General features: G+C 42.9%; 2 protein-coding genes across 4 annotated transcripts; one reads left to right on the forward strand and one right to left on the reverse strand.

The window, feature by feature from the left end:
• Positions 1 to 10,855: 10,855 nt before the first annotated feature.
• On the forward strand, positions 10,856 to 26,425 carry ANGEL1 (angel homolog 1). Of its 2 annotated transcripts, none has more exons than XM_053980335.1 (10): positions 10,856 to 10,997; positions 12,859 to 13,458; positions 13,973 to 14,193; positions 14,771 to 14,840; positions 15,234 to 15,667; positions 16,354 to 16,480; positions 17,323 to 17,433; positions 18,610 to 18,679; positions 19,110 to 19,267; positions 20,101 to 26,425. In XM_053980335.1, the coding sequence occupies exons 2-10, from the start codon at positions 13,092 to 13,094 to the stop codon at positions 20,268 to 20,270; spliced, it is 1,728 nt and encodes a 575-aa protein (XP_053836310.1). In that variant the 5' UTR covers positions 10,856 to 10,997; positions 12,859 to 13,091; the 3' UTR covers positions 20,271 to 26,425. The 2 variants fall into 2 exon arrangements, with proteins under 2 accessions (XP_053836310.1, XP_053836309.1); XM_053980334.1 differs by lacking the exon at positions 10,856 to 10,997 and adding an exon at positions 11,106 to 11,177.
• A 1,713-nt stretch (positions 26,426 to 28,138) lies between these two features.
• Positions 28,139 to 42,017, reverse strand: VASH1 (vasohibin 1). Of its 2 annotated transcripts, XR_008437534.1 has the most exons (8): positions 41,742 to 42,017; positions 36,824 to 36,912; positions 35,665 to 35,721; positions 34,522 to 34,596; positions 33,157 to 33,538; positions 32,626 to 32,738; positions 31,827 to 32,030; positions 28,140 to 28,519 (listed from the first exon to the last, which is right to left on the reverse strand). XR_008437534.1 is itself a non-coding variant. In XM_053980345.1 (7 exons), exons 1-7 carry the CDS (start codon positions 42,000 to 42,002, stop codon positions 31,958 to 31,960), a joined length of 1,050 nt encoding a protein of 349 aa, XP_053836320.1. In that variant the 5' UTR covers positions 42,003 to 42,017; the 3' UTR covers positions 28,139 to 31,957. The 2 variants fall into 2 exon arrangements, 1 of the variants encoding a protein (XP_053836320.1); XM_053980345.1 differs by having other exon boundaries at positions 28,139 to 32,030.
• Positions 42,018 to 71,150: the final 29,133 nt, after the last annotated feature.

Here is a 71,150-nt window from a genome sequence, read left to right on the forward strand (position 1 = left end):
CTGTGTTGCCTGCAGGCTTTTTCAAGGCAGGAGCACATTGCCTTGCCCTCGCTTCAGTTGTAATTGTACCATATTTTAAAGACATGGACTTTTATTAGAAAGAGATAACATATCAGTGGAAATACTGACCCAGGAGAAGGAAGGCATTAATGAAACAGAAGGCATTGCAGTATTGAGATGTTCAAGGAACACTGGATGCTCACACCACATGCCTGTGGCCATAATGGTAGCAGGTGTATGGAACATCCTGAGGGAAGAAGGGCATTCAGATATTCATGCAAGTCTTTCACAGTGTAGTAACAGCACCTGAGATGACTGAAATACTAATTGTTTTGTTTGCTTTTCCTCTGAAGGACTGCTAGCACACTCAGGTTCTCACTTTGTCTGAACAGACAGATTAGGCAGCTTAATTTTATTCTTTTCTAGTCTGTGTCTCTTGCTGCTTACTGTGCAATGGCTAAAACCATTAGGTTTGGGCTACTTATGAAAAACTGAAGTAGCTCCAGAACTTTGCAATCAAAACAAACAATGGCTCCAATCCTATGGGATTTCAGTAGAGTGTAATTTTCTGCTTTATATGCCCTGAGGGACTTCTCTTTCAGCTCCTTCCTCTCTGACAGACTGCTTTGTTACTGTGGTTTCTCATGCTGCATGTGTGTTCCCACACAAGACTCATAGTTGCTAGAGTCACCTGTGGGGATGAGAGTGAACCTGTGAGCCAGCCAGAAAGCTCTGGATCTGGATGCCCTGTTTTTTGTACTACCCACCAGGTCATGGGGCATTCTTGCTAGAGAAGGAAATGCATGTTCACTGTGCTGACACTATCCAGCTCCCCGGTGCCTGAACTCCTGTGTCCTGGCTTTTGGCCAGGATAGAGTTAATGTTTTCACAGTAGCCATGAGGGGGCAGAGCCTGGACCCACAAGGGCATATCTAGGTTCTTATTGTCACCACCTCATGTCACTGCCAGGGTTCGAAGTACAGGACTCTTACCTCCAAGAGGAAGGTGGGCATGACTTGAAGTCCAGGGGAAGCAAGGGCACAGAGAGTCCGTCATTCCCTATTTCAGGATTGCATGGCATCGAGTCAGTTGGTGAGCATTTTGTGCATGTAAATCATCCTCTTTTTGTATAATTTTGTTATTAATATTGTTGCTGTTACTGTTCATTTTCTTATCTCATTGCTGTTTCCAGTAAATTGTTCCTCTCTCAACCTGTAATCTCTGCCTTTTTTCTCTCTCACTGGAGAGATTGTGGTTTTGTCATGGTCGTAGAGAAATGAGGTAGAGTTTCTAGCAGTGTTTAATTCCATACCACCCACATCATGGCAGGGGCATGGGTTCAGCAACAGGAAGTTGGAGCTGCAAGAGTCATCATCTTTTGCTGGGCTTGGGCTCAGGGGTGTGCACGTTTTGGGGTCAGCCTGGTGGAGCTAGCCCATCTCTGCCACCAGCAGTCCCTTTCCCCTTTCTCTGGGCTGTGGCTTTTCTGGTTTGACTCTGTAGGTTAGAGTCAGTGAACCTGAGATGCTGCTCTGAGAAAAGAACAAAAAAAAAAAAAAAGAAAAAAGGGAGAGAGCAGTGGCCATGTGGAGTGGAGCCCAGCTGAGCCACATGGACTCCAAGCTGCAGCCACAATGACTGCAGCTGGAGCCACAGCCGGAGCCCAAGATGCAACCAGAACTGCCGAGCATTCCAGTCCTGCTCTTGCAAGGTCAGGCCCAGGAAAAGGGTCCCCAGCCAGTTTCAGAATCCTGTCAGGTCCCACCAGGTTTTGTTTTGTCCCTGTTTTTCTGTTGTTTTTTGAGCTGGTTAACTTGAAAGTTAACCGTGCTTGGTGCTGTCTTTGCAAAGTGTCTGTCTTTATTTGGTGGATAAAATACTCTCTTTTGTATACTCTTTTATTAACATTGTTGTGGTTTGTACTATTTTTCAGTAAATTGTGATTATATCTTATAATCTCTCCTAGTGTTTTCTCCATTATTGGAAAGGAGCAGGTGAAAGCATTTAATTTTCATGCTGTATTTTAAACCAGAACATTTTTAGTGCTGTTCCTAAACCATGACATCCTGGTTTTGCAGGAATAATAAGTTACTGACCATCTATCCCAAGAGATGTCCTACTTTCTCAGAGAACTTGTGGCTGAGGTTCAGCTCCTTCACTTGCTAATTGCCCTGCAGAGAGACAAGTGTGCAGAGGTAATGTGATCTTCCAGTGAGCTGCAGCCAGATGCCATACCAAGGATGAATGAGGATGAAAGAGAGGGATATCAGACACATTGAAATCTTCAGTGCATGGGACATAAGCAGCACAGAGATTGTGGCACTGCGTGTCCCCATATGGGCATATAACATCACAGTGATTATCTTCCCAAAACAGCAAAAGCAACTGGACTTTGTGTTGTGCAAACTTCTCTCATACAGCTCATGTCTGGTCTGCCACACATCCTGCAATTCTGTTCCTGTCCCTGTTTCACTCTCACCATTGTCCCTTGACCAAAAGCTCTTTCTGGTATGAGATCAAGGTCTTGCTTCAGGGCAGCTTCTGAAGGCACCAAATGATGAAGAGGCTTTGAGACAGGAACTGTCCAGAGAAGTCAAGATTCTCCAGTAAAAATATTTACTGGAGAATTGCAAACTTTTATGAAGTTGTGTTCTCTTACACGGTTCTGAAGGTTTGTTTCTCAGCCAGAGACACACAGCTGTCCTGAAAAAATGTTGATGCAGTTCACCCAGCACTGTATCTTCTCAGTCTCTTTTATTTCTGAACTAAGCACTTAGTGGAATTATGCCAGGAAATCATGTGGGCATTGCCAAGTGAAATCATGCCAAGTGAGGGCTACAAATGACCTTGGATTTCAGGTAACTCACTATTAATGCCTTAGCAAAGTATGGTGCATTCTCCTCTCCAAAGTTGTTTTGTGGGGAAGAAAAGTATGTTAACAATGCACTGATCTCTCCTTTGGTGCTGTGCTGGGGTCTGCAGAAAGATGTGCTTTTAGGTAAAACCTTCAGTCCATCACAGTCCATATCTGGCTGTAAGAAGTTGTGGGTTGACCTTGGCTGTACTTCAGGTGCCCACCAAGCCTGCTGCTCCCCTCCTCTGCAGAACGGAGGATAAAATAAGATAGAAAAAGCCCTTTTGAATCAAGATAAAGGCAGGTTAATAAGGCAAAAGAAAAGGCCACACACTAAAGCAAAGGAAAATAAAAGATTTATTCTGTATTTCCCATCACTAGATGATGTCTAGCCACTTCCCAGAAAGTCAGGCTTTAGTACACATGGTGTTGTATAGTGGTGCATACACATAGTGGTCCAGAAGACAAATATTATAATAACAAATGTGCCCCAGATTCCCATCCTCTCTTCCCTTTTACCCCCTGCCTTTCTCTTAGGTTTTATTGCTGAGATGTCATATGGTATGGAATATCCCTTTGGTGAGGCTGGATCAGCTGTCCTAGCTGTGTTCCCTCCAAAGATCTTGCCCACCACCAGCCAAGTGGTGAAGGGTGGGGGGGACGTTGGAGAGACACTGCTTGATGCTTTGGGAGCCAAAACTTTCTTGTGTTTATCAACACCTTTCTAGCTACCAATACAAATCACAGAAATATGAGGGCTGCTATGGGGAAAATTAACTCCACCTCAGCCAGATCTGATAGGGAAGTTAGTCACCTTACTACTTTGCTCTGTGGAGTGGAATTACCCAAAGATGTGAGAGATGCTCCAGAAATTAACTAAGCTCGTCTTGAGGGACTGGTTTTCAGAGATGCTGGAAATTGAGCAGGTCAAATATTTAATCACTTTTAAGTCTAGATTTGTACTGTTAATCTGGGTTCCCATCAGAGACATAGCTGAGAAATTGATTTTGCCCATAGTCCCAGTAGTATTTTCAGGGTGAGAGACTGGAATGAAACACATATTATTTCACTTCTACTGCCATCAGTGTTTGTGTGCATACAACCCCTCAAGAGCTGAAAAACATCGAGGTAGGAAAAATTATCCAAAAGCAAACTGGCAATGGCTTCAGCTCCTGATGTGTCTAGGTCCTTATTAGAGATGTTCTGGAAGAAAATAAGGGAGTATAAGAAGGATGGATCCAAAGAATATATTGGTTTTACTGTCTTCTTGGTGCCCAAGATACCAAGGGAATAATGTAAGATGAGCAATATGAGAAATGTTAGCCAGACAGTAATTAATGTGTAGGTTATAGGTGTATTTAACCCTGTATCCTTCCTAACACAAATAAAGCCCTAGAGTCATCAGTTTCACATAGATCTTTGTCTTCAGTGAACCAAGAGGCATTTTGCCAAGAATCTTTTCTTTCAGTGTAACACAGATCCCATGGCCTATGAAAATGCATTTTGTATATCCCAGTTTTAAACTGAAGGAACACTTCCACCAGTTCATATGTGAACATTTAGCATTATTCCCTTAATCTATTCAGAAAAGTTTCTCCATGTCATATTGGAGAATGAAATTTTCTGACCAAAACATGTTTTTTGTTGGCTAACCATAAATTGAAATGACTTAGTCATGGTAATTACAGTCACATCTGCTAATGAAGATAACAGTTGCAGACTCACCAGACTACCACTATATGCACACTTCTGCTTTTCAGAAGCTTGTACATTATAAAAGTGTTGCAGCAGAAAATATTATGACTTTCAGAATGTGCATGTTTTTGCCTGGGAACAACAGCTGTTTGGTTAAAATTGGTTTTCTTTCAGAAGATTGAACTTGATGAGCAATAATTTTGACTACAAACTATGTCAGATCAGGTACCAGTTCTTGAAGGGATGGATTCTTTCATAATATCTTTCCTATGCATACAGCTCCTTCTACCAAAATGCAGTTGTCTTCAAACTCTAATTGTGTAATGGTTGTGTTGGACTGGGAAGATAGAAAGATAAACAAAGACATACAGGAGTCCCTCCAGCCCTATCTCTGACCCTGTAGGGGTTAGAAGCACTGAGGGCTTGTGTCCCATGGAAGAGCATGAGTTGCTTTTGGTGGTAACTCCATTAAGGGACATCAGTTGCCACACAAAACTTTCATGTGCAGAGGATGAGCAACATTAGAGATGCCCAGGGGTCCTATGTTTTTTTCTCCTACACTGTGTACTCATTGATGACTTCCAGGCCTGAGAGAAGCCTAAAACTCCTATTGTTCTTGAGAACACTGGCCCCACCATTACTGGCTACTCACCACCATAGCACTAACAATTTAGGTCCTAGACCATGGTGGTTCAGATATGTAAGGCTTAGCCAAATTTTGAATCAAGTGTGAGGCAGGCACCACTTCCATCAGCCTGCCTGCTTCCAAGTATATGGCCTCTGTGCCCATAATGTTAGCAAAGCCTTCTCAGGATCTACAGAGAAAAAGTATATTGATGAGTGATGCATTGTGTCCCCCCATCTCTATTAAATAAATTAAACTACTTAATAAAATTAAGTAACACTATGCAACAACAGCACAGCTTTACTCCTTATGCATTATCATTCCCTGGTTCTCCCCATGCCTTTATCCCAGACTTTCAGGAGTAAATGTATCCTCCTTGCTTATCCATTTGTCATCCGGTGACTTGCTGCAGCTTCTTACCAATCTGCAATGTGACTGATTTTTTTTTTCTGTGTGTGATTGAGAACTTTTGACACCAGGTAAAAACTTTTTTGTTCTTAATTTAAGCATGCAGCTGATATTGCCAGTGGAGGTAGGGCAGCTCAGAACATTCTGGCTTACAACCAGCAGAAAGAATCCCAGCTTTTTCATCTTGGCCATTGGGTGTTGTTGACACAGCTGCAGTGAGACATATAGCTGGAGGCTATATTTCCACAAAAACCTGTCATTTGGAATTCCTTTATCAAACCCCATACTTGGAGGTCATATTTCTCCATGCTGTTATATGCATTCAGCAGTCTAACCTCAAGACAAATTCCCATCTCACCAAAGTAATTTTCCAGTTCAGTCTGTAGCCTTCAACAAAATAGTCTTTGTTCTTGTGGTATTATGTTTTTTGACTTTCATTTATAACAAGTTAGAAAGTTCTCTTCCTGAATCATGGATAAATCCTACTGTTAGAAAAATGATTGCAAGACTTGTTTTATCAGATGACTGACTTCATGAGGCAGAAAATAAGAGAAGAGCCACCAGAAAAGACTAGAACGGTTGTGGCAAACCCATTGTGTGCAGACCACAAGTGCTACACTGTTTCATCAGGAGTGCACCAACAGGGATGCAGTCCCATCCCTGGTTTCAGCTGGCTCCTCCTGCTGCTCTATTAACGACTACAGGAGACAATAGGGAACAAAGAAATAGCCCTAGTGTGTAGAAAGCAGTTGAAGAAAAATGTTTGATGTCAAAGGGAGAGCTCTTAAAGGGGAATTCACATTCCCCCTCTCTACCCCCCCCGCCTTTATCAATAGCCAGATTACATGTAGTTGTTAGAATTCTGGCAGGATCATGTCCTTGGTCTCCTTTTTGGATACATACCACTTGGTAGGTACAGCTCTGACAGTATGGAAAGGCTTGTGAGTGCAGATGGTCAGAAAACATTCCGTTTCAACCCCGAGGTCAGTGTCAGGATCTTACGTTGCCTTCTCTGCTGAGGCATTGGCCAGCAAGACAGAGTCCTGAGGCTCACTCATTTTGGACATTTCATTCTGGTCTGCCATGAAGCAGATTCAGTTTGTCAATGCAAGCCTAGCAGAGATGTGACTCCCTGGACATGACAGATTTTCCATTTCTCTTACTGAAGCCCCTCTTCAACATGCTGTGGATACACTCCTGCAACCCTCCTTCGTGCCCAGCACTCCCTGTGCACTACATGCATGTGGTTCTGGCCCCAGTGTGGGGAAGGGCTAACTCTGGGGCTAAGCTCTCCTCAAGTTCTTCAGGCCATGTGCAGGGAACTCACAGTTCTCCCACATTAGGTTCATGTTCCTTCACAAGCTACCTTTCTTCTCTTTCTCAATTTCTGAGCCCACTGGGCAAAGCAATTTTTTATCTTCATCCTGTTTCCCCACAAACATGCAAGCCAAAACCATACCAGCTGCTTCTACCTCTCTTGACCTGACTGACAATTCCCCAGGCACAGGGGCTGACTCTGTGATCACACTCTGGGAATGCTTTGCAGTATACTCGTCCTGCATGGCAGAAGAAAAAGTATTTGAATGCCACTGTATATTGGGATTGAGTGTTAAGTAGACTCACTGGAAGTGATAAAGCTTCTCTTGCCCACAATTCATAGTTTATTTTATAATTATAGAGAAAGAGAATTTAGAAAATTCCCTTTTAAGGGAACAAAATGCATGAAAAAATTATGAAGTGTTATTTTGCCAAAATAATTTCTGGCTAATAGTATAATAGATATTTTTTTTCTACCCTGACTCTTCCTTTCCCTGTCACTGCTTTTACTGCCTTCTTCCCTTACTCTCTTACTTCCCTTTAGAGCTCCAGTCTATTAACCTGTAGTTTTGTACCCTTTCAGGGTGTCACCTAGCAATGATATGGAATGTAGAGCAGTTTAGCTATTTATTCAGACCTACATAGAGAAAAGACTAGCCAGCTGGCACCCACATCATCACACTTCAACCAGATCTGCAGCTGCATCTCCTTTCCTTCTGCCAGATTTTATTTGTCAAATGATAGGTTTACTTGCATTACTCTAATGTGAGAAAGACAAAAGGAAGGGTAAAAATAGGCTTAAATCCCATGTAAAGAAGTCATGAGACAAGTCATGTGCCCAGTACATTAGTCAGTCCCACAGTGTGTGGATCGAGCCTTCTGAGGTAGATTCAGAAATCATTTTGGCACTTCATAAATTGCATAATGTGCTATTTAAATATAGAAAAAACAAGCCTAGAAGAGTTGTCCCACATATGTCCATGCCTTACAGTAATTGCATTATTTAAGAAATAACTGCATATATAACAACAAAGGAAAACAAGAAATTAACATGTAATGACTAAATGACAGGCCAAAGGAGGTTTAGAACTTTGAGAGAAACTGTTATGCTAAGCTAGGAAGTCAGGCCAAAGAGCTGTGAGCAGCCCTGCCACCTGACTCTACTGTGTACAAGCAGAGCCTGAGAGCAGCAGGTTCAGAAAACCCTGCTGTCCCCATGTCCTGCCTGTCCTTCTGGGCAATGAAGAGCTCAAAGAAGATCTGGTCTCAAAAAGATGCTGCGCTCTGACATCTCTTACGGGCAGCAGGGGCAGCTCGGTGGAGTGTCCTGGAAGCTGGTACTGTCAAGTCACCTAATGATTCATTTTGCTTTTTCCAAGCTGCTCCCAGATGGCAGCTCCCATCTCTGGCCACTGGTACCCTGGATCCCTGTTTGCCACCCCTCTTCTCATTGCTGCCTGCCTCGGGGGAGAAGCCTTTCCAGCTGGTGATCAGCCTGGTGCAACCACAGGCCCTCTTCGCTGCTGCTGATTTTTCTTTGGCCATTTCTGACAATTTCTGGAGTGACTTTGCTAGTAAGTAAACCCCGCACCTGCATCCTTCTCAAACTCATTCTCTGTGTCACTATCCGTGAGTCACATATTCATTTGCTTTTTCTCTTCTGTAAATGAAGAGTTCACAGCCACCTCCTAGATCCTGTATGTTTCTCACACCTACACACTAAAAGCACAGCTGCTTGGAGTCAAAACATCTCCAGGAGGAATGGTGCCACTTTTAAGACCTGGGTTCTTGATTTATGCTGCTTATAAACAGGAGAATCCTATGCCTTGTTTGCAGGGGCTGTCCTGGTGTTGTGAAAAAGCCCTGCAGTCTGTGGTTGCCCTGTGCTTAAACATCACCCTTATGTGACCTCACCCGCACTTTCTGACTCCTAAGGGTGACATTCAGTGCCAGAAACCCCATTGTTCTGGGATCCAGTCAGCTCACAATAACTGAGAACAGCTATGGTTTTGGCTGTGGACCTTCCCCCTTTCCCCCCAGATGTATCAAAGAGTCACGCCAGGCCGCTGACAAGTGTTCTTGTCCCCTTAAATTCATGTTCCAATTTGTACAATTTCATGATAAAGTCAGACTGTGGCAGCTTTAGTGTTAAATGAGATGAAGATAGGAATGTATTCACCTTTTTAGTCTGGAACAGATTCAGACTTCCCTACTCCCAAATTCCCAGTATATTCAGTAATAAAGTGTGGCTCGTAAACATGTCAGCACTTAATGGGGCCTTGAATCAAGTACTCACTGATTCCACCAACTACTGTTGGTGCCAAAAAGTGGTTCAGTGCTTATTATTTTACATCTCTTTTACCGAGGACTTTGTGACTTTTCCTAAGGTGCTAAAACCAAAACTGTAACAGAAGAGGCTTTCTGATAAAGGTTGAGCAGAAATAATTCATACACTTAGAAATATTTTTATTTCCCTAAGAATAGGATAATTTTCATGGTTTTATTCCCTTAGGTTCTACATAGACCTCTCAAACAGTCCAGTCATTAGAGAGTGTGGAGGGGTTATATTTGGATAAAAAACAAAATACCACAAAACCCAGTGGAAGGCTTGACCCTGAAGCAGGTGACCATTGTCAGCTTTGATTTTATTGCCAAAATTTGTAAATATTTTTTTAGTGTAGGCCAAACAACTGTGGCTATTTGGCCACAGCTGCTTGCTTGTTTGTAGCACCAGGTAACATTCTTCTCTGATTTCAGTCTGATTATTCTGATGTGGGTTGGGTCTGAAGATCTTTTCTTAGCTCTTTCCTTTTAAGGAACAGGCTGGTTTTAAATGACCCAGTCATGAACTCCTAATGTTTCAGATCCTTCCTCTGGAGAACACCCTCCATTCTCTGACTAGAAACCAATGATGGATTGGTTACTGCAACAGGAGATGGGAGACCACAGTCCAGTGCTTTGTCAGAGACATCTGTGGGATTTGAGACAAGTCCCTGCTTCTATGGCCTGTGGTGTTTTAAAATAGGGATTTGAAAAAGAGTGGTAGGATTATTATTTATATACATTATAACATCATCTCAGACCCTAGCTGAGAACACTCATTGTGCTAATTACTAATGGGAGAAATGGGTCTTAATGTCTTCATAAACAACTCGAGCTGAAAGAACCAATCAGGTTCTGGAAGAATTGCTGTGGGGATTTTAGGAGAAATGGGTGTTAATGTCTTAGAAATGGGCCTTAATGTCTTCATTAATATCAAGCTGCATTTTTTGCAGAATCCAGATAATTTGAGCTTCTAAACTTTAGGGCAACATGTAGTAGGTGGTTTGGGAAGTCTGTACATTCCTCAGCTAATGGGGAAAGGAAGAGGGCAACCTGCAGCCAGGAGTTTAGGATAAAAGGAGAATGTGTCCTCCAAAACTTTGAGAGACACCCCATGGGAGTATGGCCTAGTGGACTTTATCCCTTTACTTGAATAAAGTTGCAAGATTCCTCTGTCTCTTTTGTGAAGACTTCGTTTTTCTTATACAACTGTCTGGATTCAGCATGTGATGGATCTCAACTTGCAAACACCAGACTACTCACGGCCAGGTGAGGACTGATTTTGCAAACCTCCGATGACCTCTCAGCAGCACCGAGTGAGGGCACGCTCCTGCTCTGCTGTCTCCCCCACCCCATGGCCACTGCTGCATAGAGCTTGTGCTTTGCAAAACCTTAGCTATTATCAGTGCTGTTCGAAAAGTCTGTGTAACATCTGGCTTCCCAGGGGACAAAAAAATCATGGAAATTGTCCTGTTTGTATTTCTGGAGAACAGCGGGTGAAAATTTTTGTTTGAAACCACAAATTTCAGGGTGGCGGGGCCATAAAGCAACCTTCACTCAGCCCAGGGTCACAGCTTCTAACCCCTTTAGGCACAGTACGGCTCTGCAGGCCCTCGGCCCCAGCCGCGCTCCTGCCATACAACGGGGCAGGCAGGGCCCCACCCCGGCCGGAGCCGTCCCACTACGGGCCGCGGCCTCCCGGGAGCGGGCGGCCCTGGAGCGGCGCACAGGGAGGGCCAGGCCCGAGCCGGCTGCGAGCCCCGGGGGGCCGACGCGGTGAGTGCCTGGGGCACGCCGGGCTCCGGCGAGCCCGCGCAGTGAGGCCGTAGCTGAGGCGGGGCCGGCGCGGCGGCGGGGCCGGGCTGGGGGCGGTGGAGGCCGGGTCGGGCGGCATGATCGGCACCGTGCTCTGCTACGTGCTGTTGCCGGCGGCGCGGCTCCTCCAGGCCCTCCGAGGTAACCCGGCCCCGGGCGGGCGGCGGCAAAGGCAGGGGGAGCTGCCGGGGGTGGCCCGCAGGGGCGGGGATGTCCCTCGCCATCCCCCGCCCCGGCCTGAGGGGGGTGCGGCCCGGCGGCCGGGGTCGGCGCGGCTGCCCCGGAGCTCCCAAGGCCCTGGACCTGGGCAGATGGAGCGTGGGGCTGCGGGGCCGGGCCGGGGTTGCTGGCCCCGGGCAGCGCGGGGAGCTGCGTGTTTGGGGGAACAGCTGCCGGCTGTTGTGCTGCAGAGGCAGACCGTGCTTTGCGCAGGGGCTCTAGCTCCTGCCCCCAGCTTGCTCTCCAGGCTTGGAGAGATCCTTGGAGATGGGCCTCTCAGAGATCTGTGATCCCCCAAGGACTTGCGGGGGACTTGCGACTTCGTGAATGGACTTACGTTTTCTGTGCGTTGCTATTTCACTTAGTTTCCCTAGATCCTGCTGCTGCTTCACAGTTCCTGATTAGTGAGCTCATGTAAAGCCACGCTCCAGCCTGAACCTGTCCCTGGGCCTGTAGCAACTACTGGACTGGCACACTGTCTTTTTTCATAGTGAGCAGCGAGCTGACTCCACTCAAATTCAGCTCCTATTGTGTATTAACAGGCTCTTGTAGGCACTCATTGTGCCCGGCCAGTGGCATGTGGAAACATTACCTTGGTGCATTGGTATTTTTGACATTAATGAACTTAATTACAAACCAACAGAGAGGAGTATGGTTCTTAAAGCTCCATTTCTGACACATACAGAAAACTTTGACACAAAAGGTATAGTAAAACCATACATGAATGTTGCTGACTCCTGTATGTTACTGCTCTGGCTGACTGACAGGGATGCAGAGAAAAAAAGTGATCTGTAATCAACAGAGATTGCTAGTAGGGACACGTGTCTGTGCAGAATTCATAGTGAAGCGTAAATGCCAACTCTTGTATAGATGGAAGTGAAAGGAATCTCTGTATTTTTCTACTTTACTGCACAAATATTAGTATATTAAATGTTACATTAAAAACAGTTTAAGGTGGTTTTATTTTTTTTGCTACATGTCAGGCATCAGGTGATCTGTAATTCTTACAGGACTTCTTCTGTATATATACTCTCTCTAATCAGGCATATGTTGGTCCCTATGTGTCTTCATTTTTCATCTCTTAGTAACAGAATGGGTTTTTTTCTACAATGGATTCTTGTGATATATTTTACTCTCTTAGCTGACTGCTATTTCTTACATGGTCCCTGGAAAGAAACTTGCTCCAAATGATGATTTGATGACAAGACCTTGGTTTCTTAGCCCATGCACCTGATCAGCTAACTTTTAGAGACTGTGCCTTTACTGAGAGCTGATAGTTTCAACAAGGCCTTTCAGCTTGGCTGTCTGTGCTGCTGCATGAGTTAGAATTGCATTCCCTAGATTTGATAAAGCCATTGCCATTGTGTGCAGTTTCAGTGACTTGGACTAATATAACTGGATTTGGACTGTGGCTTAGCATTCTGGAGGAGGCAGGGGAAGTTATTTAGATTGTAACTGTTTTTCCTCAGAGAAGTAATTCGTTTGGGTTGCCATACTGAATGGTTGTAATGCACATAGTTACAGCAAATGCATTGGAATAAGAAAAGAATGAGTAAGAAAGCATTTCTGGATGTCTTATTTTGATTTTGTTTTTACATGACAGATGCTTTCTTTACCTATCGAAAGAATGTGCTTCTGGCGAAGAGCCCGTCCACCCAGATAGAAGGTGTCTTTGCTGCAACCAGAGGAAGATCAGTCCCAGAAGAGCAAGAAGCCCTTCTCCAGCAGTGGCTGGAGGAAGGAGTAGGGAATTTGCCAGCCAGTGAGAGTGTTCCAGCAGTGAGGAGAGTATCAGTTTCACTCACTAGTGACTGGTTAGAAGGTTCAGAGCTATTGATGACCAGCCTCAGTGATCTGAATACATCTCCAGAAGTCACCCAGTGTGCTGATCAGCAGCACTCAGAGCTAAATGCCTTGGCTTCTTCAGAACTGCAAGATCATGCAGTGTCTGAACTGCCAAGATTACCATCAGAGGAAACAGTGACTGTAGCAGGCAGTGCCCCTTGGGCAGCTGTGGTGCCACAGACAGATCACCAGACAGCTGGCTGTGCTGGTATCAACGTGGAAGTGCTGAATGATGACCCGGCTGTGCTGGCCTGGAGTTTAGCATGTGATGCAGAGATAGTGCCACCAGTGCTCCCAGCCCAGCCCATTCAGGATGCGGTGCCGTTTTATCCTGTCCCAGCAGAGGTGCCCTACCATGGTCAGTGATGGCTCTGAATCTAATGTTTAGTTTGGGATTGGCATTTGTAGTGAATGCGGTCAGGTTATTGTGTCTGGGTTTGCTGTCAGCAAGACATTGATTGCCCCTGCAGAATTGACAGGATCTGCTAGTGAAAACTGTAAAGTGAGTTTTTGCTGAGGAGGGGCTGGTCACAGCTAGTAGTTTCTGTTCTGTGAGACTGTCTGATCTGAATATCAATATATGTTCTTTACTGTTCTCAAATGCTGGCTTTGTACTCTAAAAGGCACTGAAAAGTGGGTCTGGCGTTTCAGTATGCTTGATTCTGGTCATGTGTTATGCCATCCCTACAGACAACTATCCAAAGATATCCAGAAAGAGCATCTGAAAACCAGAGTGGGTGAGGGTTTGCTCAGAGGGTAGAGTACCCTAGCTTAGGGAATGTAAATGGCTGTTTTATGGGTCCCAGGGGAACCAAAGTATTAGCAAGGTACCCAGTGCAGCTGTAACTTTGCTTTTTGTCTCTTGCATATAGAGATCTTATGGAGAGACTGGGAGGATCTTTCTGTCCAACCCTTAAAGCAGGTCTCAAAAAACACTTCCCTCTTTGAATTTCGAGTCATGTCTTACAACATCCTTGCCCAGGACCTGGTGGAGCAGGGTCTTGATCTCTATGTACACTGTGATCCAGACATCCTGAACTGGAACTACCGCCTTCCAAACCTTTTGCAGGAGATCCAGCATTGGGATCCTGATGTAAGTATGACTAAGCCCTCTCTACATCACTGTCACCTGAATTTTAATTCCTTCTTTGATCTAACAATATTAAGAAAAGAAAAAGATGGGGGCAAGTCCTAGGAAGATACTACTTGCTTGGTAACTGGATGCTGATTGGTCTGAGAGTGTTTGAGGACTTTCACAGACCTCACCTGTTTTTGGTGTCTATCTTGCTTTGATTGTAGAAACTAGTCATACTTTGATAGCAGGACTTAACTTCTATAAACAGCAGAAGTAGAGGAAGAAGGACCAGTTTTCTAAGGCAGCACAGGAGGGGAAGCCTGCATAGAAGAGGACTCCATGAATTTCTCTATTCTTTGAGTCCTCTTTGTGAGATGAAGGATCTTTTATCTCATCACTGGAAAACTGAATGATACGCTAATGTGACCCAGAGAGTTAGTGCTTTTCATCTGGAAAGTACAGGACAGAGTTGCGGTGATGACATTTCTGTTTGGAGGGTTGGCATGTGAGTCCACTTTTCCACTTTCTTCCTTCCCCAAAACAAGGTAACTAGCAAATACTTGTGGAGCAAGTGCGATCTCTGCCTTCCTTCCAGGTTCTGTGTCTCCAGGAGGTGCAAGAGAACCATTACTGGGAGCAACTGGAACCAACATTCAAGGAGATGGGTATGTCCTGCTTTTGTGGGTCTGTACATCCAGCTCATGGGACTGGCCGAGCAGTGCTTCCTGCTTAACATCTTCAAAGCAATCAGTTTCAAGAGATCTCTTCCTGTTTGCCAGGTGGCTGCTGGCCCTACTTCTGAAATATCTGCCCAGACCTTTATCCTTTCTTTTGCATTTGATGTCTCTGAGTTGAAAGATAAGAGTAACAAAACAGAGGGCCCTAGAAAGACAAGGAGAGAAGAAATACCCCCAGTGATTAATAATAAAGGGCGATTATTGGAACAGAATTGGGTGTCTTGCTGTACCCAAATGTAGTAGGAACCTTTTCTATACAGACTTGCTGAGCCTGAGGTAGTGACTGGATAAACCTTTTAATAGGTGATGGTTTCTTTTCAGGCTTTGCTTGCTTCTATAAACGGAGAACCGGGACGAAGACCGATGGATGTGCAGTGTGCTATAAGCACAGCAGGTTCCAGCTGATCAGTCTCAGCCCCATAGAATACTTCCGGCCTGGCCTGGACGTCCTTAACCGGGATAATGTGGGCTTGGTGCTGCTGCTGCAGCCTGTGCTCCCAGAAGGTCTAGATGTGAAGGCAGTCAGTCCTTTGTGTGTGGCCAACACTCATGTGTTGTTTAACCCCCGTCGAGGAGATATCAAACTGGCCCAGGTGGCCTTGCTGCTAGCAGAGATTGACAAAATTGCAAGAACTACTGAAGGCAGCTACTGTCCTGTCATCTTGTGTGGAGACCTGAACTCTGTACCTGATTCTCCACTCTACAAATTCATCCGGAATGGTGAACTTTCCTACCATGGGATGCCAGCCTGGAAGGTAGTTGCCAGCCAGAATTGGGATTGGATAGCTCTTTATTGTCTGCTGCTAGAGAAATGCATGGCTGCATTCTTCCTCTTGTGAGGAAATTGTCTTAATACTGAATTAAGTTATTCAGCAGTCTTCCCCAATGTCTCTAGCACTACAGGGGAAAGAAGCAGACAAGTGCGTGCATGTTGTTTCCATCACTGCTCTTTTGGTTTCTCTTGGAGCAGACTTGTGATAATAGACCGCTTAATGTCAAGTCTTTTTTTTCCTTTCCTGTGGAATTTTTGTACCTGTGTGACTGGAAGTGTAGGGAAATGCAATTCCACCAAGACTTACTGAAATTTTTTGTGGATGTTTGTTCTAAAAAAAGTTTGAAGTGGGTACTTATGCTAGAGTCTCTTGTGGTTGTCTTACTGTGTGTCTGTGATCAAATATACGGTTATCATTCAAGCTAAATCATCACTTCAATAAGATACCTGTAAAGTATCTTGTCAGGTGACTTTTAGCTAATTGTATCTGTCCTCTACAGCTGAAGGTTTATTATACCTTTACCATACTCTGAATAGCTTAGTTCATGCCTTTCTAAGAGGGCATTCTCCTGTCTTGATCTTGGCAAGTGTATATATGTACATTGTCTATAGCTTGCACATCTGCTCTGTGCTACTGATGGTTGCTCTCCTTTCCTGGCCTTCTTGCAGGTGTCTGGTCAGGAAGACTTTTCCCAACAGTTGTATTCACGGAAGCTGCTGGCTCCACTGTGGCCAAGTTCACTGGGTGTTACAGACAAGTGCCAGTATGTCACCCTGTGTCAGCCAAAGAAACCTGGTGAGCTCCAATATGCACTGACAATATGAGTTTGCTGAGGATGGGCAGTTTGTGGGCCTTGCTGTCTCTGTGAGTAGCTTGGGCACATGCTGCATGAGGCACTTGACAAAAAAATTCTCTCCTCCTACTTTGTATATGAATTAAATACAATTTTTTTCCAGAACCTATTGCATTTCTGCTATTTTCTTTCTCTAGTCAGGACCTGAATGTTCCTCTACCAGTAACACTTACTCTACGTGTCTCTTTCATATTCCCAGACTTATGCTTCTGTGCAGTTGTAAACTGTGTTCAACAGGCACTGCTTTAATCTCCGGGTGCTTGGGGTGTGGTTTTGGATAGTACTTGCAAACCACTGTAAAGAAATCATTCCTAAGACCCAGTTAGAATCATGTCTGTCATCTGCACCAATAGAGAGAATTTAAAAAATGGAGCCCACACAAAATAGCTTTTGTGAAAATCTTGAATGTAGAACTTGTATTCAACCTGATCTCCAGAAATGTTTTTCTCAGCAGACATTTCCTGGAGTTGCAGACTAACTGATCTATCTGCTCAAAAGTCCCTTGAACTTTTGGTGTCTCAGAGAAGACATTCTTACTTTGTGCCAAAAATGACTGTTGCATTTGAGGGATAGCAATAGCGGTGCTCTGTTCTACACATCTGTTCTACATGTAGGTTATTAGGTGATTTATATTCTCATGGTATCAGAGCGCTTGGGCACAAAAGCCTCTCTCAAACTAAAGAGCTCTAAGAGGCCCAAAGGTCTAAAATATAGGTAGGTGTTCCCTGGAGGTGTGACTTTGCTGCAGTTACTTTCTTCTTTTAATTTTTACTTTTCTTTGCAGGGAGACGTGAATACAGCCGTGACTTCCTGCTGCAGTTCCGCTTTTGCGATGTTGCCTGTGAACGACCACCACAGCTGGTCCTCCTGGAAGGTGTGACAGATGCTAAACCAGGTATTAATGGGAGACTTTTCAACTTGTCACTCTCCTAGCTCAATGGAGCCTCTCCTCTGAGGACAGACTGAGAGAGTTTGGACTGGAGAAGAGAAGGCTCCACTGAGGCTTCATTGTGGCCTTCCAGTACTTAAAGTGGGCTTATAAAAAAAGACGGAGAGTGACTATTTACACAGGTATATAGTGATGGGACAAGGGAAATTAGTTTTAAAGTTCCTAAAATTCTTTACATAGAGCGTAGTAAGGCATTGGGCCAGGTTGCCCAGAGAAGTTGTGGATGCCACATCCCTGAAAAATGTTCAAGGTCAGGTTGTATGGGGCCATAGGCAGCCTGATATAGTGGGTGACATCCTTGCCCATGGGATGGAGGGATGGAACTGGGTGATCTTTAAGGTCCCTTCCAACCCAGGCTGTTCTATAACTGTATGATTCTATGATTTCAAGGAAAGCATGAGGTGGAGGTGATGCCTGGTGAGGAAAGGGAAAGGCAGGAGGGTGTCTTCTGTGACTGTGATTAGATTCCATGAGAGCTCAGAGAAGTACACTTTCTTCCATCACACACACTGACTGTGTTCCTTGAGATGCACTGAGATTCAGCTTCTTGAAGTTGTTTCTTATAAACTTCTTTTAAGCTGAAACACATATGTATATTTCTTTTTTCTGCTTCAAGATTTTGGTGGCAGAGAACAACCTGAAGACTGTAATGATACATGAAGGTCGCAATATAGATGTCTCTGGAAGCTGGTACCCAGTAGACATTCCTGCACCTCTGGGCCTTGTGGCATGGCTGGTTCTGCTTTCTCTATTTCTGTTCTGCCTTTCTAGACACCCTTTGAGTAAGCTGTAGGCTAAAACAAGCAAACTTTCTTTTGAGAGCAAAGCATGAAATACCCTGGACTTTGGTAATATTAAATGCTTTAAGGACATGTCCTCAGCAGGACAGAATATGACTTCTCAGTTGTTTGCACTGATCTGCTCTAGGGATGTTCCTGTTAGTCTTACAGCTTGTGTTTCCTTTGGATATTTTCCTTTATGATGTTCATGACTGGAAGCTATCTGCTCTTCTTGGGCAAAAGAAGATTCATTTGGTTTCAGGAGAAGCTTCTCAGACTTGGGATGAGCAGCCTGTTCTGGGATCTGTGTAGGTCTGGCTGGAATTTCTTTGCTCCTTTGCAGACCGCCCTGCACACTGGCCCAAGCCTGCTGCCATGGTGAAAGACCCTGATCCCCAGCCATTCATCCCAAGGTAACTTGCTGCACCTTCAATGGCCACAGTCTTCAAACTCAGTCTTGTTTTTCTGAGCCCTGGAAATCTGGCTGAAGTAAAGACTGAAGTAAATGTGAGAGTGAAAGAGAGTATGGAGGGCTGTCTGGAAGAGCTAGGTCCACCCAGGATTGTCCCAGCAGCTGGATGCTGCTCTGTAAGCATTGTGTTGGTGAGATTGAGAATGAAGGGCATAAGCATATACAGGACTGGGTATTGAAGACAAAGGAAATTCACAGTATGTCTTGCTTTGGTGTAAGTGGAGTGAATAGTTCTGAAAGATTTTATGCGCCTACAAAGTAGGAGTAGTTTAGATAGTTGCATCAGCAAGGGAACATTCAGCTGTGACTGCAGAACCAAAAAGGCATAATTCTCTTTCCTTTCTTGGTAAACAGTGACTGTTTGTATGCAGGTGTTCAGGTGTTATCCAGCATGGCCTCAACCTGACCTCTGTCTACAGCCACTTCTTGCCACAGAGAGGACGCCCAGAGGTCACAACAATGCCCATGGGGCTTGGAGCCACTGTTGATTACATTTTCTACTCAGCAGAGCCTGTGGAGAGCAAGGCAGGTGAGTGTGGCAGTGCAGGGCTTATCCCTGTGTCTTTGGAAGAGGACTGTGAGACAGGCCAGATGGGCAGTGCATTTCATTAAGCTGGTGGATCTACAGGATCTGTCTTTGAAATAATACACAAGGTGGAAGTAACATTTGCTCATGTACCATGAGAAGACACTGTTTATCTTTGCTGTGAAGAAATGAGGCTGCTTACGTTCACATAGACTTCTGAGGAAGCTAGAACAGAATAGATTCTTTTCTTCTGTATAAATATCTCACTTGTGCTCCTGGTAACAGGCAGTGCTGGGTCCTGAGTTCAAGGCTTGGACTTCTGGTCTGTCTGAGACCACATACTGTTCTTGGAAGGAGGTGGCTCTGGTTCTTTTTCAGTGGCACCTTCTCTCTGCTGCCTGAAACAGGAGTTCTGTTGATGAACAACTGCATGTAAATGCATCCAGGAACTCTCTTGGAGCTCATTTGGGTCACATCAGAATCAAGTTTGGGGAACAGGTTAGGAATGAATAGATTAATTCCTCCTCGGGGGAAAATCTGAAGCTATTGCTAGGCCACAGTTCAAGAAAGGTACTTCTCATATAAGCAACTACCTGGTGAATTTAGTGTATTCTTGCTTCCTATGCCTGCAAGTATATGAAACCGTGAACAGCAGTATTGTAGGATGCTCACTGCTTTCACATCTAGGCTCAAAGGTGCATGTAGTGTTTGTGCAGGCTGTCTTCATTTATCAGGGAAAGAACAGGAAAGGATTGACAAGCATCCCTTTGTGAGTGTGCAGAGTTAATTTGTGGTGCCAGTCTCTGGCTGATGTTTCTTCCCATTTCCTTTGTCAGGTCGCAGGCTGTACAAGGATGGAGCCCTGAAGCTGCTTGGCCGTCTTTCCCTTCTCTCTGAAGATGTCCTCTTGATGGCAAATGGCTTACCAAATCCTTTTTGTTCATCTGATCATCTCTGCCTGCTGGCTAGCTTCGGCTTGGAGATCTCCAGCCTCAGAGAGAGTTAGTGTTGGTTCCCCTTCCCTAAAGAAAAGTTGTTCTGAATACAGCAGTGGAGACTCTGGATTGCACAACCTGCTTGCAAGAAAATAATTTTCTTTGTGATGCCCTGAAAGTCCTTTTCTCCCCTCACACCCTCACTAAACACAGGGATGGAAGAGTTGGAGTGCTTTTTGCATTGGTATTTTCTGCATCTCTGCAAACCTGAGCTGTGTTCCCAGTGGGATGCCAGGTGCATTCAGGCATTAGCATCTCTTAAAGAGATTCTTGTTCCACTGCCTTGTTTAGCAGGTGTTCTTGTGCTGCAGGAACCAACATAATGCCCTTGTTTATTTGTCCCTGTGTAAGATTTTCAAGGAGCTGGAAAAGAGAGGGACAGTGCTATCTGCTTTTGGTTAGCTTAATTGCTACCAAGGAGCATGGAATGTATAAGCCAGTACTCTTTCACACCAAAACAATAGTTCTTCTAATTTCTCAGTAATAATTCAGTACTTTGCGTTGTTGTGTTGCCTTTTAGATTTGATCTGCTAAGTGCTTAGAAATGTCTTTTACTTAATAATCTGTAAGGGCTTACTTGATGACAGGAGGGTTTGTGTGGTGTAACAGTTTCTAAAGAAACTGCTTGCTGTGACTGATGGACCAGGGAATGGGATTGCCAGGAATGGAACCAAGGATTCTCCAGAGCTGCCTGCAGCAGCTGTAGAACTGCAGCAAGAGCCTAGAGACATTGGGGAAGGCTTCCTTCCTTTCTAGCAGTCTCAGAATGGTACTTAATATGTCATTTTTAGCAAAAATATTTAGGATCCTCCCAGTGAATATCCTGTGGAAAAAATTACCCCCTAAGTCATGATAACCCCAGAAGGCTATAACTCTGGTTGTCCCAAAAGAGAGATGAAAATGGAAGGCATGTGAGAGTCAGCAGAGCCATCAGATGGAAGAGCTGATCTTGTCACTTGCCCTGTTCTTTGTGCACTCCCTATTGCATTCAGCCTCCAGGGGTCGATGGCCAACCTCTAGTATCCATCTCCTGTGCCAGACTGAAGTCTTGCTGCATCTTTCTTCTGCATCCAGCCATGTTTAGGTGTAGATAGAACCCTTAGGATCAACTCCTGTCTCTTGACATGCGTTGGGAGGAAGGGGAAGGCTGTGTAACTTGGAGCCAGACTGCAGTCACTTGGATCCCAGCATACCGTTGGTGTCCTATTGGTGTGCTTTTGTAAGCAGTGGCTTGGCCAGTACAAAAGCAGTCGAGCCTGTACCTAGAGTAAATTCCCCAGTTCAGCCTGACATTTGGTGCTCAGTTTTTCCTCAAGAGATGAAACCAGTCTTGGCAGAAATCAATATTGGTAGAAACATTATCAATCTTCTGTTCACAAACAAGGCAAGAAATCCAGTCCCACCTCAGGTTTTTGCAGGAAGGTACAGGAGACTTGAAACATTGTTTGTTCTTCATGGTCTATATTGAGGGACTTTGATATTTTAAATGTTACTTTCTTTATTGAAAATAAAATCCTTCTAATCTAAGAAAATACCACAAAGTAACTGCGGCACCTTGTATTTCTGGCTGCTGAACCTCTGAAGACTTGCTTGCAAGGTTTTGCTGGCTAAGAGGTGAAAGAGGGCAAATTGGCTACACAAGAAAGTAATGAGGGTTGAAGAGAGGGAAGAAATGAGCCTAATTTAATCTCCCAAGACATCCCTAAATCCCAGAGGTGGCTTCTTTGGCATTGGGCTTGTCTTGCCCCCTCCATCCCCCACCTCCCTCCCCAGAAAGATTTGCATTCAGGAACCCTTGCCCCCCTCCCTAAGAAAGGAATACTGCTGATCTTTTACAGCTCACTTCTGTAAACTACAAAAACAAGGTGGGGGGGAGGGGGAGGGAGTTGTGTTTTGTGCCCTTATGAGCAGGTAAGGACTGCATATTCCCCTCTTGCCCTGCAAGATGGTGTGGTATTTGTCTGGTGTTGTGTGGATGGCTTTTGCTACCATTTGTGAATTTCCCTAAGTGAACAGCAGTCTTGGAGGGGTATGAATTATTTTGCCCTTAGGTAATAGTTCTGGCATGGCACTGGTACATGGGGAGGGATGGATGCAGAGGTGTGCGTTTTTATGACTATCTCACAGTTTGACTGATTTCTGCAAGTACTCTTACTCTGATTTTGTAAGCAGTTGCATTTATAAAGGGAGGGAAGGAAAGGGTGAACTGAGAGCTTTGCTTTCTATCTGGCTCAAAAAGGTTGCCAGAAGGCAGCCTGGTTGCAGATGACTCCTTGCTGTTAACATTGTAATAGGAACCTTAGAAGACACTGAAGGTTTAACAACAACCAACCAAAGGCACCACAAAAAATTCTGTGACACATGGTGTTAGAACTTTAGCTCTCTGCTTCTATTGTAATTGCTGGCTGAGTCTGAGGTCAATTGATGAGGAGGTGTGTGTGTGTGTGTGTGTGTGTGTGTGTGTGTGTGTGTGTGTGTGTGTGAAAGCTGCCCATAGGAGAGCCAGACTGAGCTCTCTTCACACCCATAAGGTGTGCACCATACACCAGCAGATGAACTGGTTGCCCCTGGACTGCCTGAAGCACCCTGCCAGTCCTGTGATATAACTCAGGTGGAGGACCTGTGTTCCAGTATCACAAGTGCTTTTTCCATTTTACATAAACAAAAACCTTGACTTGTGGGCAAATTGCATGGAAGCATCTCAGGGAGGTTTTAAGGTTCCAGCTATACTTTGCTGGAAAATCTAGTGTTGCACAGGTCAAACTAATGCTTTCCCTTTCCATGCATGAAATAATGTGGTATGCACTTGGAATTAAGGTTTTGAACACTGGATATCGAGTCATGTGCAGAGAAACCCCAGGACGATGCCTACAAGTCCCCTTATTCTTATTTCTGGAGGTTATAATGTTCCCAGGGTGGCTTGCAGCTCTCAAAGCCCTGGCTTACACATGCTTTGCTGGGCACTCATAGGTGAAAGTATGGCAGAAATGCAGGACCATTGCTAGTGACTCTATAGAGACACAAAGGCAGAGTTGAAGACTTGATCTCTGTGTTTATTTTGACCACTGTCACAGAAGCTCTGGTATGGACTTTTACAGAGGTGGTCTATTTCAGGAAAATAAAAACCCCTATATTCTAGAGCAATTTGGAGTTAATATCAAATGGATCTGGAGACCTGTGTATGCTTCTTGACTGTGTGGGATTATAGGAGAGGTTTGGATGTGAGGTTGGTAGAAAGTTCCTAACTGTAAAATTGTGACTAGCATATAGTTGGGAGAAAAAGAATGTTTTGTGATGCTTTAAGAACAGCACTCACAGATACAATCAGAGCCTGTGGTAATGAGCTTTGTTATGGGATGCAGAACTGAGATTCTAGATGTAGGTCTTAAAACTGTTTCTGGACCTAAATGCATGATGAGTTTTCATTAACACAGCTTTCTGATGAATTACAGAGGGATCTGTAAATGGTTATGAAAGTAGAACAGCAGTATCTGCAATGCTCAGAAAGGGAAGGTGTCACAGAGGTAATTACCAGCTACATGACCTTAGTAGTGATGTAGAGTTCAGGGAGACTGGGAGAAGTGATGCCAGAGACTGCTGGCAGTGTGTGTATGTTCCCTGTTCACAGCCTCCTAAGCTGCAGGAGCATGCAGCTGTTGAGGCAATCAAGTATTTGACTAAGTATCTTTGCTAAAAAACAGCTTTGTTTGCACCACAGCTGCTAGGCTGTATTTAGTTATTCTATTTAGATAGAAGTTGGACTTCCTTCATTTTCGCAGTTTTAAGTTCATTGCTTCAGGAGGTTGCCCTTCATAATCAGTTTTCCCAATTACATGGGATGTGAGGAGTGGTAAACAATATAATTGCTCTAGCTTCTTTCCTGTTCTTAATAAATGAAACTTGGCTGCTGTTTGAGGTCTTCTTTCTCCATGCCTTTTTCTTATGACTATCTCTCCAGCAGCTGTTCTCCCATGACTACTCTATCCAGTTATCTGAGTTACTGATGTTTATTTTTTCTGCAGCTGTATTTCTTCAGTTAAAAGTTATGGGTGCAATTCTCTAGGGCTAAGTGTTATTATACATGCAACATATAAATGGTGTCAAGATGTAAGGTAGTGAGTTTCCTCACCCCTGAAGAATTAAGTGGGAGGAGTGGGAGCTCTGAAACCACTCAGATGGGAGTAACATATGTTATATAAAACAAAACACCCGAGTTTCAGATTTATTGCTTGTGCTCTATACGCCACCTGCTTTGTGAAGGCAGAACTCTGAAATATACTTGACCTTAGTTTGTCTTCTCTGAGGTGTCTCCTAGAGGTCATAAGAAGTTCAGCATCTCAGTGGATCAAGGTATGAGTCCTGCTCTTAACGATGTGTTGATGATGGTGCTGGCAAGCAGTCTGCAAAGCAGGGTGTTGCTGCAGTCCAATAACTGCTCCCATTGCCACCACCTCAGTATGGAACATTTATTGGATGTACTGTTTAGATATTTGCAGACATATCCACGGGTCATCCAAATGAACCCTTTTGTTGCTTACCTAAAGGGGGAGCACAAAAGGGTTAGTGGGATACCATCTCCTTTCAGGCTTCCTGTTGTGCAGGCTAATTGAATTGCTAGCTGTGACCTCCTTCTTACCAGACTGTAGCTGCCTGGCCTGTATGCACAAGCTGAACTGAATTTACTGCATTGTGTTTTTAAGTATGATACTGAGTTTCTGAAGGAAACTCACCTGTTACAATGATAACCAAGATGACAGATTAAACAGCTGGCATGCCTCTAACTCCTTTTGTCAGCTATACATGGTTTCTCCTGTCAAGGCAAGTTGTCCTCCAGCTTCCACTGAAAATGTCAGTCTTGATGCTATTTTTATTTATTTAAAAATTTATTTATTTTCTTTCAGATTTAGACTGTGCATTCTTGTGCTCTTGTATAATAGCTGTAAAATTTTTGTAACTTTGATAAGACAGCAGCTTTCAAGGTCCAAGTTTGCAAATGGTAGGACTAAGCTAGACACTGGCTTGTGCTACAACAAAAGATGTATTTGTTCCATCCAGTCTTTAATTTCTACATACCAGGAAAAAAAAAAGAAAAAAACAAACAAAAAAAACCAAACAAACAAACAAACAAAAAAAACCCCTTGGCTTCAAGCCTTAACAATTTTGTTAAGTTTTTTGTTATTTTCTTTCTGGATGCAAAGCCTTCTACGTACATTTATTCTATATATTCAGTTATTGGCCAGTGCCTGGAGCTGCTCTTGAACTGGGAGTAGATGAATGCTGTAGTTATTCTATAGTTATTCCTCTCCTCCTTTCCTCCTTTAAAATGAAGTTAGAGATAGGATAGCACTCACTCTGCCAAAATAAAAATAAAATCCAAGAAAACAAACCTGGCTGAGTTAACTTAATTCTGTCATGGCCTGCTATCCACAGCATGTCAAATGCCTTTGCCTGCCATAATCCTGCAGTTGCTGCATGAATGGTGCTTTTAAGGCTCAGTCTCACTCTCTCATGAATGAATTTCTGTGTGCTTTTAGACATGTGAGAGCCTTAAATCTTGGGCCTCTCAGTGTAAAAACTGACAGGTATGGGTTTTTGTTTGTTTCTTGTTTTTTTTTTTTAAGTTTTCTGCTTCGACATGTTGTTTATCCTTCCCACAATAAAGATTTTCCACTTAAGATCCAAGCAACATAATCTCTAACTGACTTGAAAACTAAAACTGCAGGAACAACCTGCAGGGGAAAAGCCTGATGTAAGAGGGAGCAGAAAGTCTGTGGCCACATTGCTGTTCTCACTCCACCCTGATCTATACATCCATAGGGGATATAAGGGTTACCTGATTTAAAGCAAAATCTATAAGGCGTGGAGCAGAGGGTGTTTTCAAGCAAGCAGCTGAAGTAGATGTTTAGAACTGTGCAATTACTTTCCCTCAGGGCAGAAGCAGTTCATATAATTAACTTGGCGAAGATGGACTATTGCATGTGCCTTTCTCTTTGGAGTAACAGGTCAGAGAATGTTTATTCCTTTCCTATACACACTGTAGGCTTGCCTACAGCCTGGCCCTGGTCCCAGCTATTACTCATTTCCCTGGAGAGAAGGGGTATGTTATGCCTGAAAGATGATAGCGTGAATAAAGTTGGATCCCCTTGCTGGGGATCCTTGCACTGAATCTTGCAGCTGACTGTCCTTTATTAACCCAGCATTTGTCTTGAGAAGACTTGGTGAGGTCATTAGTCTGGAAGGTCACTAAACAGACTTTGAAGAGAATTGCTTTTCAGGCCAGGAAGGGAGACTGAATTGTACATTGAAAAGTTGAGCAGTGCCAAGAAGAAGTTTGTATTAACTCTTACAGTGTTTTTGCAGTATTTTAAGAGTGAAATTTTTGATGCTGCCTGCACTGATTTTTTTTCCCATCCAGCCTGACTGATGGCAATTCAAGAGGGAAAACATGAATTCTGGCCTTTGCTAAACAGCCACATATGTGCTTTACTTACTCTGGCAACTGCTTCTGTGTGCACAGACATACTCACCTGTTCAGATGATTAAAGGAGGATGAGGGTTCTTCCATGTCCACTAGTGTAGCAAGTAAAGGACATCTTTACATAATTTGCCTGATACCATCACTCAAGGCTGTCCCTTTGACTTTCAGCTGACATGTAATGGGAAGGTTTAAAGCAAAAAGAAGGACAGTACAGACAACTTGTTTTCTCTGCACAAGCTGAGAGCAGTACAGAGGGAATTTTATTGTGTAAGTGTCAAAGGAAGCAGAAAGAAGTATCAACATGAGGGCCATGGGAAGTGCAGTAAAAACTAAATCTAAATAAAAATTCTGTATTGGCTATGTAAGAACACAGAATCACACTGATTAATTACAAAAAGACACACATGATACTGTTCTTAAAGAAAGAAACTTTCGATTTCTTAGTTCTGAGCTGTACCAGTGATAAAGATGTAAATGGTTTTGGAGCACCCTATCAGTGCTGGAGTAGAATACTGATGTGCATGGAAGTGGACCGCTCTGGTCCCACTAGCACCATCTCAACCCTGACCTGGAGGGAGACTCTGCTCTGCAGAGATTATGGGGGATTCAGTAGCCTTGTGGGCCTAAACTGAGTTGCTCTTGAGCAGAAAGGGCCACGGCACCACTGAAGGAGAGTGGTTGTGATATAAGTAAACACCTGCTCAGAAGACACACAAAAATATTAAATTCCCTAAGGAGTTCAGCTTGGCTGTAGAGGGGCCATCTCCACCTTTCTCTGGGAGAGCAAACATCAAGTCAGAATAGCACTTGCTTTGTTAAGTAAAATTATAAATGCATAATGCAGGTCTAAATGTTGTCAGGACAACAGTGCAAGGCCACTGGAATGAGTGGTGTTATTTCAGCCAGACTTGCACACACAATACACCTGGGACACCCCCTGCCTATAACTACTGTTTGATCATCAGGACCACTTGAAATACTTCACTCAGAAGAAGCAGGTAGCTAAAGCAAACACCTGAAGTGATTAGCCAGTGCCACTGGAGCAAGGTCAAGCCAATCTAATCCAGACTCATGCCATTTGGCTAACAGGAGCTTTCTTCTGTTCATTATAGTTTCTTAAACTCTGAAATTTTAAGGACAGTCATGTTCCAGTCTATACAACACCACATATGTGTCTGCCTTAGGGGGCAGGCACCTGATTAAGGCTTTCACCTGAAATACTTAAAATTCATCCAGTTAATGAGATTGAAAACAGCAATACAATTACTATGTGAACAGAAACTATGTTTCAATTACAGTTCTGCAAAAATTTATTCTGATGGATCCAAGGAAACTATGTACTGACCGGCAGGTAAAATAGTAACTTAAAAAAAGCACTCCACAACACACGTCAATTTTCTAAAGGCGCCTTTAGCTTCTACCATTAAAAAAAAAAAAAAAAAAAAAAGAGGTTACCGTGTCACAGACTGATGGACACCCAACCCCACTCTTTAATATACAAAGTTTGTATCAGAGTGATGCTGTAGCACAGAGTTTTGCTCACTAATGAATCAGTAAAACTTGCAGTTGGCCAGGTAGTAAGGGACTTGTCTACATAAAAGCATCAAGAGGGGCTCCTTATTTCAAGGTTTGCATTACATTTAGAATAGTTTCACCGGTAATAGGTCAGCATTTGTTGAAGTCTTTCAAAGCTCACCTCAGCTTCACATACAATGCAAACAGTGTCTATCCATTCCCAGAGTACAAACACAGCTCCTTTCCACAGAGTTCACAGGACTTGCACTGCAGAACAGACATCATGTGAGACCTACTGAACAGTGAAATTTACATCACAGAGCTACATGAGCGACCCTATTAATATTTAACATTAAAAATTAATAGGACTCCTTGAGATCCATCTTCCTTATTCTGCAGGCACTAAAGGAGTATGACTTACATTAGCATTCTTTCTCTGTAGCTCTAAAGCCTGCAGAAGTGAAAAAGACTCTCATCAACAGCCTTTTTTCCTTATGGTTAAAGGCAGACAGACCAGAAACCAGACCAGGTAGGTGGGGGAGGAAAGAAGTCAAAGTGCTAAAGTTTGTCTTGCACTGTACCCTCAGCTTACAGCATAAAGCTAGATTGCATTAATCCTCCCTGTCATGGAAGGATGTGGTTTTGTTTGTTAGGAAGGAAGCAAAGCTTTGTATTGAATTGATTCATCCTGTTACAAAGATGGGGGGAGCAAGAGGGGGAAAACTCTATGGTCCTTTTCCAGTTTCTTGTACCATCTGCTGAATTGGAGATACAGAAGCAGTAAGGAGCGGGAATCCTACACAGAGAAACACAGTAGAAGGCTTGAAATGGTAACTCTAGCAGAGTGCACTTGTCTGCTCCTGTGTCCATCTTGAGAAGTTAATTAACATTAGATAAAATCAAATAATTAAATACTTCCTAACATACATAATTGTGCAACTGGATCTTGAAAGAGGATGTTCTTGTCTAACTGCAGCTGAGGATTAAGAGACCTTGAACTCTACCTGTCATTCATATCTTAAACATCCATTTCCTTTGCTTTTTCTAAGCCAATAGCTTTTTCTAAGCTATTGACCTCAGTTACATCCTGCAGGAAAGTTCTTAATTACAAAGTCAAACAAAGCATTTTGTTTTAAGCCATTCTGCCTTGGTGATCTAACACTGCTGAACACCCCTGTTGCCCTGCTCTCAAGAAAGCATCATTAACTTGCAGCTTACCCCGACTTGTCTCATCTGTTGTAAAGTCTTCTCCCACCCCCACATTTCCTCTTTCCATCTAAAAAAGCTCAAGTCTGTCCAGTTATTCAATGCTCTCTGTAGTAAACTACTAATTACTCTCAAGAGCTCTCCAGTTACTTTGAATTAACTAACCAATTGACTAAACAAAGTCATAGTGAAGATACATTCTAGGCATCTTTTATATATTTTTTTTTTAATTCTGGATTTCATCCACTTTAATAAAACCTGACAGTCAGTTTCCCCTTGCTGACTGCTGCTTGTATTTGTCATATGGTTCACAGTGGCATCTGAACTTTCAGTCCGCTGCATAGTAAACATTATGCAAAGGCAGTTTGTGGCTTCCAAGTGACCCATATTATTTACAGGTAGCTGTGGTGCCTTTACAGCTAACGTCATCGTTAGCACCCAGACACTAAATATGTTCATTTACAGCCACACAAAAATGACCAGAGGACACGTTCAAATGGCTGCTTGGCTCACTGCTGCTGTTCACTTCAGTTGTTGCATGTAGCTAGAATATAAGGGAGTGGACAGGTGTTGCACTGCACTGTGGAAACTGGCATCCTCTTCTGGATTAACCTCCTCTGGGCTCAGCAGCAACTTTGCCACCTTCTTACAGATTTTCCTCCTGGTTGTACAGCACAGCAGAAAAGCATAGACTACAAAGGGAGATTGGAAGGACTGACTGCAGTGGTATGGATACGTCTTGCAAGTTACATCACAGTTAAGGATGTACAATTAGGAACCTGTAAGGTCTGAGTTAAATCGCTTGTGGGTGGTGCTTCGAGGATTAACTGCTTTAACTAGCCAGAAGAGCTGATTTGTTTGGCGTTAAGAACCCATTCTCTGCCACCAAAATAGCTCTGCTTATTATGAGGATGTGGCACAGGAATACTGCACCAAAAAAAAAACTAGTAGAGCTAAGCTACATCATGTTTGTAACATAGAAAGGAAAGAATAAGCCACCAGGCTAACAAAATTAACTTAAGTTTAGCTCCTTGTCAGTGCTGTGATAAAACAAGACTGTTTCTCTCCAGGATACTCCCACTCCCAAGCTCAGTTTTTGCATCCCCCAGATCCATGCATCCAAATCACTTTAAGATCATGCTGTTCTGAGTTCTGGAAATCCCACTGTTCCCATACCCTAGGCCTCAAACAGAGAGGTCTGATAATATTCCATTTCTGACAAGCATTATATGCTTAAGCAGTAGTACAACACTCCCCCAAAAGAAGCATAGGAAGTAAAGGCCACAAGTGGCAGAAAGGCCCAGCCCAGCCCTTTGGGAAAGGTTAGTGTAAGTGGTGCTGTTACATACTGCAGCTATACAAAGAGCCAGAACACAAGCACAGCTCTGGCACTGGGGTGGGGAACTGCTTTCAGGAGGCTCCAGGGTGAGCTGTCCTGAAAGCAGCTGCAATTTCCTTGAGCAGAGCTTCTCACAAACAAGTGTATGCAACTCTGGCACTAACACTACAGGAAGGAAGGAGCAAGAGCCTTGTGGAAAGGTAAAAATGCTTGTAAAACCTGTTCACATGATTACATCCTCCTTTAACTTTTTACTCTTAAAGCTCGTACCTCAGTGACTGAAGTGCCTGCCACAAGCTTTCTCAGTAGCAGCCACTAGAAGTTAATAGAGAGAAGGCTGATGAAGAGATAATGTGAAGTTCAGGTTTTCCACCAGCCCCCACCTGCCCCATCTGCATTGCTGGAACAATTGAGCTCTCTATGCCTGTTTTCATGTAGCAGTGGTATAGGCATATCCTGATCCACTCAACCACCAAAGGACTTAGAGCAACAGTTCACCAGCATTCCATTGTCTACCCCCTCAGAGACAATGAAATACTTTGAAATAGGCAGGACTAAACATACAAGATGTGTTTTTTCTGGATGAGAAGACTTTGTATGGTCAATAAATCAGGCTGAGCAAATTCAGACCTACTCTCACAAGAGCAATGATAAACAAAGTGTTCATAATGACAAAACCAGGAGTTTTTGTACAAGATGCAGGGGCCATCCCATTCCAGCATCACTTCTCCCTCAGCCCTGCAGGCCTAGCAGGGGTTGAAGACTTCTGTGCACACAGGGAAGAAGTACTGTTGACAAGATGCTCCATCTACTTGCTGTCAAGGCAAAGATAGCAAGTCCACTACCCCATTCACTTCATAGTCTTCCTAAAGCAAACTCCCAGTAATGTACAGATTTTTTTCCTTTTTTTTTCTTTTTTTTTTTAAAAATACTTAAGTGAATTAAGATGGTCACCTGTCCCAGAAACAGGCGAGTGAATCCTCTGGGACCCATGGGATCCAGCTCTGGGACTGGCCCACTAGTAAGTACCTGGGAAAATCAGCACTCTCTTTTGCTCCCACTCCCCTGTCCCATTTGTCAGAATCACTGCAGGTGGATCCAGGTCCCAACTGTGGCCAGCAAGAAGTCCATGGAGCCAGGCACACAAGGCACAGCTCTCTTCATACCCGGATCTGGTACCCGTTGAGGTCTGGCATGGCTTTGGAATCGGCAGGCTTCTTCTCACCAGATGGCCTGTGAGCAAAGAAGGTAACAGCTCTTCAGAAACTTTTTCAGTCAGGTGATGCTGCACATAGAGATGGCAGCACAGGAAAAGGTACACAGAGCTTCAGACTGATCCTGCACTACTGAGGACAGGACTATTCTGCAGCATCCAGTCATTCTCCCAATGATCTCAACAGAACAGAATGCAAGTTAGCAAGTAGGAGGTCCACTCTGGAACCCCAGGTTATTATCAGGAAAACAACCTTGCTGTCAGCAGAATAATTTTTGGAATCTCTTTGAGGCACAGGTCTGTGAGGCACCAGAGCTCAGACCCATGCATAAGGTTAAAAGTTGGCTACCAACATCACTGTCTGTTTGAGCTGCCTCCTCCTCCTCCCTGCCAACACAAGCAAGCAAAAAAACCCAGCTGTCCCCTCAACTCCCTAAGCAATGATAAACTCACAATGGTACTGACTAGGGAAGAATGCTACTGCAGGTCAGACAAATATCCACTGTTCTAAAGAAACCCTGTAGGACACCAGAAGGATCCAAACCCAAACAGCAAGGTGGAGTCTGAGTAAAACAGATGCTCTAGATAGGTTTCCTGCCCAACAGCCCCACTTACCGTCGGTCCCCACGGCTGTTTCGCCGATGGGGGCTGGCCTGACCTCTTTGTGGGGAGGAGACATCTTTCTTTCTGTCCTTGGTGGGAGATGGTGGTCCAGTTCCTTTCCCAATCTGCCAGAAAAATAAAATTAAGAGCTACATGAGCAAAATACCAATGTGAGTAATAACAAAACCCACAAAAACTAACAATGATTTATTATATGGGAAAAAAAAAAAAAAGAAAAAAAGGCAAGGCAAGTGCATCAAAAATGCAAAAGCCAGAAAAAACAAGTTACAGTGACAGCTATGGCTCCAAGGACTGTATACAGTCCAACCTAATCACAACTGCAGCACTGCACAAGCATCCATAAGGGGACCAGCCTGTATAAAGTGTGTGGTATTAAGTAGGAAAGAGGCCCCAGCCTTTAATTCACTTTGTGCTCCACACATCTAGGAGTAGAAAGTTTCCTGTCACTTCATTCCCCCAGTACACCAGCAGCCAGGCAAGGCAGTGGATGTAGCAGTGAGTTACTCCATCCTTGCTGCTTACCTTCAGCCTCATATCACGGGCATGTCTCTCAAGCTCTTTGCGAAAGTCTTCCCGTGTTAGCTTGTCTAGATCCAGGATGGAGCGCTTCCACTCAATCTGCTCCACGCTGTGTGGGTCATGGGACACACAGTGACCCAGCTTCACCTTTTTCAGAGTGTGCCAGCAGCGGCGATACGCCTCCTCGAAGTCAAAGATGAGTTCGCTCAGTGTGCGGAAGACAGGTGCTTTGTACATAAGTTCCTCACGTCGGCTGATGCCCAGTGCCCCATAGCGGCCGCCAAAGTTCACCCCCAGCACGATGTGTCGGAAGTAGTTCCCTGAGAAGTGGGTTTTGAAGCTGATGGGGAAACGGTCCAGTGTGGTCATGTTGTTGGTGAGGTAACTGACAACAGCCATTATTCAGGAAATAACTGCTGATAACAGTTTCCTGACGAGACATGTCCTGCCTGCTCCAGACCCTCCCAGCCTACTTAGCAGATTCCCCATTGATTCAGACATCACATAGACAGGATTTGTTCTCCAGGTCAAGAGCCCAGCTCATTGTAGGCTGCCCTACTTTCATCTGGGTTATGGGGAAACAGACTTGGCCTCTTCAAGGAGACAGTCAACAAAGAGACGTTAATTTTGATGCAGTTCTCTGATGCAGAAGTTGCAATACTAGCACCTTAAGTGTACTGTATTCCATAGCTCACAAACTGTTAACACCGCAGCACTATTCCTCGGCTTGTTTTAATCTGTTTCACTAGCTACTGTTTCATACACTTTCAGGATAAAAACTCACCAACCTCCACTTCTGAACCACTCACTCACCATCTCTGCCCTTCCAGGTGCATGAAGAACCTACAGCCCAAGTACCACAAACTAAATCTGAAAGATAGCTAGGAAAGATGTGTACTTAAAGATAACACACATCTAGAACTAATAATGGTATTGCCTAAGCTAGTAAGTGACATACACCATAATTAGAAGTTTGGGAGGATCCGTAAGTTACTTGAATGCAGAACACATGCAGACAGTTAGGGAACAATGCTATCCACAAAGGATTTCCTGACCTAACTCTACCTAGTGTTTTTGCTCCTCTTTAGATGCTCTTTTGTCTTTTACAATCTTATGTGGGTGACCAAAGCAGCACCACTCTTCTTGGTGAAGGATGAGCAACTCCAAAGGACTAGTTCTGATACTTTAGAGAATTGCTTGGATTTGGATTTCATTGGTGGGGTTTTCTGGGAGAACTGGGGAGGAAAAAAAGAGGAATGTGGGGCTTGGTGAAAATATTATCACCACCCTCAAAGCATCACAAGCAAGAGAGCAGAGGCAAAAACACAAGGATGGGCAGACATGCACAAATCCAAGAGGAAAGGATACATTCCCAGGATCACAGCTTCCAGGCATTTTATTGGCAGGGCCTCTTTGGTCATTTCTTTGGCCAGGTCCATCAGCCTACAGAGTGGGACAAGGGAAAGATGAGGACAATTAGAGGGCTTGTGCTATGCACTGTGGCCAGTTCAGCCCTTTTGCACTATAATTGTAAGGTAGGTTTCCAGGAGAGAGGGTGGCTCACAGAGGATAGAGAACAGCACAAAGTATCTTCTCTAAGAAAATATTAAATCCAAACCAGAATTCTGCCACGTGCTTCCAAGGAATTCACTTCAGTGGGTGGCAGCAAAACTGCTTACTGGCCAACCTGGGTTCTCAGGGAGACCACAGCACCAATGCCTCCACAAGTAAAACCCTCAAAGGACCAAGAGCCAGCAATGTTTGACACACAAGGCTCAAGGATAATAAAGCCTTCTCTGGCATTAACCGTAGTCTCTTAACCGTAGGTTCAGTGAGTACCATGGAGGAGACATTGGACTGATTACAAAACAAGGCAATTAGACTCACATAAATCTGTGGACTAGACCAATAGTAAGAAGCCAGTCTTGGGAAATTCTCCATATGCTCTTTAAGAGAGTCAATGAACATCAGGTGCTTATTGCCAGGAACTTCTGGGGCACAGCAGTTCCCAACATCTGGAGTGAGGAGAATACCCTTTCTCATTCAAAGTATGAGTCACCAAAAGCTTAGTGAGCCTAGATGCTGCAAAAGCACTCACAGGAGCTGTGAAGTCAGACCTGTAAAGATACTTTGGCTTTCACAAAGCCTTTGTAGAGCAGGACCTAATTTCAGAATCCCTCCAAAGTTCATATAGTTACATTCCAATTAGAAGCAGGCAGAATATGCATATTTTTGCAATACATTGTCTTTGGTTTACTGGATTTACTGATTCATGACAAAAAAAAAAAAAACAAAACCCTACTCTCTTTCTTGAGAAAGACCAGACACAGCTCTGCACAGCTATGCCCCAAGCAACAGACAATGAAGTTACCCAAAGCAGGATGCAGCTGCAGTACTGAAAGCCCTGAGTGCCACTAGACCTTGGGCAGGGGATGGAGAAAAAGCAGTGTGTATAGCAGGGCTGCAACAACAAAGAAAGGATTAAATGCTGTAGAGGCTGCCAGCACTTACCCAGTCAGAGGTCTGCTCTTCTTAATCTCAAAGAATTGTGTCCCAGTGTGATTGTACCTGGAAGGAAGAAGTTAAGGGCTTGGCAGCTTGGAATGTAGAATGTGAAGAAAACTTGTCTCAAAGACGTTCATGTTATTTACTATTCTCACAGCAAAGTCATGATCCCACAAATGTAGCAGCAACACAAGAAAATCCCTATCTCCCTTTCCTGCATTTCTCCCACTTACACATCCTCCTTATTTCCACTGTATTTCCTTGTCAATTCTTCTCTTCCTTATACCCACACACAGGTTTCCACTCCAATTCCCAAAGGTTTATGCTGATAGCACATGCTCTGCTCAGCTTTCCAGTTACCAGGGTAGAATAGTTTGATAAATCTCTTCCTGCTCCAATCTGCACATAATACATGGAGCAATGAAACATTCATGGTACCTTATTCTAAGATTTACTGGGATCCAATCCAGAGCACAACCACCCTGGATGGGTGAAAGATGCCAAAAGGTCAGCCTTCTTACCTTGAATTAGGGCTGAAGGCAGAGCTAGATCTGTATCTCATCAGTGAGATTAGACCGTGTTTGCATGGCATATACTTGCTCTCCAGCACAACAGGAATGGAGAAATCTCATTCCCAGAACACAGCCACACAGGCAGCTCTGCATATAAAGGGGTAGCATACCACAGATACACAAAAGCAGGGTGGCTGAGTGTTGTTTAGACAGAGAAGAGGGATTGAGTAGGATGACCTGAGAAGGTTTGCCCATCACCATAACTCTCCCACACCTTAACAATGAGGTGATGCAGTTTGTAGTACATCTGACACTTGGCTGTCAGGATCTCAGGTATGTGTGTTTTTAATGAAATACCACTGTAAAGCCACTGACCTAGAAGAGTGGGTAGTGGGGAAAGGCCTTTGACAACATGCTCATTTGTTACATGCAGTTAACAGAACCAGGAGGTAACTTGGGCAAAAAAAGAAAAGAAACAGAGCAGTAAAACAAAACATTATCCCAAGTCCAGCTTCCTGTTTTCAAGGAACAACTTTCAGTTCTCCTCCAGCTACAACAGGAGAAGCTTTTCTGTTTGTCACAGGGAAAGAAAGTCCTCTTGCTCTTTCTTCCTGTGTTATCACACCAGTGAGTAAGGTAACAGCAAAGGATACTGAAGCTCCCTGATGTAGCGCTGTACAGCTTCCAGGCGCTCAGGGATGGGGGTGGATGGCTGGAACACAGGCACACTTGGTATGGGAATCTGAAATGAGGAGCAGAACATAAATTACTACTTCCAAACCTCTCCAGCGTCTTGCTGAACTCAGTGGCACATAGCTATAGGGAGCATGTTCCTCTGAAACCAGACCCTTTTTGCAGCCCAAAGTGACCACACCAGAAACATTCCTCTATTTCCACAATGGAAATTGGGAAGGGATTCCGAATAAGGCATCACCACAGAGCTGCAAGAGAAACTATGTGAAAAGGTCCTGCATTTATACAATGTTACATTGGACAAAATAGATAGAATTAACTGACAAGGCAAGATACAAGACAGGAAAGCGATCATCTGAGGGAGTGTGACCTCATTTGAGTATTGGAACGGAAAGGCACAAAACAAAAATAAAAGAAAGAGGCAAAAACGGACAATGAGTTTTCCAATATTACCAGAGGGTGGAACAGTCCTGCAAGCAAGGGTAGAAAGGTCCTTCACTGCTTCCTGGCATTTCAGATGAGTTGGCACTGACTAGGACGCAGGCTTGACAGCATGACTCCCTGCCCTGCAGTGTCTGATGTTTTGAATTACATGGTCAGAGAATGACTTCTGGATGTTCACCTTTCAGACTGCTGTCCCATTCTGAGGCCTCAGCCTTATGGGTCCAGTCAGATTTTTCTCACCATTTTCACTATTTGCTCTGCAGGGGATAACTGTAGTCTTGTCAGCAGCTGAGAAAACGTGTCTAAGGAAAGAGAAGGGACCTGTCCACAGGACAAATAAAAAGGAGAAGACACAGTTTGGGATGACTGATAGGCTTGGAGAAACAGCCCAATATTTTCTCTCTGAAAGATAGCTCATGCCTTGTATGCACATTGCTAATATCAGACTGTGTCTTTTCTCAGCTGTTTGACTTTTAATAGTTCAGTTCCTCCTCAGATTTCCCCCAGAGCTGGCCTATCCACAGCTATGATGGAGTGAGTCAGAGCCAGTTCTTTCTTTGGGCCTTCCACTCTGCTGTGCACAACTGCCTCTGCTGGACATGGTTTCATAGCCATAGTACTGCTTAGTGCACCCTTCACATGTATTTCTGTGGCCATCCTCCTCCTTCTGTCCTGTGTTGGTACAAGTGACTGGTGAACCAGGTCAGGCACCTGGAGCAGCTGAAAGCTGAGCCAGCCAGCATGGGTAGTTTTCAGCCAGATCCGTTCCCTGTCCTGGCTTGCCACACGGTTGCACTCTGCTTGTGCTCCCCCGCAACCTTGAGGTAGGCTGGTGCTGCTCTCGTGTCACACAGAGGCATCGGCTGCCTCACTTGCAGGGGGCAGCACAGGCACACTGGGAGCAGATGTGAAACTGGGTTTGTTCAGCTGCAGCTGGAGCAGGGAAGGCTCCAGAGAGTGGCACAGGAATGGAACCATCTCTGGTAGTGCATGAGCTGAGTCAGTTTGGATGCTGTGAGCTGATACACTGAGTCATAGGAAATAATTTCCAGGCAGAAACAATGAAAAAGGTAACAATCAGGGCAGGCTGACGATTTAATTTTGGTTTTTTTCTTCAGCATGGAGACTTTAATGCTTTTCAGTGGAGACAGACAGATTAAGTGCATGTTGACAGCAGAGACTAATGATTCTGGGTAGTTCCTCCTCCATTTACTAGTACAGACCTCCGATCTCCTTTTCCTCAAAAGACTGTGCAACCCTGAGACAGCATAATTGCAATTAGTTCAGCAGGGGACTAGTTAATGTGGAAGAGCCTCCTGCACCTCAAGTAATTAAACTGATGAAAGTACACTGTGCTCTCTCAGATCTGGGCCTGCAGCCCAGACTGGGCTACAGTTTCTTTTTGCATCAGGTCTATAGCATTTTAATAGGACAATAGAAGCAGAAGTAGAGGAATAAGGTCTCCATGCCTCAATCCCACACTGACAGGACAAGAGATCCTTATACTTTTTTCTTCCTCAGCATCATCCAGGGCATATCTCCAAAGAGCTATAAATATTAGTTAGTTTTCACAGTCTTTCAGAAAGCAGAGAAGAATTTATTTATAACAGAAAGGATAGGAAATCAGATCTATTTTGACTCCCCTTTAGCTATTATGAAAGCTGAAGAGAGCCCGGATTTCCCAAAGTATATAACCTCTGCCAGGCTTAGCAGACCAAATGAACACACCCTTGATCCTTCATCACTTGTGGGGAGTAGCTGCATCACCCCACTGCTAGATTCATGCACCCTGGCAGGCTGTCTATATGCATGGGATTGAGACTCTGCTTTTAGAAAGGGGATCCTGAGAACAACCAAGATTTTCCTATACAAATGGGCCATGCTGTATGTGAGGAAAGGCAGATGAGAGCGAGGCACAGACAAAGCTCCACCCTTATCGATATTACAGAGGTGCTCTTCTGGCCGGCCTAGTTTAGCAACAGTTTCTTTTATGGTAATTACATGTATCCAAACTCCTTCCTACTCTTCCTTCTGCAAATAACACAGGAGCAGTAACAGCCTTGGTTGAGAGCTTGACTGAAAAAAAACCTATTATTTTTTCTGGCTCTCTTGTTCTGAATCCATTAGATGCAACTCTTCCTGTCTTTGTCCTAATAACCATCTCATATAAAATCCATGATTTCTTTATGAGCCAAGCGCACATCACTTTGTACTTCCAGCTTGGACCCATTTGATGGTTCCAGCAGCTTGAAGCAAGGCAATACCCCACCCTGTTGCTGGAAGGAACACAACCTACAGGAGAGTGGCACTCTTAAGCCTGCTCACTTGATGCCCACTCACCCCAAGTCTACTGGAAGGAAAGGGAGACTAGAGGAGCTCTCAGACTCCAGTGAGAGACACAGCCTCTGAAGCTGATCTGTAAACACGTGTCTAATCACAGCCTCCTCCAGTCATCATTTTATAGTATTTTAGTTTATTGACAGCTTTTTTGAGAGCTATTTCCCCCAACACCCAATGCTGACTATGATCCATGGCCAACATTTTGGAGTAGGTAAGTCACTGTCCCATTCCCAACACCTAAAAAGGACTATTTACCCTCCAGCACATGGAGAGAACATGGCTTTTCAAAGGAGCTAGCCTTGCCGAGTACACTTACTGCCCTGATTCTCATCTGTTGCATGAGCCTTTCAAAGAAACTTGATGGCACGGAGACAAGTAGCAATAAGCAGCCCTCAAAGAAAAAAATACATCCCTACAGAGGAGAAGGAGCTAAGGAAACAGAGCTCATCCATCCTTGTGGTTTCCTGAATTCCAGTATCCTCCCAGCTATATGCCGAGTGAGCTTGGGAATAGCATCTCAGATGACAGAGTGCTGAATACAGTTTACAGATCTATTTCCCAGGGGTGCCAGCAGATGCAAAAAAAACCCCTCAACAACCCAAAGCCCAACAACCTCCAAAACCAAACAGCCCAATTTCACCTCTTATTGCAAGACCTCAGACCACTTGTGTCCCCTAACTGTAACCCTCTTGGATGAAGACTCTAAAGTGAGAACAGTGGAACTTTTTCACATAGGACCTAAACAAGGGACTGAACACTGTATTTCCCCACCCGTCATTCACTGGAGTCTTGTTTGTCAGCTTCTTTCTTCCATTGCCCTCACCTTTTTTGACCAAATCAGTCGTTATGGTTAGGAAATTAGCTAGTGTGTGTTCTGACTGACCTGAAATGTTTTCAGCCTTCACCTAGGCTCAGGACAAAGTCAAAGGAAAGGAAGGAAATCTGAAAAGGAAGGAAAAGTCTAATGGAGTTAGAATAGGGACTGTAATCAGGACTCAGGATTTGTTCCAGCTGCTGCCACTGATGCCTCTGACTCTTTACTGCACAAAGGATGTTGCATCACATGCTTCTCCAGAATTCCTCATGGAAGGCAGTATGGATTCTCTGGTACTATATAATAGCATGTTCTTCCATACTTCAAATTACCTTCCTAAGGAGGTAAGTCCTTGCTTAAAAAGCCTGAGATGAAAAAGCTTCATCTTTTTGTATCTGAATTTCCCCTATTAGAGTGATATGAATACTCTTATAACCTGCCATGTGGAGTGACACACCAAATGTTTGCAGTGTCTTTTGTTCACAGTATGCCAATAAAAGGAAGAGATTTTTCTCCAGTCGAGATGCAGCACAGCAACAATCACAAGAATTCACATTGAAATGTTTCAGGATGGTACGAGGCTCAGTGAAATCGTCAGTGGTTCCTCTTTTCATAGAGTTCTCTGCAGCAAGGCCAGGAACGTGTTTGGAAATCACACCTGACCCTGCACCAGCAATAAGCTCTGCAAGCATTTGCTAACTCCTCTTAAAACACTTGGCATCAAAAGTCTTTTTTGACAGACACAGTACTGTTCCAGAATGCCTTTTGGTGTGCAACATTGTACCCAAATCAAATTTCTTCAGGTTCAAAGTCTCACCTCCGCCTGTCTCAATCCCCCATCACAAGTATTTGGCCTCTTCTAAATTTAATTCTCATCTTTTTATCATTTATCCAGTCTTTCTCTTTAGCCACTGCCCATTCTCTACCCTTCACCCTCCAGGCTGCTCACACATTACCTACCTGAAGTCCGTTTTCCAGCAAGGCCGCAGAAGAAGAGGGTGCTGCTGGCGCACCAGACAGGGCAGAGCCCCGCAGATGCCCTCTCGCACTCCGAGTTAGAGTGTGGCCGTGCTTCCAGCAAGAGCACTCCCAGGGCCCGTTTTTCCGAGGCATAGCTCCCGAGCCGGGGAGACCGGCCTCCTAATGGGACAGGCGGGCGCCTCCTCCCAGCGGGATGCCGCTGTTTACCCCTTCCCTTCGTCCGCCCCGTGGGGGACGGTCCGCTCCGGGCGCTTCCGCTGGGACCCCGCGCCGCACCAGCCCCGGGGTGGGGGTCTCACCTTGGGCAGGTCGGCGGCGCCCCGGATCCTCTGCGCCACCCGGTCCCCCTCGGGGTGGATCCTGCCCACATGCCGCCACATCCGCTCCCAGGTGGGCTCATCCACGGGCAGCCCGCCGCGGTTGACGAAGAAGGGGACGCCGCCGTCGCGAAGATCCTCCTCGCCCTCCTCCTCCTGCTGCTCCTCATCCCGCGGTGCCGCCGCCTCTCCGGACGGGGGCTGCCTGGCCGCCGCGGCCCCGTCGCCCCCTGGTATCGGCATCGCCGCGCCCGCACTCAGCGCCTGCCGCCCGCCGCCGGGCCGCCGGGGGCCGCGCCCCGCATGGCCGGCGCTCCGGGCACGGGGCGTCACCGCCCCCGCCTCGCCCCCGGAGATATCAGAGCGGAGGGTTCGCCGCGAGCAGGGGAGAAAAAGCCGGGCGGGGCGGTGCTGGGTGCCGCATCAGGCCGCCGCCGCGGCGGGGGAGGCGCCGGCGGCCCGAGCGCCCGCGGCAGTGACGGCGGGCACCGCGCGGGGCGGGCCTGCCGCCGGGGCGCCCCCGCCGCGCCGCCTCCCGGGCGCTCCGCGGGGCGCGCGGGCACGGCCGCCTCCCGGGCGGGGGCTGCATGCGGGGGAACAAAGCCCCGCGCAGGGCGGGGCGGGGCGGGGCCGGGCACCGCTCCCCTCCGCCCCGCTCCGCCCTGGGCTCGGTCTCAGTCTGCGCCCTGCGCCGTGCCGGAGCCGGGCTGCCGCTGGCGGGGCGCGGCCGGGCGAGAGGCGGTGTCGCTGCCCGCGGGTGATAAGGCAGATAAGGGCGATAAGGGAGGTGGCTGCGGCCCGGCGATAAGGGGCGGGGCTGGGGCCGGGCCGCGAAGCGGCTGCTGAAGGGTCGCCGTGAGGGGCAGCGGCGGCCGGGCGCTGCCCGCCGGGGCTCTGCGCTCGGGCTGCGGGGGCGTGAGGGACGGGCTGGGCTGGGCTGGGCCGGGCTGGGCGGCTGGCCGAGCTCAGGGGCGGCCCCGCAGGCGATAAAGCAGTGCCGGGAGCCAGGAGCAGGTATCCGTGTTGACATAGCTTTGAGGAACGGAAGAGCTGGGATGAGCTTTCCAGGTAGGAAGCAGTGCGGGGTGGAGAGCGTATTCGGATGCTCCTGTAGCACAAAGCAACGGTGAAGGATGGGCTCTTGTGGAACCGCGCCGCTTATCTAAGGGTATGCTACATATAACCAGTCCCCCTCAAGGGAGGGGCCCACCAGGGCTCTTCCTGGGAAGAAGCAAAATATACCGTACCTGAGGTCTGGAGATGCACCACAACTGGAAGACCGAGTGTTTTGCACTGCTTCGTTGTCTGGTTTTGTTTCAGCTCTCTTGTGAGAGAAGTGTGAACTCTCATGGGAGGTCCACATGCTGCAGGAGATCTGTGAACCTATTCTCCAGTGTGTACCTGCTGCCATGGTTGTGTCTTCATCTATATGAGCCAGGTTATGTCTCGCCGTAGACAGGACTACTGGCTATGTTTTCTCACCTCCCTCTGGTATTAATCCATGTTGAAAGCTCTGACATAAAAGCATTCTGTATTTTAAGCACCAAGTACAAGAAATGTGTACAAATTACTGGGTCAGTTGAAGAACCCTCTGAAGGGCATCTCAAAATACTTGCATTTAGCACTCCAAACAAAAGGCTGCGGTTCACCATCAGTGTGGGGAAATACATGCCGGTTGCCATGGAATTTGATGTGCCCTAAGAACAGGCTATAGCAATTACAGAGCTGGGTAGAGGATTTCAGAGAGAAATTCCACTTCTGTAGTGCTGTGTCGGCTGTTGCTCACATTTCTGAAGGCAAAATATTTGAACCCAGTTTTTTGTTGAACTCAATATTGCCCAAAATGCTGAAAGGTTGATTTTTTCTTTTGGGAAAATTAGGCTAAATGTGTTTCCCTTCTTCTGCCTTCCAAACAAATCACCAGCATCACTTCATACAGCCTACATTAACTTCTGAAATATTTAAACATATAAATCACTGAATAAGAATCTCTTTTGAATGGAGACCTTAAACATTGCAGATTTATTCCCTCTGTAAGGTCTTTATTTTTTTTTTATTGCCTTTGTGTTTTACTTGAGAGCAATTGATGGTTGGTTGAAATTATATCTAAAGAGGAAGCAAAGCCTGTGACAGGAATCACTCTACAGCCCCTGAATGGACACATTTTGCAAGAACAGTTCATAACCTCCCATGTCCTCAGTCCCTTGTACCCCAGTGGTTCTCAGTCCCTCTAGAGACACGGGACTGGGAATGTGCCAGTCATGCAATGGCACCAGCCTATTGGGGGACATCATCTGCATTTTGCTTGAGGGGCAGGTATATTTCCAGTAACAGCACTGCAGAAAGGACAGGGTGTAAAGACTTTAAATGCTTCTTTTAGAGCTGTATTGCCTCCCCTGGCTGAAATTAGGCACAGCTGTCTATAGAGGCAAGGATGCTTGGTTTGATTCTGAGCTCCAGCACTAATTCAGGGCTGGTAGATCATATTGCCTTCTGTACCTCAGCTTTTCTACCTGGTAGAGGGAAATGCTAATAACCCTGACTTGCAGCCAGAGATTTTGTAAAGATTAGTTGGCATTTTTGGCACATTAATAACTATTCTTTCTTAAAAGTAAAAATAGTCATAGTAGAAGTGAAATTCAATTCTTGTATGTTTCATGTCTTAAAATATATTCTCAAATCTCAGCTGGAGGAAATGTAGCTGATAAGTATCAGCAGATCTCAAAATAAGCTTATCAAGGGATTTTTGTTTCATTTTATATTGGATAATTATTAGGCAGCATCCCTCCCTTTTGACCAACACTCAAATAATTGGTCTGTAGCAGGGCATCTGTATTTTAAGTAGTACCGTGGCATTTAGCTTTGCATAGCTGAAAAAGGATAGAGCAGAGCCATGCCAAGTGAGCCAGTCCCTGCAGTGGGAACTGGACACAACTGAGGTGACAGCAGAGGACAGAGACTTCACTTCCCCTTCTGCACAGCATGTTCTTCCGTGCCATGGGGTGCTGCTGCCTGCAGTGCAGGCTGTGTAATGCACATTGAACACTGCCTTTCATTTCTGGCAGCACACTGGCTAGGATGATGAGGGACCAGAAGGCATGCAATTTCTGCTTAATAACAACATAAATTGTTCATTTACCTGTGCTCTGTAGAGGAAGACTGTGCAAATGCTCTGTGTGTATCACATCTGAGAATGGTTTAAATGGGTGAAACTTTGTTAAGACAAGTTTTGCTGTTAGTGAAAAAATAAATAACATTGATAAAGGATTGAAATAAAGGCATAAATTATTGGAATATATAAGTAATTTTCAAGATATAAAATATTTGATAAAAGCATGCAAGTGGTATACAGACCACTTGAGAAAGAAATTCTTTCCTCTGTTCTGTGAGGTGGGAGTTTTGTCTCTATTAGAGAGGATCTGAAATTAGTTTCTGCAAACATGGAACACATGGATAGCGAATGATAGCGTTCCCTTTGTTTTATAATGTCTTCTAGATTTTTATAAATATTTAATTCTTTTTACTCCTGGCAATCATTTGCTCTTATGGTGTCACTTTGTTTTTGTGTTTTGTTTGTGTTTTGGTCTTCATATACAGTGTCTTTGTATAAAATCTTGCATAAGACCAATTAAAACACTTAACAAGGACTTCCTCTTAATGGCAATTTTAGGCCACTGTTTAGTTGCATTTTCTTAGTGTGAACTGGAACATCACAGTGACCTTAAGGGTTTTTCCCAAACTATATGATTCTATGTAATACTGAATGTTGCTTAGAGCACGAGTAGGGGTTGCGCTGTCTTTATCCAATTTGGCCTAACTTTTTGTGATCTACGGTTCTTTTCTATAACTGTTTTGGACTGTATTCCTGAAAGAGCTCTGTGAAAAACCTCATGTGGCAAATCAGCATATTTCTGAATTTGTTTCCCAGAGTACTTAGCTTTGAGACTATTTCCTTCCCCTTCCTTCCCCTTCCTTTTTTTTTTTTCTTTTTTTAACTTTTCAGTTAGAGGGTTGAAACTCATTGTCTAAATGGTGTTTATTTGTGTGTTTTCTTCCCCTGTGTTTAGTTTTCTCCAACTCACAGTACTCCCTTTCACCTATTCACACAAATGTCTTCATGAGCAGTGCTGAGATCACTGTTCTGCTGAGCCGTTTGCATGTGCTGCAGTAGACCTTTGCCCTGAGCAGGAATTCTACCTTTGCCCCTAAAATTATTCTTGCTTTGGCTCTAACCAGGACTACCTATGCAGATAACAGCAAAGCTTTGTTATTTGATTACAGCACATGAAATGTTTCATCTGTCTGGGAAATTAACTGGTATAGCAGTGCCAGAATAGCACTGCCTAAAATCTGCCTGTTTTGTTGGCAGATAAGAATGACTTCAACAGAGACTGATATAGGAACTCCACACATTTTTCTCTTCAGGTGCAGTCATTCTGATTTCTTTTCATACGTAGATCACACCTAAAAGAGAGGAGACCTAGATCCAATCAAGCTCTAAAATGTCAGCAAATATTTATGAGGTTTCTGTATTTGTCATAGAATCATAGAATGGTTTGGGCATTAAAGATCATTTAGTTCAACTCCCCTGCCATGGACAGGGACACCTTCCACTAGATCAGGTTGTTCAGAGACCCATCCAGCCTGGTCTTGAGCACTTCCAGGGATGGGGCATCCATCTCTGGGCAATCCATTTCAGTGCCTCACCACTCTCACAGTAAAGAATTTTTTCCTAATATCTGATGTAAACCCGCCCTCTATCAGTTTGAAACCATTCCCCTTATCCTGTTACTACATGCACTTGTAAAAAGTCTTCTCCAGATCTCTTGTAGCCACCCCAGCTTTGATTACTGAAAGTGGGTCTACAGGAAAGACCACAGACTGATATGATTTCACATCAAACTTCACTGAAAGGAATATGGCTATAAATATAACAGGTATAAAGCACTGTACTTAGCTGGGAAGGAAAAGGGCTTTTTTTCTGAAGGGACTGTGGAACACAAATTGCAAAAAATTGTACCTGTTTTAAAGTTCATTAACTTCTCCAGTGAGCTTTTGAATAAAGGCAGAATTTTATCATAAAATTCTTAATTTCCTTTCTGTCTATCTGATATTATTTTCTAGAGATGGAGGGGAAACAGGCTCCTATCCCATAAAACATTTTTGCTGTTCTATACTGGTACAGAACAGACACTTCTGAAAGATGTACCTGGAAACAGAATAATGAATACACCAACACACAGGGTATTTTTTATTTTTGAAAGAACTGCTTTCCAATACCAACAATGCTTTGTGTGAAATAGAAATCTAAATGTAATGTTCCTCATCTCCAAACGAGTATGCTGAGCTTGGTCTAGCATGTGGTCCTTTCTTATAGGGTTACAGTAAGCATTCAGTTGTACATGCAAAAGACACCACTCCTGTACCAGCCAGGTCAGGAACTTACGTTTAGGTTTAGTTCCCCATGCCAAGTCTCATGCATGCAGCTTGAACTTCTGTCTGTCTTATCATTAATGCTGCAAATTGTCAGTACGTTCTGGAATTGGTGCTGACATTTTTTATCATTTTCCAAGTCAAATTGATTCTGATCACTTTTCACAGTTTGGTCCTTAGTGTCTCCAGTTCTAACTTTATCATTTAGTAGTAATAGATTTTTAAATTTTTTTTTTCCCCTGATGCCTAAGATAAAATTATTGCAGGAAACTAACTTTCAAGTGCTGCATGGGTTTTAGAGTTCTGCAAGCATTCCCTCCTCTCTGGTACTCAGTTCTGCCTGCACTTCCCTAGTTGTCTTGCTTGTATGCCTACAGCATCTTTGCAAAACATGGAAGGGCTGCTCTTCTCACTCTTCAAATGGAGAAAAGAAATAAAGAACCAGCAAGTGCTTTTATTGTTGGTGAAGAGACACCTGAACAGGCTGTGTGATTACTGATCTCGTGAGCCAGGCAACCCCCTCCATGCAATGATGCCTTAATGTACCAGTACTGACTGGTTCATACAGGTTCAGCAGTGCTGTGCCATGTGTGTTTCCTGGCTTGGGAATCTGCAGCTCAGAGCACTCTGCATTGCTCTCTGCTGTGAACTGTAAACATGTCCTGAATGGCTTGTCCACGATCCTGCAGGAAGACAGTGGCAGACCAGGGACATAATGTGAGCTTTCTCCTAAGCAGCAAGCCATCCTTCTTTATTTTGGTTTCTAGGCTACATAAATTGTAAGTGAATGAAAATTCTGTGCATGTGGAAAGACTTCAATATTTTTTTGAAAGTAGGTTAATTCCTATAGCATGGTATAGGTATATTAACCATATGGTATATGGTTAATTCCTATAGCATGGGGGACTGGAGAGGACTGATTACAAAAGGATTAGCTATGCTAAAGAAATAGTTTATTTTCACTGTTGGAAATGCTTTATTGATGTTAGAGTAGAAATGCATAGATCATAGAACTATACTGATCTGCTCAGTTATGTCATAAACTGAAAAGAATATAGGAATTTGTTAATATTCTAATACATTGAGGAATGTATTAGAAGAGTATGAATAAAAAGTTTAATGAAAAAAGGGTCTATCACTACTAACAAATGGCACGTGTTTTTTGTCAGTGTTAATCTCCTGGTTCTCGATTTCCTCTCCTTCCCTTTCCCTGTTACTGTTTCACAGTCTTCTCATGTGTTCCCTGGTTTTCTGAAACCTGCTAATCTAGCAATTATGCTTTCACATTCAGTTTTGCATTACAATTTCTTAGGCATCATATGGAATGTTCTTGATGCCACACAGGGACATCTGTTTATACAGGGGAGAGAATTTATCATTGCAGGTTTTGCAGGTAGGGCTGGGGTTTCATGTAAGTTAAAGTACAGTACAAAGAGCTGAATTCATTTTTTTAAACTGGCTGTAAACTAAAAAGGTACCTTTTCCAAGGGAATGTCTTATAAGGTGTGTGGAGAGAGATGGCAGGTAGCTGGCTTCATTGGGATGGGGTACCCAACTGAAATGTATCTATGCAATTGCATGCAGTGTGGGGAAAAACAGAGGAATTAGAGATGTGTAGGTGCTTGTGGGGCTATAATCTTATTGGCATCACAGAGATTGATATATACCTATATATAGTGACTTGTCCCTCTGGTCTGCTCTGGTGAAATGGTGAAACTCCCCCAGGAGTGCTGCATCCAGCTCTGGGTTCCCAACATAAGAAGGGCCACGAAGATGATCAGAGGGCTGTAACACCTTTCCTATGAAAGCAGGCAGAGAGAGCTTGGGGCTCTTTTGCCTGGGAAAAGGAAGGCTCTGGGGAGAACTGGCAGCCTTCTGGTATCTAAAGACTATAAGGAAGCTTGAAGAGGGACTTTTGACATGGGCATGTAGTTGCAGGACAAGGAGGAATGGCTTCAAACTGAAAGAAGAAGGTAGGTTTAGATATTAGGAAGAAATTCTTTATTATGAAAGTGGTGAGGCACTGGAGCAGAGACATTGTGGCTGCCCCATTCACAAGAGTGTTCAAGGAAGGCCACGTTGCAAGGAGCTCTGAGCAGCCTGTTCTACTGGAAGGTGTCCCTGCCCATGGCAGGAGGCTGGAACTGGATGATCTCTAATGTCCCTTCCAGCTCAAAACATTTTAAGATTCTGTGATTAGGAATATACTGCAGGGATCAAGGCTCATACTTTGGGAATATAGTAGACTTTGCAGAGGCTTAAGATGTGATTCTTTCCACCCAAGTTGTTCACTTTGCTGTTTGAATTGGAAATAAATTGAACAGTTAATAAGTCTGTGCCTGTAACTATGGAGTTGATCTTTTTACCCTCTTCAGCTGAAAGTAGTGCCGATTTTGTCTGAGTTTCAAAACATCTTGACCTATGCATATTTGAAAGCTACTTCAGGCTTATAAAGAAGCTGTGTTTGGGAAAACTTTTGTGCCCTATGTAACATGTTCTATATTTCTCCGTAGTGATTCTTTAGCTTGTTTTTTTTTTTTTTTTTTTTTTTTTTTTTTTTTTTTTTTTTTTTTTTTTTTTTAATGTTTTAGTTCCTTCGGGAGTAAATTACCGTGGTGGTGGGCATGAGACAGAAATGGGTTGAATGACATCTAGTGGTTAGGAATGAAAATGTGTAGGATCAAGTGTTTTTCCTGCAGGACAATGAAAAGTAAAGCAATTCCTAAAAATGGACTGGGATTAAATTAGAATCTGTAAAACCTGAAATTTAGAGAACATTTCCAATAAATGCAACTTTTACTGTCTGCCTCTGTTAGCCATAACTTTCCTGAATGATGTCTGATGCCAAGGAAAGACTTTGGTGTCTGGTGCCAGGGCCCGGTTACCTTCAACCCATTCTAGTGTCTTCTCATGTCTCTTTCCCATTTCATTACTTGTTCAGTTTTAGGAATATTTTTACATGACTTTCCTTTGCCACAACCAGAATGCCTTTAGGATCATACAGTTTTCCGATTATTAAATTTATTTTAGGCCATTGGAGAGAGGTGATCTCATTAATAGTGCAGTTGTGAGAAACTGATCTTGGTAAAAATCTACTTTGTACTGCTGAGAACCCAATTGTCTTATTTGTTACTCCCAGTTTTAGAAGAGTTGATACTGTCCACTGTTCACTTCCACTGGGAAGGATTCTAGTCCAGTTCTCTGCTATCTCAGACAACCTTGTCAAATTGATTCTGTCTAAGGGTAGAGTGGATTATACCTGTATGATGCCTGGTGGAGGAAACAGATGGCTTTAATAGGTTATTTCCTCTTGTAATTTCCAATTATTTCTTTTCTAGGCAACTGGACCAGTGTAACTCATCTTGCTATCAAATAAATACTTATTAACAAATTCCAGCTGGCCAATTGCCATTGAAATGGGAGCTAGATAAAATCTCTATCACTGTAGGGCAGTGCTTGTCTCTTTGTGTTATACAATACTATGCTTCCCAGTTATATTTGGAATGCTGAGAAATGAGCTAGTGTATGGTCGTATTTTTTTTAGATTTCAATGATGAAAATGTTGTGCCTTCCTACTTGCCTTGCAAGCTTCAGAGAAAATGGAACCAGATTTTTCCTCAAACTTGAGAAAGGAGTGGGCTCCACTAAAATGTTATCCATCTTTCTTATGGCTTCCTGGGAAGTCACAAGCATATTCAGAAATCCACCCACCCATCCACTATAGTATGAAGCTGGGTAAGTTGTTTAGTCAAGTTTAGACTAGTGCTCACTACATATGTTATGGAAAATTCTGTGAAAAGAGGTGGCATTTAATACATAGGAGCAGCAGTAGCTATTGTCAATCTGTATGGTGTCACGACTCTTTGACTGGGCCTTGCATACATCCAGATAACTCTAGCCAGCTCAATTTCCTCTCAGTATTTCAGGGGTGTAGAAATGAAGAGAGGAAGATAAAGGGACATGGCACATGTGCTGTGTGTGTTAGTAACATATCCATCACAGCTGTGGGATCTGAAAGGAAAAGGAAGGAAGCAGATGAAATCTGTTGTGCTCAGAGGAAGCCAGTGTGTGTTTGGGTGCTAGCAAATGACAGATTTGTTCTTTAAAAGTCTCTGCTCTTATATTGTGAGAGTGGGATGGGCATGCCATTATTAGATACCACCTTTATGAAGCTGTAAATTGAGCTTACTTGTTTGGTCGCAAGTTTTGGGGAGAAATTCATACTGTAACAGGGACAAAGCCTAGTGCCATCACTGAGTTCCTCTGGAGCAGGGAGTATTATGGACAGGAGCTGCATGTAAGGAAAAACAGCAAGGGAATTTTTGCAAAACTTCTGTAGTTATAGCAACCAGGATATAACAGAAACAATTCTGAACTTAACTTCAATGCTCTTTGGGGCAGAAACAGTTCTTCAATATGTATGCCTATTGCATTATAACTTCTGCACAGGTTTTTAAAGTACATGTGGTCTGACAGAGATTTCAGGGGAAGCCACACCAGCTGCCTCTCTCACCGGGCTCTTAGGCCTAAAGTGGCAATGACTTTCTCCAGTCATGGCTTCATGCATAAAAATGTAAGAAATACCTTATTTTATCAAACCTAAGGCCCACCTAGACAGGTATCTTTGCCTTGGACAGCAGGCAATACTACATGGACCTAGGAGATGATCCTGGCCATTCATTTGTGCATTCCTCTCATTCTTCCTCAGCATCCACATCCACAGTCACTGGATTAAAATCTCTGCGAGGTACACCTGTGGCCATTCCCTTACCTAGTTTGGAATGGCTGTCCATAAAAAAATTATCTTTTTGTAGCCTGCTTTTTTTGTCTAGCCTGCTGATATTGTTGGTCTCCTAGTCCCATGTCACCAAAATTTCACTACAGTTGTGTTTGCAAAATCTTTTTTTTTTTGTTTGTTTGAAACCTATCTTGCATGCAGTTTGAGTGAGTGCCCATACTTATAGTATTACAAGGTTTGGTGACTAACAATCTGCTCTCACTTTCTCAACTACCTTCATGATTTTGCAGTTCTTAGTTGTATCCCCCTCAGTCTGCATGTCGTCAAATTAAGGAGAGAAATCTCTCCTCATAATGCAGCTGCTCCATCCCCTAAATTCCTGCTGTACAATTTATGTGCTCGCATGAAACACGAGTGCTTAAATGCGGATACAATTCAGTCTCTTAGTCGCTGCATTTCCCAGCTGTCTGTCACAAGGCAGAGCTGGCTGCCCAGTTAAAACAGCCAGAGTGATCACAGCATAACTCTTTTTTGAGCATCTTCTATCTGACCTTTTTAAAGCTGTAGCAAGCAAATTCCAAGAACACTTGTGGGATGAATGGCAGCAGCTTTCTCTGTTTGTAGGTGGAGACTGGCCAATTCACAGCCATCCCTACGGATGTTCAGCTTTTTCTTGGCCTGAAACCAACTGTTACAAAGGCTCAGATCCTCACTAGTTGCTTGTGGAGTTTCTGGTCATTTGGGTTACAGTGCTGGCCAGACACCCATTTGTACTTTTTGTGGTGATTCCTGCTGGTCTCCGTGCTGAACAAGTAAAGTAATTTCTACTTCTTGGTGGTTAGTACCCTTGCTGTATGTGATGGGATACCCACGGTGAGAGTGTAGTCAGCTGCAGGGCAGATACAGGTAGCAGCCAAACTTGGAGGCAGTTGCACTCATTTTGTCCAGGACATTGATGCCCTCTATCCTGAGAAGTGGACCTTAGGAGAAGTTGGTGCTGTCAGTTCACTGGTCCCTGGAAAGGGGGGAGGTTACCTTCCAGTGGTGTGGTTATGATAAAACTGGTTCTTATATGTTATCATTCTTGACTTCTGACAGTTTATTGTATATTAAGATGTCTTGGTTTATTGAAAATAAGCAATTTTTTTTTCAAAATCAATAAATTTTAATAAATCGATGAGTTATTTCTTTGACTGATGACTGAGTTGCTCTTTTTGGGAACCCATGCTGAGGAAAGATCCGTTTCTCAGTCTTAGACCCTGTAACAGATTTGACTGAATAGCAAAGGGAAGGCTGAAATGTTAAATTTTTATTATATTAGTAGGAATCAAAGGGTGCAAAAGAAAAGATAGCTAAGACTAACAATTGGTCTAACTATGACTAGTCTGGTAGGCAGAAGACTGCAAATAGAAATTTGCTATATTTTTTCTCTTTTAGAAAAGTAAAGATTTAAAGAATGGAATGAGAGCAAGTACTGCTCTTAGATATTAATACAAATCACTGAATGTATCCACCTGCTCTCATCTTATTGCTGATTTTGCCATATTCATGTGTGAATAGTGTGAGCTACAATGTCTTGCATTGCTGAGACCCTAATTGTGTAAGGCATGGGACACATCTTCTCTGTGAGGTTCTATAAACACAATGCTGTGAAACCTGCAGCACATTTTCTAGATGCATTCTGAATTAGAGTGTCTTCCTGTTCTTTATAGGAATAATACACCCCAGAGTCAATCTCCCATGTCTCTAGCTGCTACATTCTCCCTGCCAGGAATGAAACCTTGTTCAGCCTTTGCACCAAATGGTGTCCTGGAAGCTTTGTAGGTCAAACTAAGAAATTACTACATACCAGAATAAACTCTCACAGAAAACTAGTGAAGAATAAACACATACACAGTTGGTTTACCCCTGATCTCACATCTTTTATTCTCAAAACACCTTCTATATCTTAGAATACAAAACTGTCACTATGAAGTGTAGACTCAGCATAGTTATTACAATGAATGATATTTTCCCTTCTCACAGACTCTCACTATTTCACACTAGCAATTATCGCTCTCTTTTCCTGAACAGAGACCAGCTGCTTTTTCTCTTGGATGTTTTACCAATGACTATCAAAGTCAATGCAGAGTTCTTGTACTCAGCTGTACTCAGAGGATTTTTGATCTTGCAGGATTGGTTTGTATTTTTTTTTTCAGTTCTCATGTTTCATCTAATAAGAGCTACTATGTTGGTGTACAAACTCATCTTAGAATAATTTGCAGCTACAGCAATGCTAATGCTGTAAGGAATAAAAGTGACTCAATTGCTTCTGTGATGAAGAGCAATTGCTCCCTCTGCTGTGTAATTCTCCTGCCAGAAGCTCTGCACTTGCAGTAGTCATTCAACTTTGCTTTTGCTGTGACACAGTTATGTTACTGAGTGTTAGTACCTTGTGCATAGTAGAAATTTTGAGAAGCCCTCAATCCCTAGACTTTCAATACCATAACACTAATTTTTTAGTCCCAGTTAAAAAATAACCACATTTTTTATATTTATAAATATTAGCATAATAAAAAACCCCAATAAAATAACTGTAAAATATTTTTAATTCTGCAAGGTATCACATTTGTGAATCTTTGAAATACAGCATTTCTAGGATTTTGGTTGTATGAAGTAATACAACAAAAAGACATTTTTGATTTACATGAAAATGGAAAAATCCAGTACTTTCAGTGGATTTTCATGTGCAGAAAATGCACTGCTCCTTGAGAACCTTCCATATAGCATAGACAGTGTTAATAAAATCCCTCATTTTTATTTATGTACCGCAGACAGAGCTAATAGGTTAGTAATTCCTTAGTGGTGGTGGGTTTTGGGTTTGGGTATTCGTAGCTTTTAGTACTTTTATTTTGTTATCTTTGTTCTGGGAAAGTTTGGTTTTTAAGGAACAGACAAGCATCTCAATATTGTTAATGTGATTCCTGTGGTAGAGAAGATGTTTCAAAAGGGGAACAACATTTCCTGGAATGTCATGCAGCAAGCACCTGATCTCTTGAAGATTGTTTTCCAGGCAGATGCCCAAGGGAGAACACTCTCAGTTCTTGCAAGTGTCTTGCCCTGTTACAGGGGAATGCAGTTTCAGAATGCTGGAGTTCCAGGTTATGCTTCAGAGGAATCCAACGTACAAAGAGCCACAGAAGTCTGAAGCAGAATCTTGTTCTCACTACTGCAAAGCTCACCAGTGTGTCCTGAGCAATCATGTACCATTAGATGGCTCTCAAACTGTAAAGAACACTTGCAACATAGAGTCATAGAATAGTTTGGGTTGGAATGGTCCTTAAAAAGTCATATTGTCCACACCCTTGCAATGAGCCCGGACATTAGCTGGAATAGGTGCTCAGAACTGCATCCAACCTGACCTTGAATGTTTCCAGGAATAGTGCATCTACCACCTCTGTGGTTAACCTGTGTTTATGTTTCACTGCCTTCATAATAATAATAAAAAAATCTTCCTTATATCTATTCTGAATTTACCCTCTTTTAATTTAAAAACATTATCTCTTGTCCTGTAGTAACAGGACTTACCAAAAAGTCTGTCCCCATCTTTCTTGTAAGCTGCCTGTAACTACCGGAAAGCCACAATAAGGTCTTCTCAGAGCCTTCTCTCCTCCAGGCTGAACAGCCCCAGCTCTCACCCTTTCCTCACAGGAGAGGAATTTCATCCTTCCAATCATTTTTGTGCCCCTTTTCTGGACCCATTCCAACAGGACTGGTTCCTTCCTGTGCGGCAGACTGCAGAGTGGATTCAGTGTTCCAGGTGGGGTCTCAATGGAGTGGAGCAGAGGGGAAAAGTCACCCCCTCAGCCTGCCAGCCACACTGCCTTTGATGCAGCCTGGGATATGTTCGGCTTTCTGAACTGCAAGTGAATGTTGTCAGTTCATGTGCAGCCTTTCATCCACTAGCACCCTCAATTCCTTTTCCTTCTCAGCTACTCTCAATTTGTTCATCCCTCAGTCTGTATTGATACCGGGAGTTGCCTCAGCTCAGGTGCACCACCTTGCACTTGGTTTCATGAGGTTCCCATGGACCTACTTCTTGAGTTTGTCCAGGTACCTCTGGATCGCAGTCTGTCCCCCTGACATGTCACCTGTATCACTCAGCTTGGTTCTTGCACTCAAACTTGCTGAAGGTGCACTCAATGCCACTGTCTATGTCACTGATGAAGACAAAAACAGTGCTCATCCCAGTCATCTGAGGGACACTACTTGTCACTGATCTCTGTCTGCACATTGAGCCATTGTCTACTTCAGCCAATTCCTCATCTGCCAAACAGTCCCTCCATCAAATCCATATCTCTCCAATTTAGAGAGAAGGGTGTTGTGAGGGACTATGTCAAAGGCCTTACAAATGTTCAGATAACAACCATAGCTCTTCCCTTGTCCACTGATGTTGCCTTCATCACAGAAGGCCACTAGGGCTCACTTGTCTTCTTATTGACAGATTTCCAGTTTCCACTGTAGGCTGGAAACTCCTCACAGGTGTATGAGCACAGCAGATTTATCATGATGTTCTACTTGTCTTATGATCATAATGGGATCTGGAATGGGAGAGGGTATTGGTGCTGTTTTTTGATTTGTTTTAAATACATCAATGTTTGTCTTTGAAGTTAATGCCTTAAAAATCATAATGTAATACAGCCTCACTAAAATATCTTCTTACACAAGCCACAGTTGGTTACTTTTAAAGTTATAGAGCAGGCTTCTCTCATATGCACAGGATGTAGAACTACCTTACTCTTATGCCTTTCCCTAGGTATCCATCTTTGGTCTCTGTTCACAGTAGCAGGACAGCAATATGAGTTCTTTACCTGCCTCTATTCAGGCTGACTGTTCCAGAGTTGATTCTGCTCTGGGATTGCACATTCAGTGACTGTGAGGTAGTATAGGAGACAAGTTATCAGGCTAGACTGGCCTTTGGTCTGACCCAGAACAGTTCTTGTATCTTCTATCTCTGTTCTCTCTGTTGGGTCAACTTTGCAAAATACCTTGTAGGTCAGCCGAAGGCTAGCCAAAGGTGTAGCCAAAGAAGAGAAATGTTTCATTTCAAGACCCATCTCAATGAACATTTTCTTTCTTGTCACCAGACATTTTGCTTCTTTATTTCCATTAACATGGCCATAACCTTTCCATCTGGCTTTTCCAGGTATGAAAAGTTTACCTAGATGGTAGATTATATCTGTGACAAGTAAAGATACACTGTCTGTTTTTATTCACCTCCCCCACTTTATTGCTGGAGTTTTCATTCTGTGGACTGAAAATTACACAAATACTGAATTGAGTCCACTGATAATAAAAAATGATGTCACAAAGATCGGTGCTGAGGATATGTGTACTTGAATAAGTGATTAGCAAAAAGACCTGTGATATCAGCCCAAGGAGACTGTTGTAGATGCCAGTGAACCCAATGGGAAGAATGATGATGTCTAACTCCAGTTCAGAAGGCTGAATGATTTCTTTATTATAATTATGCTATAATACATTAATATGCTATATAAAAGAGGATACTAAAAACTACATGCTACTTTCTCTAACTGTCATATCTAACTAATGCACAACTCATGACCTTCTCTTGAGAGTCCAGACACAGGTGGATCTGATTGGCCATCAGGCCCAAACAATCCACCATGGTCTAACCAAGTGATCACTCCAGGTAAACAATTCTCCAAACATATTCCACAATAGAAAAACAAGGAGCAGAAATAGAAATTGTTTTCTCTTTCATTTCTCTCTGTGCACCTTTATGAAACATCCTGAGAGAGAGAGAGAAATGTGCTTGCCTCAGAGACACTTGTAGGTGGTTTGAGTTTTCTGCTTTTTTGCTTAGTATAGTGCTGTGTTTGCTGGAAATGTGAAAAGCGAAGATGAAAAAAAAATTAAAGATCAATCAGTGAAAACTATGGGTTTTTTTTTAGATTTAGAGGGGTAAAATAACATGCCAAAGTAGCTGAAGAGATATTTCTACCCAATTTACAAACTACAGTCTGGTATAAAAATGTCTTTATTATAGTATCTACTTCTTTCTGTTTCTGAATAACCTTCAAGAGTGCAGTGAGTTCAGAACTGACATAAAACTTAGCTAGGTGTCAATGTTATTTGGATGTTTCATATTCTGACACACTGGGAGTACAAGGTTGTGATGGCTTAAAAAGTTGAATCTGGAACATTGCTGAATACTTATATGCATGTAAAATATATGAGGAGGTGTCAGCCAGGGCACACAAATGCATGGAATCCATAGCCATTGATTAAAGTTATGTTGAAATAGTGCGTTTGAGTATTTGCCCACCATCACACTGAACTTTTCTTATGTTTAAATGGAGCTTCCTGTGTTTCACTGTGTGCTCATTGCCTCCTGTCCTGTCACTGGATGCCACTGAGAAGAATCTGGTTCTGTCTTCTTTTTGAATAGGTATTTTTGCACATTTGTAAGATTCTCCTTGCATCTTCTTTTCTCCAGGTTAAACAATCTCACCTCTCTCAACCTCTGATAGGTGCTTCAGACCCTCAATCATCTTTGTGGCTCTCGTGCTGGGCTTGCTACACTATGTTCATGTCTCTTGTTCTGGGAAGCTCAGTCCTGGATGCAGCACTCCCAGCAGGATCTCACCAGTGCTAAGCAGAATGGAAGGAACACCTTCCTCAAGCTGCTGGCAATGCGGATCCGGTCCTGGAGGCTGTTTGCCTTCTTTGCCACAAGGGCACATTGCTGGCTCATGTTCAACCAGTATCCCTAGATCCCTCTCTTCAGAGTGTCTTTCCAGCTAATCAGCCCCAAATTGCACTCGTGTGTGGGGTTATTTCACCCTTGATGCAGGATTTGGTATTTTGCTCTGTTAATTTTCATGACCTATTGACCAGGGTCCTTCTGATGGTAGCATAAATCTCTGGTGTGTCAGCCACTCCTCCCAGTTTTGTGCCATCTGCAAAATTGCAGAGGGTGAACCCTGTCCCAGCCCATTAATGAAGATGTAAAATACTACTGGCCCCAGTACCAACCCCTGATGTACACTATTAGTGACTGGCCTCCAGCTGGGCTTTGGGCCATTGATCACAACCCTTTGAACCCCTTGACAGTGCAGGAGGTTTTAACTCCTTACAACCCATTTATCCAGCCCATGCTTCATGATCTTCTGAGGAATTTCACAAAGTTAGCTAACAATTGCCAAGTATGAATAGGAAATTGAATCCATGTTCTTCTAAGATATTAACATTTTTATTGGGTAGACAGTAGCAATGTGTTTCTGCTGAATTTGTTTGATTTTCACTTAACAGAGAAATTCACAACTCCTGCTTTGTTATTTTTGCATTGTTGAGAGCAGTGTCAGGTTAATTTTGTTACAAAGAGTGAATTGATCGCTATGCACTGCATAGATGATTCAGTGAAAGTGTGAATTCAGTTATATAAATTATTTAGTTATACGTGTTGCATGTAGAAAGCTGTGTGAACAATATTAAAGTTGTGTGAGGATTTCCCTCCACTCTTAAAATAGTTTTATTTTCAACAATTTAATTGTCCTTTTTGCCAGGTCAGATCATGAGTGAGCTCATGTGAGTGAACTCATATTACTGTATCACCTGGAGGCCAGAGAGTTTTGCATGAGATCTCTGTACAGAATAACAGCAGAAACTGAATTAGTGCCCTTTCTGAGAGCACTTGTTTGATATCCTAATCTCTTATGTGGGGGGAATCAAGAGCTGTTTTGAGGACCCATCTAACTGAGCCACAGCTGGATCTCAAAGAACCAGCTCTTCCAAACTGTGCAAAGTCTCCACACACTTTGATGCTTTCCAAGTGATTTTTCACTGTCATAAAGATTGCTGCTTGCCATTTTAAACTGTTATTTCTGGTTCTCAAACTTGGGAGTGAGAATCTGTTCCTGTTTACGTGTTGGTTGATATGATAGAAACACTTTTGTCCCCAAATGGAAAAGGAAGGTCAAAACCTTTCAAAGTACTTCTTCCATGAAGCTGATGCAATGAAGTTGGCTCTGAGATAAGCCTCATGCTAAGAGATTCTGGTTTTGGAAAAGGACTGTGCTTGAATATTGCAAGTCTGGGCAGTCTTTGTTTTTAAGACCAATGTGACTTCAGGCATTAGTGGCTATCAGATACAGAGAGAGAACATAATGGACCTGATCGGTGAAAGCCTGCAGCTAGCAGCTGTACTGGGAGCTCTGCCAACAGCCTGAGGTGCTCAGGCAGAAGGAATCCAGAAGCAGTGCTGCTGCTCGAGCTGCCACCAGGTGCTGCTCTGCAGGTAGGCTTTCTTGCTCTCTTCCTGTCACCCAGGCTGGGTAGAGGAGCCAGCAGCTAGAGACTAGTGCTTGCAGTACTCAAGGTTAGGCTTGGGCTTAGACCAGGCTCCACATGTCTTGTGAGTCAGTACAATTGCTCCCAAGGATAATCCCATGTTTCCCACCAAGCAGAATTCAGCCTGGTAACCCTTGGGTAGGCTCTGACCTGAGCATCTCTAGTAACCACTGCTTTAAGCACCTCTAACCAGCTTCCCTTGTACCACGTGTCTCAGCTTTCTCTATGGCTATGTAGGGCCTGCCTATGTACACAACACTTGGTACTAATGGAGAAGACAATGAAAAAGATATTGGAAGTGCTTGAATGGATGCTGATCTATGCTTGTGGTTGCCTCACCCCTCCATAAAGGCAGGCAAATACAGAGAGTAGCTCTGGATTACTAATATAAAGCTTGAACTGCACTTGCCCTTTCAGTGTACTTTTGTTGGTTTTGAAACTGTTTTCTAGTGGAAGATTTTCTGCCCATGGCAGGGAGAGTGGACTAGATGATTTTAAGGTCCCTTCGAACCCAAACCATTCTATGATTCCATGAAACTGTGGTTGTGAACAGGATGATTGAAAGACCTCATTGGAAATACTGAGTTTAATGAGAAATGGTCCCACAAATCAAAAATGGAGCTTCTTGGCAAGAAATTTATTCCAAAATGGCATTATTTTTGGCTGGAGAATGGAAGTAACATTATATGTGTTACAGCCAAGGAAGTAATTGTACGTAGGTTCCAGATGAAGACTATTCATATGGATTATTCAGTGGATTGGTTTATTTGAAAAAAAACAGTTAACAAAGGACAGGGGTGAGCTATCAAATGTTGGGAGACAGTTCACTAAGGTGGAATTTATCTTCAGGTTTGCCTGATTTTGCTTATTTTCTCTTCTGTGAGAAAAGTTTGGTGTAGTCTTTGGTGTAGTGAATAGTGGCCATGGGACTCCTATTAATTGACTTCTGCAGGTTTTTATTACTTTACGAGTTACATTATAAATCCATTTTATTTTCAAAACTGTTTTCATTACAGTTGTGACTGTTTTCATTATGGGAAGCAGTGGATTAAGAGAAAATTGTGAGATTATAAGTGACAGGTCTGAAGCCAAAGAGGGAATTGTTCATTGAAATGACTGGTACTAAGGTTTCCATCAGTTCTGACCACTTGTGACCAGGAATTGGCTAGTGAGAAGTTACAGAGAGGGCAATGCTGAAGAAAATAAGGAAATTTGGGAAGATTAATAGGTTTCTTGTCAAAGAAGAGCTGAGAAATATGCAGCCTCAACTTTCTAATCCTCCATACTAAAGAAAAAAGAAAAAAAAATTAGTATTTTTCCAGAAAAAAAGCAGTAGCAGATGTATCCTGATTCTGCCATCAAACAACTTTTCTTAGTGTATCAGTTTCCTCTTTGCAAAATGAGGATAAGGGTATTGGGCAACGGTTTGAGATCTGTACCAGTAAGTGCAGGCTAACACAGCACTACTCTCCTTTGATGCTGGATGCTCACCATGATGCAGGATTAACAACTTGCTGGCTAAATGGTTGTAGGACATAGGAGCATATGACACAAACAGTGACATTTCTGATTTTGCATAAATTCATGTGATTTTTTTCTGTTTCCTTTTATATTTCTTTCCCATGGGAGAAAATCAAGCAATTGTTTTTTCCAGTGCTGAGGTATAAGCTACAAAGCTGATTCTGATGAAAAAATAGACTATGATCTCTTGATGATTGATCAAGGCAGGTGATTTTGAACTTGGTTTTAATCTATTATTTAAACAATATGCTAAATAAAAAAAACCCACTTGAATAACTTCACATTTGTTTTACCTTTATAGTTCTTAGTGGGTTTTTAAAAGAAAAATTATATTCACTGTAAACAAGTAAATTTATTGATTTTACTCTGACTTTCACAGGCCTGTTGACATCACTTCTTGAGCCACTGAACATAGGAGTACAGTTCATATAGTACTACCTAACAGCTCTGCTTTTTCACAGAAGTGTCATATCTCCTGTGTAAATGTTGTAAAGGTCTCTTCTGTGTGGGTGTGAAGGATTCCACAGGTATTTATGTATGGGGGGTAGAAAGGGACACCAGAAGAGAGTGAGTCAAAGAGGGCAAAAGAATGTGATAAGAGGTCATGTCTGAAAGTCTCTCAAAACCTGATTAGCTCTGGAGTCAGTAATGCTGTTGAATCCACAAGCATGGGTATATTAGCATGCGAGGCAGACAAATTTGTTGAAGGCCACCAGGCATCCAGTAAACATCAGGATCAACAGTGGGATGCCTAACTCACATGGGGACTGAGGCAGTAGTGGCTCCTCTCTGCAGAAAGCAACTACAGGTTCAATACCAGCTGAGACAAGGGACCACTTGAAACACTTTCTGAACCCCTGGTAGCCCTTGTAGTATCAGTACAATTTTCTGCTTCTGATGGAATGGCTGATGTTGGCCTCCCAGCTGTTGCTCCAGTCTGGGAACTACCAGTTAATGTGCTGTTGTGAGCTTTCCGAAGGGAATGTATTGCATGTAGTTATCTGTTATTGAAATGAAAAGCTTGATTTTATTATTAACAACAGCTTTATTAAAAAAAAAAAAAAGTGTCCTTGTAAATATGGGTTGTGATGTTTGTCTTGCTTCAACTTGGCATTTTCAACATATGCACTGAGTAATCCAGGCACACAGATAAATCTGCCTAAGTTCCTCAATGATTTGTGGCAGGTAATGGGATCAGAACAAGCCTGGAGGACCAGGCAGGGTACTTCAGCTGACACATACAGGGTCTGTATGTCATGGATGGGGCCTTCCTCTAATTCTGTTCATATACATTTGTAAAATTATTATACAGATTTATCTAGACTGGTCTTTAGTCTCTTAGTTATTTTTCTGGGTGGCACATTTCTTAGGCACTAAGATGTGGGTGGGTTGGTGGGGTTTTTTTGGTTGGTTTGTGGGTTTTTCAGATTTTTGTTTTGTTTTGTTTTAATTTGGCGAGCTGGATTTTGGATAAAAACTATAATTTATTAAAAGTTGGCAATAAAGCATTAAAATTTTATTAAAGTGTGTGAAACGTGTTAGGCACATTCACTAACTTAAAAAATTATTAATATTTAAATTTCAATCTATTTAATTATTTTTAATTTAATTTTTATTTTAGTGAATTTTATTTATAGGCATTTTATTAGTATTTGGACATTTCCTTATTAGATAACTAAATCTTGAAGAGTAGAATTAACAGTGACATGCTGGAGGACAGAAAATTTTATATGAAAGAAAGAACGTCATCAATAGATGAAAATAGTGTTGGAATATATAGGGGAATAAACTGGAAGGGTTAGGCCTTAGTTTGACATGTTTTGGTGGTGGTAGATGCCATTCTCTTCTCTCTGGCTCTTAGATGTGACTGGAAACAGGAATATTAGTTTCTTTCTTTTTGAATTCCCAGGTGAATTTCATCTGTCATTGAGTTAATGCATCTGATGATGAAAATTGTCTTTTTTCACTTTCTAGCTAGCAATAGCAAAACTAATTAAGGCGTAATTTTTTGTATAACGAGAGGTGGAAGTACTGGAACAATGAAAATACAAGGTTTTGTTCTGTGGTGAAGACTGGAAATATGCTTGTCACGAATAACAATGTTTTATAGAAATGAAAGACTCTTATGTAAATTTGTATTTGTCAGAGCTGCAAAATGGAGACTAAGTACCAGCTCTGCTGCCAGTGTTATACAGACCTTTGATTATGAAAGGCTGAGTTCTGTAGAGCACACAAGTGCACAAGAGACAGGCTGGTTGGAGAAAAAACTCAAGACTTTTATTCCCTCTAAAGGCAGTTCATTCAAAGAGGTGTTCAGACTGCTGGGAATATCTATTTCACCCTAGGCATGCTTTTACTGTGTGCTTCACAATAAGGCATAGTTTTAGCAGTCCTCTGAAAATTTTAAATCTGCATGAAACATGGCAAAAGCTTGCAATGACAGTAGGATGGCTTTCAGGAGATCAAATAGCAGCTTTTAATATTCAAATGCTGTGACTGTATATCCATAAAAAAAAATCTCGTAAAATCATTAACCTTACATTTTAATGGAAAAAGCAAAACCTGTTAGTTCTCCAGACCCTTACAGCAAGATATCAATTGACTTTGAGGCAAGGATTTTGCTCAGTAATAAAACTATTAACTGATTCAGTCGCTACAGTAATTACTTGTTTGTGTTTTGTTGAAAGGTGATCTAGCAAAGCGGAACATGTCTCTCTACAATTCTCAGTATGATGCCTATGAAGAGCCATCTATGGGTAAATTTAAAATTTAAAAGAAAAAAGATGCTATTTTATTAGCTAAGGATTTAAGTTTCCTTTTACTATTACAGCATAAATGTAAGCACTTTACAGTTAATGAAAATATTCATGATTTTCAAAGCTGTGTAAGACAGAAGAAAAGCTAATTTTTCTATTAGCTGTGTCTCACTTATTCACTTTACCATAATGTGAATTAATCCAACATTAGGCACCAAAGCATCAAATGTAATATTAACTACTGGGGGATGTTAACTCATATGTTATGTAATGTAATGTTAACTACTGGGGGATTTACCTCATATGTAATCTTAAATGAAAAAACCTAATGGAATCCAGCTCACGAGACAACCCTTCACTGACAAAAAGTCAGTGTTAATTCAGGATCTTCCCCTTGATTGAACAAGTCACTGTAGGAAACTGAGTGGAAACAAAATTTGCTGCAGACCTCATAGTGAGGAAATGCTTCCCTAGATGAATAATTCCAGTGTTCATCAGCTCAAAGCCGTTGTGGCAGATGTGTGAGGAGAGAAACAAGGTGTCTAAGTACACAAGGTTCACCTCATAAAGGGAGTTCTCAGACAACGATGGGTTGTGTTATCTTCTCTGATGGCTACAGCTGATCCTTCTCCTGGCCCTTCCTTGAATACACTTCCTCCTTGAATAAAAATTATCCAGTGTATACATAATAAAGAAAAAGGGTAAAATATTCTAAATTGATTTTATTAGCTAATTTAAAATCTTCATAACCTATTTGAGATGTAATTGTCTAAAATATTGTACTCATAAGAAGTGCTTTTCCAACATTCATAACTGAATTCAAGTTCTTCATCTTCCAGGATAAAAGTTTGAGTGTGCTATTACAAGGAATACAGGATGAGCACAAGAGGAGATCTGTTGACACCAAAATCACAGATTTGCTCACTCACCTTTGTTCCAGACCAAGCATCATCCCCAGAGAAATAATTTCTCCATCGTCTTCCTTTACAAATTACATCCATACACAAAGCATTCTTTGTTGATACTCTTACTCTATTAACTTCTCATTTGTAAGTTTGTGGTCCCCAAAACAGATCAGAATATCGGTGTTGTGTGTGTCTTTGTGAATCAAAAGACCTTCAGCTCCATGGAGTTTAACCTGTTTTACTTAAGGGAGGCATGGCTGCAATTGTGTACCAGGATTTTCCTGTATTTTTCCCACATGACTGTATTTTGAGACTAAAGACAAGTCCATGATGAGCTATTGAGTATGGGAATTTGGTGACTAATGACTTTAATTCCTTCTGCTGTTGTATTGGGTCTGTAAAAAGAGAAAATCTTAGCAGAGCATGTTGTTCAGTAGCAAGGTGAGGTTTGGATAGGGTGATAGGGCGCTTCCAAGTCTTGTGGTACCTGTCTGTCTGAGTTAAATGACACCTAACCTTGGTCAGGCCTGGAAGGACACTTTTTGTTCAAAAAAAGAAAAAATGTACACGGTGATAAGACCATTTCCTTTCTCACAGTGTCTCCTTTAATGTCAGGCCTGAAATATGAAGTCATTAGGGGATATTAAAACAGTGCTGACAAACTAATTAACAAAAGACATTACGCTGGATGGGCTCAATTTATCCTTTTTAATGGTTCTTATAAATGGGTGCCGCCAATTAAAATTAATAAAGATTTACCAGCGATTGCCCAGCATACACTGTTAAAGAGCTTCACTGAAGGTCGCCTTAAAGTCAGCCTTGTCAAAGCTGCAAGTTCAGCTCCCAACACCAAGCCATGCTGAGCTTCTCTCAGTTACATTTTCCCAGGCAGTTTCTCTCTCTTTGTGTTTGGCTGAAGTTTATACACTTATGTCTCTGTCTGTCTAAAATCTCATCTATCTGCCTGTTGACTCTATTAAAAAATATCCCCCCATGCACTATTAGATTTGTCACAGTTTCACAAAGGAGAATCTCAACAGTCAGTATAATGAGAACTTTGTTCTTTCCAAATATGTCTGTTATGACGAAATCCTTGACTAACAGCTTTCATTTTAAACCACTCTTTATTTTCTTGCTGTCAAATTAAGGTACAACAGTGTCCCTGCTTAGGGGAAGAGTATGGATGATTGAGAATGCCCTGTGTGGCTGTAGCTTTGTTCAGTCTAGACCAGACTGAATTCTGCCAGGTCATGCTCTTATGGCTTCCAGCATTTCTCCATGCGTAGGTGATAAGATATTAAAAATATGAACTATGAATGCATCAAGGAAGAAGTCTGCTAGTACTCCAGTGACTAAAACTTGGTGACAAATAATCATTTCTTTGCAATCTGTCCACCAAAGGAAAACAACTAGGAGACTAGCCATGCAGCCATGAGCCCATCTCTGATGTTCTGCCCTCCATTTCCATTTTGTAAGGCAGTGGGGCAGGCAAGCTGGCTGAATGCCACCCTTTTTTCACCCTTGATAGAAATGCTATCAGAAAGACAGTAAGTGGATAGATGGAGATGCAGCTGTAGCTTGTGCTGGGCTATGTTGGCAGGTCTGTGCTGATCTCTGTCTCATGGGAATGTATCAGCTGTAATGGACAGGAGACAGACTGTGGGAGAAGGGGGAATTGTCTGCTTAAGAACTGAATTCTCTGGCACAATCTTTTGGTGTTGCTGCTATTAAGGATTCCCTAGAAGGCAGCACTAAGAGGCAGCTGCTGTTGTCATCTCAGGCATATTTAGGTCTAGGTTGTCAGTGTGAGATGGCAAGACGTGCTGATGTTTTTGGAAAATAGCAAACAGTTCCAGATGCATTACTCTTCAGTGCCTGGGAAGCGACTGTGGTATGCTGCAAGGAGGACCCCAGAAATGGTATCCTCTGTTTTGTTTGTAAAAACACTGATGAAGCACAATAAATTGACAGTTAAAAAAAAAAAAAAAGGAAAGAGACCCATGGGAGCAATGCTAAACATAGTTTTACATGAGCTAGAGAAACAGCTCAACTGATTTTGTGGGAGACCACCTCAGATTGCCACAACCAAGGCAAAGTGACCCTGCTGGGTAAGTTAATGAAGGTTCAGGGAAATGAGAAGGATTAAATCTCTGACTACTTCAAGAGAGCTGAAGCTTCATGTTGGTGTATAACTGTAACTATCTCACTGGAGCTAGTTCCTTACTTTTTTTTTTTTTTTTTTTTTTTTTACTTTTGCCACCTCATTCCCCCATTTTGAGTATGCTAAGCACATGCAGGAAATCTATACATTATATTCCAGGAGTGAACATGTCCTCCTTGTGAAGCTTAAAGGACATGATAACAGAGAAAAGATTTGCAGATTTTCTCAGCAGGAAGAGAGGGAGGGTGTAGGAAGGAGAGGAAGGAGAAATGGAAGAAATAAAATCTAAAGAGGAACTGGAAAGAAAGTTAAAATGAATCATTGTTACTGAGTAGTCTTTCAAATTGCTCTTAACCCTTGTCTGATATTTTAGTAACTCCTCTAGAGAACACTGATAAATCCTTTTCTCACTTACAAGCAGTATTCTTTGGCAGAAAGGTACATGATTTTTTCCAATTAGGAGTATGACACATTGGGACTAAGGGTCAAACTTTGGATTTTGGAAGCAAATTCTCTTCTCTATTGAAACAAATCAACTGCAAAATTATAGGATTAGAAATGTGAGTCCATCCAGGGTTTTTCAGAAATGACTTGTGGGTTCAACCTGTCTCAATTTCTGTATCTGTTTCTCTTATATTTGCTGTGTGAAAAGACATCAGACTCAGTTCTGGAGCAGAGACAGGGTGCAGTGGTACAGCAGCAGATGAAAACTCTAAAGCCATTTATTCTAAGTGGAGAAGGGCTAAATCTGTTACCAGGCTTCCTGTAGAGTGAAGCTCTCATCTATGGCTATATCTGATGTTTTCAAAATACATCTCATTACAGAGCTCTCTGAATTCCTCTTGAGTTGACTAAATACCTGAAAGCCCCAGTAGATGCAACAGCTATGGGACCAATTGCCCAACACAAATTCTCTGTTGGTTTGTCTAGTGAGTCTATATTGAAGTTGATGACAAGAAGGTATTTGCACACCACTTCAGCACTGATTTTAGTAGTATGCAGAGTCTGTACTTTTCCTATTTCACTTGTTTAAAATATCGTTTTCTTTAGTGTTGCAAATATCCTTGAAACAAGAATTTTGTTGAATCCAGTTACTACCTTGTGTCCTATTACACTTAATGTCATAAGACTATAAATTGTTTACTGTCTTATAGTAAAATTTCGGTACAGATATATATGGCAGAGGTCTTAATCTTTGTAAATCCCCTTAAATGTCTTTTCCTGTGCTACATTAAAATAAGCATAGTCCTTTAAGCTTGTGATGCCTAATAATGGTGCTTAGAACAAAGATTATATTCAGATAATTAATTTTTCCTCTTCATTTTCTTTTTTCTATTTCTGATGCATATGTAAGCAAGAGATTTGTAGTGTCCCTGTAAGCTGTTCCAAGTTTGCTATTCACTTTTAATGTTAAACTGGAGAAGGGAAAATGAAGAAAGAAAATGCATCTTGTAATTTAAGAAATATTCATCTAATGGCAAGAATTGTATTTTGTGTGTTAAGACTTCTCTTACCCAATCCCCTACCTATCCTGCAGCAGAGGATTTTACATTTTTTTTCTAGCTTTGTACTACTCAATCTTCTTTAATTTCCAGTTGCTTTGCAGGTTTGTTTGAACTAGATCCCCACTAAAATATCAAGCTAAACAGGCAGAAAAAACAACAGGTGAAAACTAAAAGTGAAAAGCAGCAAAGCATTGTGATTTCAAAAAGTATAAATAGCAGGAAAGAAAATAGAATGTGAGAGATTTCACTGTGTTATCAAGTTTTGTTCCTACAAGCAGTGGCTATTCTGGAACTTCCTTGGCTTCATCTCCCACAGTGTGTAGAGCTGGGGGCCCATAGTGATTAACGGTGGCAGATCTCTCAGTACTCCTTTGGATCTTTGCATCCTCATGGGCCATGTCACCTAAACTCCTTGGCATCCTGGAATCTTCTCATGCAATGAACATGCAAAGCCCCTGCTATTCAGGAACAGTCATATATAAACTTCAGTCTTCTCTGGCTTGAAAGTTTGCTTGTGTACCTTTGTGTATGAGCTCTCATCCTCCCATATGCAGTGACCGTCAACCAGACTTTTTCAGGGAGTGTTAGGGGGGAATAGTGGGGTATATGTGCTGCAACCTGGTTCCAGGCTACTAAGGTTTTCAAATTCCTCAAACAACCCTGCACTGAGGGATCACCAGCTTTTGCCTGCACTCTTGTACAGTACATTAATCGTGCCCTCCCTAATTCCTGCTTCAAGATAAATCTCTTGCGCTCCCATTATTGGGCTAATTGCTGTGGATTATATGGCAGTCAGTTACTCTTTGGCAGAGAAAGATTAATGGAGGACACTTCCTTTGTTTTGATTTCATTTGCTAATTGCTGTATGGAGAGGTGGTTATGTTAATTCATCCTTTCCCCCTGTTAGATAGCAGGGTTTTGTTTAGCATGTGCTGGGAGAGAAGTAGTTGCCAGGAATGCTAAATGTTTCTTTATCCTGCTCTGTGGATTTGGGACGGTTTTAGCAATTCATAGACAGAGTGCTCATATGTTTATATGCTTTTTTCTATGTTTCCAGGCATAGGATGTGCTAATTATAGGTGCACAAAATGAGGAATAAAGAATTTTCTGCATTTCTGGTACGGGCTGAATCATCTGGTTGTCTGTACCTCTGTCAGACTCATGGCAGAAAGTCAGGACCCCACTGAAAAACCTGGGCCCTTTAATTGAGCATGTATGTCACCATTTTGGCCCCTGGACAGGAGGCAGAGCCTGTGAGCAGCTATGCATGTGGGAATTGAGTGTTGTTACTAGCTTTGTTTTTATTAGGTAATTTAAAAAACAACTGTCACCAAGTGTGCAGTTTTCTCAGCTTTAGATAGATATAGAGGCCTGAGAGAGCTGGACAGATAATTAAGCCATTCACACTTGTTAACCAGAAAGGAGTCCAAGCCAGTCACTAGTGAATGAAAATTGCTGCCATCTGTTGCCTGTTCTTTGGCTTTTGCAAAGTGTCTGGATGTCATTCTTTCCTGCTGAGACAGATGTTTCCCACTGCACATCTGCAGTCCAGGATTTGTGCTAACTGCCACCCTCACCGCAGCAGAGATGCCTCAGAACAGAGATTTTATTTGAGTAACAACTAAAAGGCATAGTTTTGAGGAATCTGCCCAGAGCCTTCTATAATTTAATTGCTCTATGAATAAATGAGACCCCTCAGTCACCAGAGTTATCAGCTTGACCGTTTTTACTAGAATAAAATTATTTTGATCCAGTGGCTGCAGCTATTAAATTAGGGATCCAGACAAAAAGTCTTTATTATAGAAGACTGCCAGTCTTTTTGCCAAGAAACCTGTCAGCCAGTCCTCTTAGGGGAAGATGAACAATCTGGCCATCTTTAGATCTGGATGTTTCAAAGACCTTTAAATTGAGCACAATAAAATCAACCATGGATAGTGACAGAAATAATTGTGCTAAACTGTTTCTGATTGTTTGTATCAAAATGGAGGGAGAGTATTTAGTTATCTTTGGATTTATAAAC

This window comes from Vidua macroura, chromosome 6 (genome assembly GCF_024509145.1).
Source record: "Vidua macroura isolate BioBank_ID:100142 chromosome 6, ASM2450914v1, whole genome shotgun sequence".
Classification (NCBI taxonomy): domain Eukaryota; kingdom Metazoa; phylum Chordata; class Aves; order Passeriformes; family Viduidae; genus Vidua; species Vidua macroura.

What these genes read in the sequence shown, in the direction of transcription:
- ANGEL1 (XM_053980334.1), top strand. Translation starts at nt 11,114, where the DNA reads ATGATCGGCACCGTGCTCTGCTACGTGCTGTTGCCGGCGGCGCGGCTC. An exon ending in AGCAGAGGTGCCCTACCATG is followed by an intron (nt 13,459 to 13,972) that starts GTCAGTGATGGC and finishes TCTTGCATATAG; the next exon opens with AGATCTTATGGAGAGACTGG. An exon ending in GTGTCAGCCAAAGAAACCTG is followed by an intron (nt 16,481 to 17,322) that starts GTGAGCTCCAAT and finishes TTTTCTTTGCAG; the next exon opens with GGAGACGTGAATACAGCCGT.
- VASH1 (XM_053980345.1), bottom strand. Translation starts at nt 42,002, where the DNA reads ATGCCGATACCAGGGGGCGACGGGGCCGCGGCGGCCAGGCAGCCCCCG. An exon ending in GCGCCGCCGACCTGCCCAAG is followed by an intron (nt 36,913 to 41,741) that starts GTGAGACCCCCA and finishes TCCTCATTTCAG; the next exon opens with ATTCCCATACCAAGTGTGCC. An exon ending in CCCGTGATATGAGGCTGAAG is followed by an intron (nt 32,739 to 33,156) that starts GTAAGCAGCAAG and finishes TTTTTCTGGCAG; the next exon opens with ATTGGGAAAGGAACTGGACC.